Source organism: Lithobates pipiens, unplaced genomic scaffold (assembly GCF_037356315.1).
Source record: "Lithobates pipiens isolate NorthernLeopardFrog02 unplaced genomic scaffold, aLitPip1_a1.2 Scaffold_16, whole genome shotgun sequence".
Classification (NCBI taxonomy): Eukaryota; Metazoa; Chordata; class Amphibia; order Anura; family Ranidae; genus Lithobates; species Lithobates pipiens.
Window position 1 is genome coordinate 571,279,321 of NW_027507748.1, and position 72,089 is coordinate 571,351,409.

General features: G+C 46.1%; 1 protein-coding gene across 1 annotated transcript; it reads left to right on the forward strand.

The window, feature by feature from the left end:
• The first annotated feature begins 9,789 nt into the window (after positions 1-9,789).
• Positions 9,790-51,230, forward strand: LOC143983708 (thiol S-methyltransferase TMT1A-like). The gene is made up of 2 exons (XM_077483717.1): positions 9,790-10,336; positions 50,357-51,230. Exons 1-2 carry the CDS (start codon positions 9,839-9,841, stop codon positions 50,594-50,596), a joined length of 738 nt encoding a protein of 245 aa, XP_077339843.1. The 5' UTR covers positions 9,790-9,838; the 3' UTR covers positions 50,597-51,230.
• Positions 51,231-72,089: the final 20,859 nt, after the last annotated feature.

Below are 72,089 nucleotides of genomic sequence, written 5' to 3' on the forward strand. Positions count from 1 at the left end.
AATTCCAAAAATAGGCTTAGTCTTGAAAGGGTTAAACAAGATGGACTTGCGTTTTTTTTTGGCCAAGCAGACTATGTAAGTAGAGATAGATAGATAGATAGATAGATAGATAGATAGATAGATAGATAGATAGATAGATAGATACCCAAACCAGCATTTTAGCTTACACATGATTGAATGTTCAAAATCAGCAGAGCTTCCCCTCATTTCAAATGTTAGCCTCAAATTTACAGCGACTGCACTTCCAAGTGCACTTGCAGTGCTTTAAAAATTGCACTTGAAGTTAGCATATTTATATTAACATGAATGTGTGTTTTGTAAATAACCCCCATAGTTTTTTGACATGTACCTGCCTACTCACAAATAAACTCAGTTTTTTTAAGCCAAAATAACAAAAAAAACATACAATATTTTTGGAAATAATAAATATTTATTTTTCGTCTGTACAAAACAAAATCAAGAGGAAGGCAACACTGGAGACAATTTTGAAGTTTGTGAAGCCTTTTGTCCCCCAGGCACACATCAAGTCAGTGGCCACCAAAATTCAGAACCTGTGTAACATGAAAATAGGGAGCACAACCAGGTCCTAGAATCCCACAGACCAGGAACAGCAGCAGATGAGATCTATGTCCCCAGGCTGTGGTACTACAACAGCCTGCGTCTTCTGTCAGAGCAGACTGAAGCCAGGCAGTCACTTCCGACTCTTCCGTCCAGCCTTCCCTCCACGCGTCGCTGGAGGCTGTGCCTCTGGTGGTGGACTTGTGGTAGGAGGAGGAGGAGGAGGAGGAGGAGGAGGAGGAGCAGTAGGGTCTGTGTTGTACAGTCTGGTGGTTGGTGTTAGCTCACCCTTCAGACCCCGTTGAATAGTGTAAAAAAAAATGGCTTCGCACAAGTTGCGCTGTGCCTTCTCCATTTCTAGCAACTTGCTTGCCAAATATGTAGCGTAGGCCTCCTCAGGATTGGGGGGTTTACTCAGCACTTGGCTGGCTTGGCGTATAAGCGCCAATGACTCCTCCTCTGTCTGCGTCATCCCCCTGGGCCTTTTGCTGGCTAGGCGGAGGGGAGGGACCTGACTTTCTGTCCGACTCCTGCTGGGCCCAGCTATCTCCAGCGTGTGGCTGGTCCCGGCCTCCTCCTCCATACCACTGGTCCCGGCCTCCTCCTGGGTGAGCTCATCCTGTGTAAAAAATAAAGAAATAAATAAATAAAATATGTCTATATTTTGAAATCATCAATCACTGACAATTTTACAGTTCTCACTTGCAAATACATTTGTCTTGAAATACAAAAGGCTATCATTTTGACACCATCATTTTTCCATCAGTTCACCAAGATTTGAGCCACATTTGTGGAAACTACTGTATCCTTATATCTAATTTAATTTGTGATGAAATCCTAGATTTGGAAGCAATTCAAACATTGAACTTTACATTACATTACAATATACCTGGCTCCAGCTGGGCGCATCAACTTCGTCCAGCAAGGAAGGGTCTGGATCTTCCTGAGGTGGCTCACCTGAGGTGGAGGGAAGGGTGGAGGGAAGGGTAGACGGAAGAGTGGAAAGTGACTGCCTGGCTTCTGACGTGTCATCCAGAAAACGCAGCTTGTCGTAATACCACAGCTTAGGTACATATATCTGATCTGCTGCTGCTCCTGATGTTTGGGAGTCTAGGACCTTTTTGCGCTCCCGCCTATACACGTTACGCAGGTTCTGAATTTTGGAGCTCACAAAGTTAAGGTCTGCCTGGGGGAGTCGGGTTTTCACAAACATCAAAATTGTCCCCAGTGTCTTCCTCCGGCCAGGACGGCTGGAATATTGTGGGTGCTTGGAATCCCACAGGCTCCTGTGCATCTCTAACATATCTATAAATGTGGAGAGGAAGGCCTCCTCCTTAAAGGGGTCTGGAGTGTACTTTTGCATTTTGATTGCTGAAAAAAAAAAAAAAAAACATAAATACTAATGTCAGACCAAATGCACACTATTTATATTGTGACAATGTAGGCGAGACACACACTACACCCACACTACCCCCACACACACACACTACCCCCCCCACACACACTACCCCTCCACACACACACTACCCACACACACACACACTACCCCCCACACACACACACTACCCCCCCACACACACACTACCCCCACACACACACACTACCCCCCCATACTCCCACCCCCACCCCCACACACACTACCACACACACTACCCCCCCACACACACTACCCCCCCACACACACACTACCCCCCCACACACACACTACCCCCCCATACACCCACCCCCACACACACACACTACCCCCCCCATACACCCACCCCCACCCCCACACACACACACTACCCCCCCCATACACCCACCCCCACCCCCACACACACTACCCCCCATACACCCCCCCACACACACACACTACCCCCCCATACACCCACCCCCACACACACACACTACCCCCCCCATACACCCACCCCCACCCCCACACACACACTACCGCCCCCCATACACCCACCCCCACACACACACTACCCCCCCCATACACCCACCCCCACCCCCACACACACACTACCGCCCCCCATACACCCACCCCCACACACACACACTACCCCCCCCCCCATACACCCACCCCCACACACACACTACCCCCCCATACACCCACCCCCACCCCCACACTACCACACAAAACAACAACCCCACTCAACCACCAACCCACATAAAAATCAACTAACCATCCACAAGGTGAAATCCCACTATATACATTCCTAACGCAGGCTTAAAACCCTAGAAATAAAAAGATAACCATCTTACCATCGCGTGTAGCACTCGCTGCTTCCGTTCGGACAAACGTACGGCCTCGCGGTAACGCTTTATATACAGCGCATGCGTTCAAACTCCGCCTGCGTCGCCCACGTTGCCCGCCCCTGACGTTCCGTGTGACCGTATTTCCCCGGCCCTTTTACCCTCGTTCCGCTGTGGGAGATTGATAGATGAAAATGGCGGACTGAATTTCAGTGAGCAGCGCGGAGGAAAGCCCTGAACCCCATGCTTCCGGAGCAAGGAAGAGGTATAAGGCCACAAACATGGCCTTTGAAGAGATGGTGGAGATGGTGGATATACTGAGAAGGGAGGATTACGATGGGGAAAATGGCCCGTATCCCAAACCCAATATCAGGAAAAATGGCATCATGAACACAGTTGTCGAAACTTTGGAAAGCAAATTTGGGGTCCGAAGAGCCAAAGATCAGCTCCGGAAACGATGGTCCGACATCAAATCCAGGGAGCCGGACCAATACCATAGAATCAAAAAGGCCCTGAAAAAAAGTGAGTACTCTGTGCTTATCGTGACGGTCGGACATAATCGTTCGTATAGGTATACGATATATTTGTAAATCTGGCGAATTTGATCGTTCGTGTGGTTAATAGTCCATGTAATGAGCGAATATGCTCGTTCGTATATGTGGACGTAAATAGCATGAATTTGTATATGGTGTAAATTTATCTGGTGTTGGATTAGATTTTAATTAGTTATTAATTTTTTTTGTATTGTTCATGATAAACTGAATTGTCACACTCAGTTTAGGATATCTTTGTGTACATGTCTTTATAGCTGCAGCTGTTTCATAAATTTATTCAGTGTAATGTAGTCTAAATAAAAAAAAGAGATAGACAGATAGATAGATAGATAGATAGATAGATAGATAGATAGATAGATAGATAGATAAAATGCTGGTTCAACATCTGGACTGGGAATCATTTAGTGTAGTTTGGGACATCATAGAACATTTTTTGACATAATCACACACAGGTACTCCAGGGGATGATTCGAGTGTGTCCGTCTGTGAAACTTGGACAAAAGATATAAAGTATCGCAGTTTGGTTAAAGGCTAGGTTCACACTGCTGCAATGTACGAGATCGAATGTGATTTGCACCGCACTGCAGTGCAAATCACATGTGATCTCTGTGTGATGCGATTTCAGCCATACATATAGTATGGCTGAATTCGCATCGCAATCGGCCCTTTTTTTAGTCCACAGCAGAATCGGATCACATGGGTGTTCACACCATGTGGTCCGATTCCTGTCCGAGTTTAAAGATTGCACTGTGATATGAGAAATAATTTGGAGGTGTCAATAAAACTTTACACTGACACTCCCAGCAGGTCACATAGGGCAGTGTGAACTGCCTCCGGGAGGCATGCGATGCGTGAAACCACAGTAGATTTGCAGCGTTCGCACATCGCAGCAGTCTGAACACAGCATAACTAAAAAAATGTCATTTTAATGATGTATTAAACTAGGATCTTGTAATAACCAGCTAATAATTGTACACCACTCCAAACCAATGTTTCATATTCCAATTTCTGAACTCAAATATCACTATGCTTAAAAGTATACCTTTTTTTTTTGTTTTTTTCATTCTCATAGGGGAACAAAGACTCAGACAAGAGGCGGAGCAGCCCAGGACCCCCCGACCTCACCAGCCTGATTGGGCAGTTAGCCCAAGCCCAGTGTCAGAGCTGGAGCAGCCCAGCCCAGGGCTAGATGTGGAGGAGGAAGAGGTGGTGGAGATACGCACCCCACAAAGTGAGTGTCTGACAACCCAGCTTAAGGTAAACAATTAATGGCTGTATATTTTAACAAATTTTTTATCTACACATGTTTTTAGGTGATGATCTGGTTGTGGAGGGACAAGCCGCGGAGCCATTTACCTCTGACAGTGCCCAGAGACTGATTGGTCAGATCATGGCCTGGAATGGCAAGATCCATCAGATGCAGAACAAGATGATTAACATGCAACGAGAACTGGACACTATGAGGCAGGAAATGAAGAACATGATTGATGTTTTAGGGAGAATCTAAGCCCCTTTTCCCTAAAACGAAAAAAAAAGTTTTTAATGTTTTTAGAACATTGTTTTTAGAATCCAAATTTTGAAGATGCACACGGTGTGTCAACATGTGCTATGTGCCATCAGAGGATCACAATGGACGCATTTTGTGTTTGCAAACCCTTCCTCATTCTAGTATGTGAGAGGAAGGGATTGCACCCACCAAACACGTCCATTGATCACTCATGATGGTAGATAGCACATGTTGACATTACCAATTTTTGGTGTGCATCTTCAAAATTTGGCTTTCCCTCTTGTTTTCTGTAAATAGTTCAAAATTCGATTTTATGTATTTTTTTAAATTTTATTTGATATATATATATATAGATATATATATATTTATATGTTTACACACAAAAAATGTTTACAAAAACAAAACAAAACAAAAAGAAAAATATATAAAAAAGAGGCACTGGTTGGAATGTGCACTATTAAAAATTAAAAAAAAAGATGTGTGTGTGTGTGTGTCTACTTCTTTCAATACTCAATACCAGTTTGGGAAGTCATTTTGTGTTTTCTGTCACAAAGGGTCTTATTTACTATTGGCAAAAACCACTTTGCAATACAAATGCACTAGGACAGGAATATGCAATTAGTGGAAATCCAGCTGTTGCAGAACTACAAGTCCCATGAAGCATAGCAAGACTGACAGCCACAAGCATGAGACCCAGAGGCATGATTGACTTGTAGTTTTGCACCAGCTGGAGGTCGGCCAATTGCATATCCCTGAATTAGGAGAATGTAGGAGACAAGCACCGTGAAAAGCAAACAAGAACCAAACTTAAAAATTTGATCAGACAATACACATTTAAACAAAAAGAAATTTTTATTGGTCAGCTGGCATTGGAATAGCCCCCCTACCATTAAAATAGGTGATATACCGGTCACGCACCTCACGTGCTGTTTGGGGGGCTAAGCCAGGATGGGCATGATCCAGCCCTGTGAGTTCAGGTAATGTTAGTCCGGCCTCAGGCCCAATTGGTTGCAGGTACTGGTTTCCAGATAGTTTGCGTAAAAAATTGTGCAAAATGCAGCAGCAAAGAATTACATAGTTCAGTTTATACTCTGCTAAGTTGATTGCTGTCATAAACAGACGGAACCGGCTGGCCATAATACCAAAGGCATTCTCCACAACCCTTCTTGCTCTGGCCAGCCGGTAATTAAAAACACGCCTCTCCGGGGTGAGGGTCCTTTGGGGGAAGGGTTTCATCAGATGGTCACTCAGACCGAACGCTTCATCAGCAATAAAAGCAAAAGGTAGACCCTCCACATTATCGGCATCTGGTGGCAAGTCCAGGCCACCAGTGATGAGACGGTGGCAGAACTCGGTCTGCCTAAACACTCCTCCGTCAGACATCTGGCCGTTCTTCCCCACATCCACATACAGAAAGTCACATTGTGCTGACACCACCGCCATTAACACCACACTATGAAACCCCTTATAATTCCAATAGTAGGACCCCGAATGGGGTGGGGGCACAATCCTCACATGTTTCCCGTCGATCGCCCCTCCACAGTTGGGAAAGTCCCAACGGGCAGCGAATTGGGAAGCCACAGTCTGCCATTCCTGTGGCGTGGAAGGAAACTGGGGAGTCAAACACAGGAAAAAAAAATTAGTCATTAAATCCAAACAATTCATAACAAAGAAAACTCAGAAACATTTTGGAACAACAGTTAAACAGAAATATTGAACAAATTTTTCAGGAAAAAAAAAAAAAAGACGGCCCAATTCACAGATTACTCAGCCCTCTGATGGACCAGGGGACATAAGTTAGGTGGGTGAGTGGGGTGGGGGCCTAATTAATGAGTATACAATCCTTTTAACCAATTTGAGTGGGGTGGGGGCCTAATTAATGAGTATACAATCCCTGCAACCAATTTGAGTGGGGTGGGGGCCTAATTAATGAGTATACAATCCCTGCAACCAATTTGAGTGGGTTGGGGGACTAATTAATGAGTATACAATCCTTGCAACCAATTTGAGTGGGGTGGGGGCCTAATTAATGAGTATACAATCCCTGCAACCAATTTGAGTGGGGTGGGGGCCTAATTAATGAGTATACAATCCCTGCAACCAATTTGAGTGGGGTGGGGGCCTAATTAATGAGTATACAATCCCTGCAACCACTTTGAGTGGGGTGGGGGACTAATTAATGAGTATACAATCCCTGCAACCAATTTGAGTGTGGTGGGGGACTAATTAATGAGTATACAATCCCTGCAACCAATTTGAGTGGGGTGGGGGCCTAATTAATGAGTATACAATCCCTGCAACCAATTTGAGTGGGGTGGGGGCCTAATTAATGAGTATACAATCCCTGCAACCAATTTGAGTGGGGTGGGGCCTAATTAATGAGTATACAATCCCTGCAACCAATTTGAGTGGGGTGGGTGACTAATTAATGAGTATACAATCCTTGCAACCAATTTGAGTGGGGTGGGGGCCTAATTAATGAGTATACAATCCCTGCAACCAATTTGAGTGGGGTGGGGGCCTAATTAATGAGTATACAATCCCTGCAACCAATTTGAGTGGGGTGGGGGACTAATTAATGAGTATACAATCCCTGCAACCAATTTGAGTGGGGTGGGGGCCTAATTAATGAGTATACAATCCCTGCAACCAATTTGAGTGGGGTGGGGGACTAATTAATGAGTATACAATCCCTGCAACCAATTTGAGTGGGGTGGGGGCCTAATTAATGGGTATACAATCCCTGCAACCAATTTGAGTGGGGTGGGGGACTAATTAAGGAGTATACAATCCCTGCAACCAATTTGAGTGGGGTGGGGGCCTAATTAATGAGTATACAATCCCTATATATATATATATATATATATATATATATATATACATACACACAAAGGGTGTATACAAAGAGTATACAAAGGGTGGGGGGGCAGTAAAACAGTACAATGGAGCTGACAATATGAATTAGAGAAAAACAGTCTCGGCTGTGGGTGTATAGGGGCCCAGGATTGCATGCTGGGGACGTTAGTGAAAGCAAATATGCACGTGGGACACAAAAAGGTAAAAAGCTCTAAAAAAAATGACACAAAAAAAAAAAAATACATAAAAAAAAAATGCATGCATTCATATAAAGGGGACATTCACAGCATATTCCTGTCATGGATATTAAAAGTCATGATGAAATGAATACAGACATACAATGCATATAATGCAATATTAAAAGAACAAACTTACCTTCATATATTCCTTCTGCAGGACCCGAATAATGGCAGAACAGGTCTCTGGAATAATGATCCCCAGAGCCTGGGGGGAGATGCCTGTAGAGAACTTGAGGTCCTGAAGGCTTCTCCCTGTCGCCAAGTAGCGCAACGTGGCGACGAGCCTCTGCTCCGGAGTGATGGCTTGCCGCATGCAGGTATCCTGCCTGCTGATATAAGGGGTCAGCAAAGCCAGCAGACGGTGAAAAACGGGGTCCGTCATCCTGAGATAATTCCTGAAATCATCAGGATTATTTTCACGGATCTCACGGAGTAAAGGCATATGCGAGAATTGGTCACGCTGGCGCAACCAATTCTTTGTCCATGAACTCCTCCTCACCCTGTTCACAGACTGGGCTCGGGTCAAAGTATTAACCCCAACACCAAGCCCCAATATAGCACGAACTCGTTCCCGAGTACGTCCACTCTCCATGGCTTTGAAACGGTCGGCTGGACAAACAAGCTCAACTGAACGCACTGAAGAACAGCCAGACCTATGAAGAACGACCTGAAACCCAGAAACGAGCGGACCAGAAGCGCCTAACAACAGGTACCAACTGATCCACGCGTACCGAAAGACAGATACAAACCTCACAGATAGACTGCGCCGCAGAAAACGGACAAATTAAGCTGAAGTCTGAAAAGTGCGAATCGTCTCTAACCAAACTTCTACTAACGCAAAGTCAGCAGAAGGAGCCCAAAGGGTGCTTTGCTGTGTCTTGGACTTCCTATTTCTAGTCCCGTCGTACGCGCTGTACGTCATCGCGCAAGCTTTCGGCGGACTGTTTGGCTATCCGTGTGTGGTCAAGTCCGTTCAGTGGAAAGTATGACGGACTGTCCGTCGGATTGTCTGACGGACTAAGTTGGCCATACAGTCCGCTCGTGTGTACGCGGCTAAAGGCTTGTATTTTCTAGGCTGTATTCAGACCTGGGCATTTTGAATCACTGGCAGAATTGCTGCAATTTTAGAACGCTTGGCTAAAATGACAAATCACACAAAACAAATGAAAGATGCCATTCATATGATTTCACTCCTAAAAACCAATGCCTTCTATGTGTTATTTGTTACTGCTACTTTTCCAAAATAATAACTGTGCCACCTGTCTCGGTCTCTGTGTGCCTTTCTTTACCTTGGGTACCAGTCAATTAGCCCCATCCACATGTGTTCACATGCCCTTTTTTGGCTCACTCTGCTGTTTGTTTTTTGTGCACCACTGGCTTGATGAAGAAATAAAAAAGAAGATGGCACCCTGCATTAGTCTTGATGACGTCTGGACCTTAAAACTCTGGGGCCTAGGGGAAAAACACTTTGGGGGAGTGGAGGATCAGGTAAGTAAATCTTTTCTATATCCCCTAGAGCAAAAGGCGCAATTAACCCCTGCAGTATGTTTGCAGCCCCACTGCAGGGAAGGATTTTCCAGTTTCTTGGAGTTCAGCTTTATTAAATCAGGCCCTCTCAATGTGGATTGGAAGCATAGCTTATTAGCATTGCCATGCATGCAAGTGTTACATTCAAACTGACCAATAGCATGTTAACAAATCACTGTAACAAACCCTGCCAAATGTTACATTTATGTGAATACTGAATAAAGCTTTCTACGGTGTCAGCATTTTAAATCACTCCACACCTCCCTTTCTCTAACTCAGAGGGGAGGATCTATTTCCACATATCTAGGATTACTCAGCCTGATATCTATTCACTGCCTGCTGCAGCACTTGAGCTCCCAAACATGTCTGCAATCATTTGTTTTTTACAGCTCATATTGGCTGTTATAGTGCTGCCTCTCCATATTCTTCAATATCTTGGAATCTGGGGTTTGGTAGTAAAGAAAATCTTTCCCTTGTTTTTATCCAAATTCACTGTATCATACAACAAGGCAATGGAAGAACAGAAAAGGAGTTTATTCAGCAACCTATCTGATTTTGCAGGCTCATCTAAAAACCTCAAGCTTCTAGATGTTGGTTGTGGCACAGGTGCCAACTTTAAATTCTACCCCGACGGATGCAGGGTGACCTGTCTGGATCTTAACCCAAACTTCCAAACATTCCTCAGCAAAAGTCAAGCAGAGAATGACCACCTAAAATATGATGAGTTTCTAGTTGCATCAGCAGACAACATGACGCCAGTGGCTGATGCCTCTATGGATGTAGTTGTATGTACCCTGCTGGCTTGTTCTGTGCCAAGCACACCAGCAGTACTGAAGGAGGTGCAGAGGGTCCTTAGGCCGGTAAGTTTTTTTATTATTAAATTCCAGGCAACACACCCACTTTTGCTTTAGTTTTTATTTTTGTATTTTATCCTCACATGAGGACTTGCATGTTTTTGATCTCAGACAAGTGGATTCCCCAGTAAATGTTTAAGCTCTACTTCTACAGTAAATGTGTTTAACAGGTACACAAAATCATAGCAGTAACAAAGTTCACTTGCTTACGTGTACGTGTAGAGCACAGCCTTAAGTATAGTCTGGAGGAAACCTTTAAATACATCAAGGGGGTGAATAAGGTTCAGTAGGGCAGTTTTTTTCAATATGAAAACAAAATCAAGAACACTGGGACATGACCTCAAACTAACTTTAGGAAAGTTCAAAACTAATCTTAGAAAGTATTATTTTACTGAAAGGGTAGTTGATGCTTGGAATAGACTACCAGCAGAGGTAGCAAGACAGTCAACAGTAAATGGCTTCAAACATGCTTGGGACAAACATAGATCTATATTGCAACAATAAAGTTAACGGGGGAAAACAAAACAATAAAAAAATGGGCAGACTCGATGGATTATTCAGTCTTTTTCTGCTGTCACTTTTCTATGTTTCTTAAGATACACAATCAAAAGAAATCAGTAATTCGCTGCAACACTTCACCTATCTTTGATCCTTCATGCAAATGACAACGGCGGGGTACAGTAAAAGTTGACCTGTTCCACCTTGAGTTTATGTGTAAGTGATAGTCACAGCGGCAAACGCGTCAACTTTTACTCTACCCCACACTGTCTGTAATGTCTTTTGCATGAAGGATCAATAAAGATGAAGTGTTGCAGAGAATTCCGGGTTTCTTTTGATTGTGTATCTGTAGATGAACCGTGCTAGCACCTTCCTTTATGTAGACCCTAGCTATGCTGTGGATGGATGGCTAATGTGCTCACCTGGAGCGGCTTTCTCTTTAGCTGGCCATACACTGGTAGATTTTCATATGTACATCTGTATGAAACATTTCATCAGCACATTCAATGCTGTCACCAGAGACCATTAGAAAGTACTTCAAATTTCTGTTTGCTTTTAACATTTGATTTTGGAAAGAAAAGTATTTCCTTAACAAAAAAAACACATACACTGTTTGAATTTCATTAGTTTGGGAACATTTTTCCACCCTGCTCCTTCAGTTTTTATCCTCAGTCAGTACAGTCAAAAATTAGCTTTGATTCAACCCCATTACCTATTAGAAAATCAAACTTTCCAAAATTGCAATGTTTCGTTTCCAATAATTTTATTGGTAAAATACAGATAGTGCATATTAAACAAATACAAATGTCTAATAGAGGGACTGATTATCCATCAGGATCAACCAATGATAACATTCAAAACAGGAAGAGGCCTGAGAATAGGCCTTTTACACCTAACCCCCCATAGAATAATTCCCAGGCTCCATTTAACCAGTCTGGGGGTGCAGTCAAGGAAGAAGAAAAAGAAAGGAAAAAGGAAAAAGTAAAGGGTAAGTAAGGTGTTTGGTGTGATGATGATACTCCAAGCTTAGACTCCAGAAGTGCCTTCAAACTCTACAAGTGCCCTATCAGGTAGTTAAGCCAAGGTTCCCAAATCTTTTCAAACCGTGGAATTTTATCATTGAGGATGGCTGATAGTTTCTTGTTGATCTTTATCCAGGATAGCTTGGTCTCAAACAGGTCAAACGGTATCACAGTGGACCTTCACGACTTAGCTTCGCAATGCAGGTCACCAAAAAGACAAAGGAGGTCAATTTCCACACGCACCGCAAAGCTTCTAAAACAGGGCATCCCAGTGGGACCTCTTGTGGATCCTTTTTAAGGTCTGTGCCGATTAACGAGTAGACAAAATTGTATCCCCTATCCAGAATCTACAAACTTTTGGGCACTGCCACCAAATATGGAGGAATGAACCATCTTGGGAGCAGCTTCTAAAACAGCATGGGGAGGCTCTCAGGCTATAGGAGGCCAGTCTCATTGGGACCATGTACCATATAAGCAGCACTTTGGGATTTGCCTCTATAAGTGAGGTGGTAATATATGTTCTGGATGCGTTGCTCACTGGATTGTGCCAATCCTCAAGATCCAACTTCACTTGCAAGTCCTGTTCCCATTTTATCATATAACGTTGTTTAGAAGAAGATGACAATAGCATGGAGTAAATTGTGGATATAAAGTCATGTTGTATATTACACATACATTTTCAAAAGCGGTCTGTCTAGCAATATCTCACAGTCATTGTATTGACTGTAAGAAATTAAGCAGTTGTGTATAATGATAGACCTCCGTTTCAGGAAGTTAGTGTCTTTCCCGTAATAATTGGAGCAAAAGAACCCCCCCACATACACACACACACACACGCACACACACACGCACACACACAGAAGTCTGCTATGCGCTGAAATCCCTTATTTGTCCAGCATTTGAAGAATGCAGAGGGTGAGACCCGGGTTGAACAATGGGTTAAACAAGATAGGAGCAAAGGGGCTATGGGCTAATTAAAGATGATGAGATTTATTGAGCCTGTCCCATAACACTAATGCCCCATACACACGATGAGATTATCGGACGAATGAACGTCCGTTTTTTATTGCATGCTAATCTCAGATCGAATCTGATGAGTTTACTAAAGTCACGAAAATTCCCGCACGACATAAAAAAAATTCGTACGTGATGTCATGTGTTGTAATGCATTTGTATTGCATTTTCGAACGATAGCTGTACTGATTACACGAAAATCGTACGATCTAGCATCGTACGAAAAAAATTTCCGTGCACGTCCGATAGAATAATATCGGATGTACTGTTCGAATCGGCTCTCGAAAGCTCTGTACTAACGATCCGATTATCGTACGATCGCATCGAAAGCGGTATTTTCCGTACGATTTTCGTATCGTGTGTACGGGGCATAAGGAAAATGAAAGGGTGGGACAGATGCTTAACCGCATCAGGTGGCTAGGAGGCCCATGGGGAGTGACTGAGTTCTCTCAAAATTGCAATTTTTCAAAACCAAATTCTACCTGAGTATGGCCAGTTTAATTATCACACTGCACACAGCTGTGAACGTGGACATACAACAGGTAGGATTACAGATAGCCTTTCATTTGTTTTACATTTAGAGTAGCAAAAACAGGGAACATTGTTCTAGTATTACTGATACAGAACAATCTGTGCTGAATATGGTCAGGTCATGCTGTGCTATAAATGAAAGGTCAAATTTAGCTGTGTTGTTGGCATGGCTTTGTTGCAAACCAATGTCAAAATAGATTAAATAGACAAAAAAGATTTGTGTTATTGCACTAAACCTCATCAGGCACTTTGAAGTCATACAGCAAATTCCAACTTCACTGTGTGCATTTTGTGAGTTGCAACCCCAAAAATGATTCTAATGCTGCGTACACACGACCGTTTTTTTACGTTAGAATAAACGCTGCCGTTTTTTTTTTTACGGAGTTCTGACAGAGTTTCGACGAAACGGACTTGCCCACACACAATCACAACAAAGTTTGATAGTTTGAAAGTTTAGAACGTGGTGACGTACAACACGTACGACGGGACTAGAAAAAGGAAGTTCAATAGCCAGTAGCCAATAGCTGCCCTTGTGTCATTTTTAGTCAGCATACAGACGAACGGCTTTCCCAATAGAAATTGATTCTGTCAGAAAGATTTAAAACATGTTCTATTTCTAGGTCCGTCAGAATTTTTTGAAAGGAAAAAGTCTGAAGCTCACACACGATCGGAATATCCGATGAAATTATTGTGTCAGACATTTTCTGTCGAAACGTCCGGTCATGTGTACGCGGCATTATTGTACCTAGGTTGACAAACTTAGGAGCCACATTAGTAGGGGTCCAGAACATTACCAATACAAACTTGGGATGCCACAAAAATGAAACAAGCTATAAAAAAAAAGAAGGGGGGGGGGGTTAACAAACAAATATCCAACAGAATAATGTGCATCCATAGATAGGATGAGCATCGTTTAACAAGATGAGAGTGCATGTTTGCAGCTTACTTGCAATCCAGAGTGGCCTTTAGGCTCCCAGTTATATATATATCCCTCTTGATGTGTCACTGTGACAATCCAAATAGAACAAAATCAGACTTACGCTGCTTAGATTTCCATAAGAGGCTATAGGCTCCATTAACAATCCTTTTAACAACAAGTATCTTTATTTTTGCCATGTGACTACATTTTTCAAATCTAATTAGACTTAAAATAAATGTGAACCCTTAGGGCCGGTTCACACAGGGGGCGACACGAGGCGACACGACTTGCCGTGCCGCGACCTGACAAGTCGCCCCCGTTCTGTACAATGGAACCGTTCTGAGAGGAGCGACTCGAGTCGCTCCGACTCAGAAAAAAGGTTCCTGTACTACTTTTGGGCGACCTCGGGGCGACTTGCATTGACTTCTATACAGAAGTCATTTGCAAGTCGCCGCTGAGGTCGCGGCAGGTCGCGGCGAGGCAAGTCGTGTCGCCTCGCATCGCCCCCTGTGTGAACCGAGGCTTACATGTTAAAACTAAAGTACCGTATATACTCGAGTATAAGCCGAGATTTTCAGCCTCTTTTTTGAGGCTGAAAGTGCCCCCCTCGGCTTATACTCGAGTCATCGCTGTCTGCCCGCTCGATCAGCGTGTCGAGCAGACAGACAGCGGCCATTCTAACATTCAAAAGCCGCGCCTCCGGCTCCGCCTTCGCCTGTGATAGGCGGAACACTGAATTTCCCAGCAGCCTGTGTTCCGCCTATCACGGACATCGTATCATCCTCGTACTACGGACGAGGATGATACGATGTACGTGATAGGCGGAACACAGGCTGCTGGGAAATTCAGTGTTCCGCCTATCACAGGCGAAGGCGGCGGCGCAGCTTTTGAATTTTACAATGGCCGCCGAGGCGCCGACGAAGAGGGCACGGGACGGAGGCAAGGCAAGGCACGGCACGGGACGGGACGGGACGGAGGCAAGGCACGGCGGCGAGGCACGGAGGCAAGGAGGCAAGGCACGGGACGGAGGCTCGGGACAAAGGCTCGGGACACAGGTAGGCTGGACACACACACACACACACACACACACACACACACACACACACACACACACACACGGATGGATACACACACACACAGGGATGGATGGATGGAGACACACACACACAGGGATGGATGGATGGATGGATGGAGACACACACACACAGGGATGGATGGATGGATGGAGACACACACACACAGGGATGGATGGATGGATGGATGGAGACACACACACACAGGGATGGATGGATGGATGGACACACACACACACAGGGATGGATGGACGGACACACAGGGATGGACGGACACACAGGGATGGACGGACACACAGGGATGGACGGACACACACACAGGGATGGACAGGCATGTCTTACCCTCGGCTTATACACGAGTCAATAAGTTTGCCAGTTTTTTTGGGGGTAAATTGGGGGCCTCGGCTTATATTCGGGTCGGCCTATACTCGAGTATATACGGTATATGTGAACCCTTAAAGCGGTTCTGCACCTTAAAAAAAAATATTAAAAGCCAGCAGCTACAAACATTGCAGCTGGTGACTTTTAATAAATTGACACTTACCTGTCCCAGGGTCCAGCAATGTCGGCGGCAGATGACGAGCCGCTCGTCTCTCTGCTGCCCCCGCCGCCATCCTCTGTCAGGGAATCGGGAAGTGAAGCGTTGCAGCTTCACTGCCCGGTTCCCTACTGCGCATGCGCTAGTCGCGCTGTGCAGTCTCTGCCGGTCCCCGCTGTGTCTTGGGAACTGTGTGTTTCCCAGAACACAACGGGGGGGCGGGGCGTCTGCGGCGGCCTGTCCCGGAAGTGGGTGCAGATACCTGGATTATCCAGGTAACTGCACCCCCCTCCCCCCTGAAAGGTGCCGATTGTGGCACCGGAGGGGGGGAGGGATCAGATGAGCGGAACTTCCACTTTAGGGTGGAGAACCGCTTTAAAGAGGAGGTAAACCTTAATGGGTTTTACTTCCTCTTTTGTTCCCTGCAAACCCTGCAAATTAAAAGCATAATGGGCTAGTATGCATCGCATACTAGCCCATTATGTGACACTTACCTGCAAACTAATCCCGCACTGTCCCCTGTGCAGGCGGCGTCCATCTTCACCCCTCTGCATACTGGGGCTATGGAATCTGGCTCTGGCACATGCGCTGATTACATCATCTACGTATTACAAGTGAAATATCTCCTAAACAGCGCACATTTAGGAGATATTTCCACTACCTATAGGTAAGTGTTATTCTAGGATTACCTATAGGTAAAAGTAAGGAAGGAGGGTTTACAACCACTTTAACCCTTACAGGTTAAAACAATCCATTCCATTTAAAATAGAAATACAAGACAAAATTGTCCTGTAGTCGCAATCGCAGTCTGGTCATCTCCTGTAGTCGCATCCGCAGTCTGGTCATCTCCTGTAGTCGCATCCGCAGTCTGGTCATCTCCTGTAGTCGCATCCGCAGTCTGGTCATCTCCTGTAGTCGCATCCGCAGTCTGGTCATCTCCTGTAGTTGCATCCGCAGTCTGGTCATCTCCTGTAGTCTCATTCGCAGTCTGGTCATCTCCTGTAGTTGCATCCGCAGTCTGGTCATCTCCTGTAGTCTCATTCGCAGTCTGGTCATCTCCTGTAGTTGCATCCGCAGTCTGGTCATCTCCTGTAGTTGCATCCGCAGTCTGGTCATCTCCTGTAGTCTCATCCGCAGTCTGGTCATCTCCTGTAGTTGCATCCGCAGTCTGGTCATCTCCTGTAGTCTCATTCGCAGTCTGGTCATCTCCTGTAGTCGCATTCGCAGTCTGGTCATCTCCTGTAGTCTCATTCGCAGTCTGGTCATCTCCTGTAGTCTCATTCGCAGTCTGGTCATCTCCTGTATTCGCAATCACAGTCTCTACTTAAAAGTAGTACCTGCTGTTGCACTGCACAAATCACTTTATTACACTTTATTTATGATATCTATGGCTATGCATATTTATTGAATCCATATTGAGCACTATATTTGATTGGCTGCTTGCTTCTGCTTGGGCCTGGCACACACACAATCACACATGATGATAACCTAAAAGTTATCATCATGTGCGATTGTGTGTGTGTGTGTGCCAAGCAGAAGCAGCCAGTCAAATATAGTGCTCAATATGGATTAAATAAATAGATATTTTATAAATAAAGTGTAATAAAGTGATTTGTACAACAAGTTCATTAAACAGTCCACATTCAGTGACAGTTCATGTACTGAAAACTTTGCAGGACATGAACTTTCACGGAATGTGGACTGTTTAATGAGCAGGGGAGGACTGAGCCATTGGGCACTTGGGCACTTAATGTAGTGACAATCCATAATTTGTTAACTGAAGGATTAAAGAGCTTGACTTGTAGTTTTGTTAGCTGTTTTTTTTTTGTATTGACAGTGCTTGCCATAGGCGCCATTTTCAGTAGATATGCCTCTGGTGGCATCCAGAGTATTTCCAGAGGCTTGTGTTGAATCCCACAGTGAACAGACACCACTGAGTCCTTCCTTTCATAAAAAATGGCAATGCAGAGTTTTCTCACATGATGGACAGGTCTCACAGTAACATTCCTCTGGCTAACCTTCAAAGATACATGATATTTTACATATGCACGTACTGCATGCACTATACTCTCTGCCCAGCTGCCTAACTGTACGAACAAACACAATTGACGCACGCCAATTAAAAGTTGCTGTCTTTGAGACTAAGTATAGCTGTAGAAAGAATCTTTGCTGACAACTAAGATCAAAAGACTCAGGACTGTTAGCTTTTATAATTGTACAACCTTTATCCTAGTTGGCTTTATGACAGACGGCTTTAACTCTTTAGCGCCTGTCTAGAGTAAGATACCTGTTTATGCCTAATAAATAAATATTTATTGATACGTTCTACTTATAAAGCAACACACTGCTGAAAATGGTAAAACCCAGCTAAATGCACAATAGGTGCATGAAAGAAAAAGGCCCACGAAGTCTTAAGTTTCCACTACTCTGCCAACTGAGTAGAAAAGCCTGTCTACTACCAACACACTGCAAAGAAGGACCATGGTTCTCTGGATGGAAGCAGTAGTCTCTCTGCAGAGATCTGCCTTGCCCCCTGTTGTTGAGTCAGACATATAGCTCTGCAATAAGAAAAGCTTATGCCGCGTACACACGGGCGGACTGTATGGCGTACTTAGTTCGTCATACAATCCGACGGACAGTCCGTCGTACTTTCGACTGAACGGACTTGACCACACACGGATGCACAAACAGTCCGTCGAAAGCTTGCGCGATGACGTGTACAGCACGTACGACGGGACTAGAAATAGGAAGTCCAATACACAGCAAAGCACCCTTCCGCCGTGTAAATCCTTTCTGGGCATGCGCCATTCTTAGTCTGTCAAACTAGCATACTGACGAGCGGATTGTCCGCTGAAACCAAAGTACGACGGACAGAATTTCGAAAAATCCGAAATTCTTAGTACACCGGACTGCACGCTGAAAAAGTCCGCTGAAGCCCACACACGAGCAGATTGTCCGCTGAAATGTGTTTCGACGGACTAAGTACGCCATACAGTCCGCCCGTGTGTACGCGGCATTATATTCCCTGTTGACTTGAGAACTCTAGATTTGACTCAGCAGGATTAGAGGCTCATTTACACCATTTGCATTTGCACTGGGCAAGGCAGTCCCAATGCAAAGACATGGTAATTGCCCCTGAAAAATTTACTTGATAGGAGCCATGTACAGCAGAGCTCAGACTGGAAAAAAGAGAAGCACCACAAGGAGCCAATCAATTGTGTTACAGTGCAAGGAGCATGATGATAGGAGGAAAGAGCAGAGTGACAGATGACCTCATCAGTCTGCTGCTTTTTCTTTCAGTGTTTAGCCACAGTTTGAGGTTGGGGAAGAGACAACACCTGTTGGTGTTACTTAAAAGAGAAGAATGGGCAAAGCTTTTTTGGTAATATTTCTCTTCTGGGTCATAGGAGTGCATTTACAATTGCTCCCCTGTGACCCAGAATCAGAGGACGCCAGACCAAAACTCGCTATCAGCTGATGTCACAGAGCCAAGACCATATTATCGGGATCCACCCGAATGCTTGATCGGCAGCTGGCTCAGCCTTTCAGCATACTCAGCCCAGAACTCCAGTGAGCACCGTAGGGGCAGTGAGGAGAGCAGTGGCTGACAGTCACCGTTCTCTGTTTCAGAAAGATCAGGTGATCACTCATTAGTTCCCAGGTGATGTATGTAGACCTGCTCCCAACCCTATTCTAAGCCCTATACTATACCAACTACCTTGTAAAGGAAAGGTGACTATACTTATAACTTATGACTATACTCAAAGGCACTCTGGTCTGGTCACATGATCTCCCCAGCGGCCAACTTCAGTGAAGAAGAGAGATCGGCGACGATGGCTGCAATGCCTGTGCGGTGACGTCACCCATAGGTTTAAATCCCTTTCACACTGAGCCACTGTGGATGCCACCCACAGCCGCCTTAGCGCTAAAACGCTTTTCAGCTGCTGGCAGGGAGCTTTTAACCCCAAAGAACGGGTTAAAAACTTCCGTGTTGGGCGCTTCAGACTCGCTTTTCTGGCATTCATTCCAATGGGCAGGGCGTTTCCAACTAGCAAACTATTACCCATAGAAACCTTTGCCATCTTAACCCTTCGCCTTCTTTTTTTTTTGCTACAGATTGTCTCTACGACAAAATATCATCCTTGTCCTGCCCCAACTTGGCCACTTCTGTCCACAACAGTTTGCTGTCATCCACCCTGGATACCTTCACCCCCCTCACTACATGCAGAATCAGGCCCCGACCGCTACAACCCTGGCAGACAGACAATAAGCCTCAAAAAACGTAGCCGTGCTCTTGAGTGTCTGTGGCGTAAGACTAAGTCACAGCACAATTTCAACCAATATAAATCTGCCCTCCAAAAATACCATTCCTGCCTCCACACTGCCAAACAGACCTACTTTATCACTCTCATCAACACCATCTCACGCAGTCCCCATCAACTCTTTTCTACCTTTACCACTCTACTTTGTCCTCCATTACCTCCACTCATTATCTCACTCACTGCCCAGGAGATTGCTAATCACTTCAAAAATAAGATTGAGACAATTCTACAGCTATCTCCCTCACTTTACACTCCTTGTCCTCCTGCACAATCAACACTTCCCTCTTTTAACCCAGCTACTATAGAGGAAGACACTATACTTTTTTCTAAAGCCCACCTAACCTCCTGCCCCCTGGACCCTGTTCCTTCTCAAATACTACGGTCACCATCTGACTCTATCCTACACTCTTTAACGCATATCTTCAACCTCTCACTCTCTACTGGCATCTTCCCCAACCCTCTAAAACATGCGCTAGTCACTCCTATACCAAAAAAGGCCTCACTAGACCCCACCAATCTTAACAACCTAAGACCCATCTCTTTACTCCCTTTTGTCTCCAAACTCCTTGAACGTTTAGTCTACAACTGACTGAGCAACCACCTCATTGAGAATAACCTTCTTGATCCCCTTCAATCTGGATTACGCCCACAGCCCTCCACAGAAACTGCCCTCCTAAAACGACTTACTACAGCCAAAACCAATGGTCAATATTCCATACACTTACTCTTGGACCTTTGCGCTGCCTTTGATACAGTTGATCACCCCCTCCTCCTCAAAAAACTAAATTTGCTTGGTCTCCATGGCTACACTCTCTGTTAGTTCGAATCTTACCTATCTCATCGTACCTTCAGTGTCACTTACAACTCCACTTCCCCCTCTCCAACTCCTCTTACTGTTGGGGTCCCCCAAGGTTCTGTCCTTGGACCTCTACTATTCTCGATCTACACGTCCTCCCTGGGTCAGCTGATAGCCTCCCATGGCTTCCACTACCATTTATATGCTGATGACACCCAAATCTCTCTACCCCATCAATCTCCTCATGCATCACTGATTTACTAATATACATATCAGCCTGGATGTCAAACTACTTCCTCAAACTGAATCTATCTAAAACTGAGCTCTTAATATTTCCTCCCCCATGTGCCCCTTCCTCTGACTTCTCTGTCAAGATCAATGGCACATCTATCAGTCCATCCCCACAAGTCAGGGTGCTAAGGGTAACCTTAGACTCTGAACTGTCCTTTCAGGCCCACATACAATCCCTGTGCAAATCATGCCACCTTACCCTCCGCAACATTTCCAGAATACGCCCCTTTTTAACTAATGACACCACCAAGCGTCTAATTCACTCCCTGGTTATCGCTTGCCTTGACTACTGCAACTCCTTCCTCTTTGGATTACCTTTACATAGTAATTGTAATGTATCTGTAATATCCGCCTTTATTTTGTTAAGAGCTGCACAAACTGTTGGCGCTATATAAAACCTGTATAATAATAATAATCTCTATCCTCCCACTATATGTGACCTATACATTAACCCTTGCACCATGTACTTGCCCAGTGTATGACCTGTATGTGCTGGGTCTACTGCATCATTACCAAGCTCCATGTTTTCAACACTTAGATACTCACATGTTTTTCATTTCCAGAAAATTGTGGAAAGATTAGATCATCTTATTTTCCAAAAATTGTAATTTTGTGGGTGTTTACACTTTCCTGGCATTTTAATTTATTTTTAGTCATTAATCACAATGAAAAGAAAGCTCTATCTATTTGAAAATAAATAATTTTCACATTAATTTGTCTACAGTGTTGCCTAACTTAGTAACTGCTAGTTACTAGGCCCATTTCACACTTCCAAACTGCACCACAGGTGCAGCACAGTGTTCCAATGGTTTTCATGCAGGTTGCCCCCAGTTTCCCTTAGATTTCTATTATGTCCCATGTTTTTGGCACTTTTTCTGAAAGCGTACCAAAAGTCCCGCATGCTGTATCATTGGTGCACTTTCAGAAAATGCATAATAGACATAATAGAAGTCTAAAGGAAACAGTGGGTACCCTGCACAAAAACCAAGGGAACATAACATTGCTCTGCATGGTACAACAGGGGGGTTGCATCGCTCCAGGTACATCATAAGGTCTCCACTGCTGTAAAGCAAGTCAGGTGCCAGCCTTGGTCCAGGGACAAAAGAACAGAATTATGAAGAAAAGAGTGGTGGCACTTCCAGCATAAAATAATTATTTTATTGAAAATTCATTAAAAAGAAGGACATGACATGACAAGCAGCCAGCTCAAAAGTTCAGCAAACTCGTTTCACACACGTGCTTAGTCATAGCTACATTGCTCTGCACCCACGCTGTGGGTTTGGAAGTGTGGAACAGCACTGGAAACTGGTAAATAGCCTAGCAATGAAGGTAAAATACAGGTAGGTACTTGTGTGACTAATGTTCACGTGCTTCCAAAAACAGAAATATCAGATTTAGTTGGATTGGCTTTTTAAATTATCCGGTTATAGAAAAAAAAATTAAATCGAAGTCCTAAAGCCGCGTACACACGGGGCGGACTGTCTGGCCAACTTAGTCCGTCAGACAATCCGACAGGCAGTCCGTCATACTTTCGAATGAACGGACTTGACCACACACACCACTTTTTGAGCGGACTAATACGGCGTACTAAGTCCGCCATACTATCCGCCCTACTTTTGAAATGAACGGACTCGCCCACACACGCAGAGGAAAGTCCGCTCATTTCGAGCGCGTCTCCAGGTAGGCGGGGCCCGCGAAGGAGACGTCGCTGGCCCCGCCGCCTGGTATGGACTTAAAGGGGAACCCCAACGCCGAAAAAAATCGGCGTGGGGGTCCCCCCAAGTCCACAACAGACCCTTGTCCGAGCACGCTACCCGGCCGGCCAGGAAAGGGGGGCGATCATGTTGATGAGGACAAGGGCTGTCGGGGTCTGCGGGCGGGGGGCTTATCGGAATCCGGGAGCCTCCTTTAATAAGGGGGCCCCCGGATACCGGCCCCCCACCCTATGTGAATGAGTATGGGGTACAATGTACCCCTACCCATTCACCTGTAAAATAAAAGTACCAAAAAAAACACAACACACGAGATAAAATACTTTATTGCACAGCTCCGGGGGTCTTCCGTCTTCAGGGGTCTTCTCGCCGGACTCCTCCGCTATCTTCTTGTAGCTCTTTTGCTAGCGGAGGAGTCCGGCTTTCTTCCTCGCCGCCGGCCTCTTCTCCCGACTTCGGGGGTCTTGTCCCCCTCTTCGGTTCTTCTGCCGGGCCACCGCGCCTTCTTATAGCTCTTTTACAGGCGGTGGCCCGGTCTTCTGTCGCCGCCGTCGCCGCCGTCGCCGCCGCCTTCCGTTCTTCTTCTTCTTCTTCTTCTTCTTCTTCTTCTTCTCCAGGAGATGTTGCCTCAACGATCTCTCCGGCCGGAATGCCAGGGACGCACTGCGCGGCCACTTATATAGGGACAATGGGGCGGTGTCACATGGCTTTATGTCACATGGGTTGGTGTCACATGGTGACCCCGCCCCCTTACGATGTCATAGTCCCCATGTGACATCTACCCATGTGACCAACCCATGTGACATAAAGCCATGTGACACCGCCCCTTGTCCCTATATAAGTGGCCGCGCAGTGCGTCCCTGGCATTCCGGCCGGAGAGATCGTCGAGGCAACATCTCCTGGAGAAGAAGAAGAAGAAGAACGGAAGGCGGCGGCGACGGCGGCGACAGAAGACCGGGCCACCGCCTGTAAAAGAGCTATAAGAAGGCACGGTGGCCTGGCAGAAGTACCGAAGAGGGGGACAAGACCCCCGAAGTCGGGAGAAGAGGCCGGCGGCGAGGAAGAAAGCCGGACTCCTCCGCTAGCAAAAGAGCTAGACCCCGACAACCAACGGCCAGGGTTGTCGGGAAGAGGCCCTTGTCCTCATCAACATGGGGACAAGGTGCTTTGGGGTGGGGGGGCCGCGCAGCCCCCCCTTCCCCAAGGCACCCCCCATGTTGAGGGCACGCGGCCTGGTACGGCTCAGGAGGGGGGGCGCTCGCTCGCCCCCCTTTCCTGGCCGGCCGGGTAGCGTGCTCGGACAAGGGTCTGTTGTGGACTTGGGGCGTTGGGGTTCCCCTTTAAGTGCATACCAGGCGGCGGGGCCAGCGACGTCTCCTTCGCGGGCCCCGCCTACCTCGATACCCGCTCTAAATGAGCGGACTTTTCTCCGGGCGGGAAAAGTCCGCTCATTTCAAAAGTACGGCGGACTGGCACACACGGGCGGATTGTCCGCCAAAATGCGAATCCGACGGACAGTATTACGGAAATTCCGAAATACTTAGTCCGCCAGACTGTACGCTGAAAAAGTCAGCTGAAGCCCACACACGAGCGGACTGTCCGCTGAAATGTGTTTCGGCGGACTAAGTAGGCCAGACAGTCCTCCCGTGTGTATGCGGCTTTAGTGTAAACTTTTTCAGGCTAACTGATGTAGCAATAGTGGTAGCAGTGTTAGGTGTAGGGCCTGTATTATGAAGAGGCACTAGGCTGCAATGCCTACCCACCATTAATTATATCCTCCCCCTACACCTCCTCCATATAGCAATTCCATCCATTTAAGTTACGATTCACCCAATGGTCAATATTTGATGCTAGTTTTGTCCTGGGGATCCAACTCTGATTTAGGAATTTCCCAACTATTAAATGATAACTGTACTTTTAAAATACACTAGCTTCTTTGATATATCTTTGTCATTGTCTGGCTCTGCCATAGAGGTTCAGCTATAGCTCTGATTCAAAAATGTTCTCATACTTCCCAAACATTCAGGAATAACTGTGGGGGTGTGTTCAAGATGGCAACCTGAGAGGACATCTGTGAAGGGAGCTCTGCACCTAGCAGGCATACTTCTTCGGTTTTAAAGGATCTACAATCACCCTCAACTAGCTAAAAGGTGTGGGAAGACACCGGGCATGAGAAAGGGGACCTCCAGAAGAGGTACTCAGCTTCCAAAGCCTCACGCCGTCTCGGTGCACATGTGTGCCGCTGTCCACAAGCTTGGCATCCCATACAAAGCAGCCTGAGCCCCCTACCCTGGGAACTGATCAATTCCAGGCACTCATGAAAGCTATTTCAGGCTGACAATCGACTCTCACTACCCAAATAGAGCAAATTCAGATGGAAATGGGTCTAATAAGGAGGGTTAGGGACAAATACCGAGACAGGCTGTCGGAGGTGGAACGGAGGACAAGCAATACAGAGAACACGGTGCGGGACCAGGGGGCCTACCTCCACACACTACAGGTCCAGATGAAGGCTATGGACCAAGAAAATAGAAACCACAGAAATAACCTGAGAGTGGTGGGTCTCCCAGAGGGTGTAGAAGGCAGAGATCCGGCAGTCTACATGGAGCAGTTGCTCCGCACACTCCTCCCCCAGGCGCCATTCTCTCCCCATTTCGCAGTGGAGGAAGCGGAAGCCAAAGCCCAAGCCCTTGAGTCCCGGTTCGCCCTCACATCCAACCCAATCACAGGCCAAGACATGAGGGTCGTGTATCGTGAAGTAATGCTGCTTAGAGTAGCCAAAGTGAATAAACAGCAATTGGCCCAAGCACAGCAGATATTCGAGCAAGAAGACAAGACAGGTAGACTCTTGGCCTTGTGAAAGTAAACTGCGCACCAACCTAAAAAAATAAATACAATTTCAAATAAGCTGCTCCCCTGAAAAAGTGATATACACTCCTGAATTCAAATAACGTGAGATAGGGCGCGCTAATTACATAATCCACATTATCATACCATATATAATCGTGAATTAGATTCACGTAACTATACCATAAAGAACACACAATAAAAATTCTTAAAGTGAAAATCTTGAAATAAATTAAAATATAGAAGTGCTGAAAAAATGCAGTCCCAAAAAACAAAAAAACATGATTTTCCAATTCCAAAAAATTGTTGCAAGGTGATCTTATTTTCTAAGCTTGATAGTGAGCAATCCTTCACCACATAGATATCAACACCCAACGTGAGCAGATGGAAAAGCTGCTTACGAAATGTATTTGATTTATTTATTTAAAAAGAAAGTCAAATATCGCTTTGGCAGGTTTATGCCTGCACGCATATATGTATGTCTTGGAGATGTGCAAGGAACCTTCTTCCTCACAGTTTAAGGCAGGATATGCAAAACAATCAAAAAACATCTGTAGCGTGATACTGTTTATTAAAAAAAAAGAAAAGCCAAGTGGCTCCTTACATTAAAAAGTGCCTACCCGGCACTGGGCCTGCTGGCTTCACAAATGGATAGGGCTGGATCTGTACCGCGTCCACCTCCGTGGATGGCGTGCATTCCAATGACCACAGAAGACAACCAGAGGACTGGATATGGCGTAGAGCAGCGTGACCAGGTACCGCCTCGACGTACATTTCATGATTGCGTCTTCAGGAGGAGTACCTGGTCACTAAAGGTCACGTTATTTATGGTATTCACCCTAATTCTTAAAAAAATATATAAATGCGTGCGCAGCCGCAGTGCCAGTTTACATATGAACCTATCTATGAATCATATAAGTGGATAAATACTGCACACTTAGCAAAACACACGTAAATTTAGGATAGTAGTAGAATAAATGACATAATCACAATGTTAGACTCAAAAAATAAAATAAAATAAAAACAGAACACCCCCTTATTGCTATATAAATGTCTAGTCTTAATGCGTGACCAAGTAAAAAGGTTCTACAAAACTGAATCTTGGCATTAGGTAAAACTGGCCCATCCTCCACGAAATGTATTAATAGATACCAGTACATATTTTAAAATATACATGAATATATAATTAATAAACATACGTTCAGGTAAGATCTCCTATTTGGAAAAACTAGTTATCTAAAAAAAAAAAACCCTAGAGGGCAGCACCACTAATTTAATCATTAGATAAAAAGCAATTCAAATCCATCTCAATGTTCATGCTATATGGCTGGATATTTCATAATTTGTACAACCATTTAGTCTCATTTTGTGAGACTGCTCTCTTCATATGTGTTTCCCCTCCAATGTTTAGAAATGTTATCAATTCCATCGAAAGTACAGAGCGTGGGGTCACTGTTATGAAATTATTTAAAAATGATTTAAAATTAAAATTTAACTATGGTTTGGGAACCCTTTTTTTAATGTTTGCCAAATGCTTGTTTATTCTGACTCTAAGTTGTTGTGTAGTTCGGCCTACGTATTGGAGTGAGCATGGGCACTCCAAGACATAGGTGACATGTTCTGAATTGCATGTTATCAAAGGTTTAATTTTGAAACTTTCTTTGGTGACCATAGATTGAGTGTGAGATTTTTTTTGGGGCCCCCAGATTTTCTACTGGTTCTACATGCTTTGCACCTAGTGCAAAAATGAAATCCGATTGATACACAAGGGCCCTCGCTCCAACCCTCGGGCGACCCTCCCCATGCATGTAACTCTTCGAGTGTGGGACACTGTTGTTCGGAAAGTGGGGAGGCCCAATGTCTGGTCCCCGAATACTCCACTTTGGGGAAACCCTCATCTGCCCCACTTCCGCTCCATCCCAGACCTGATTATCTGGGCCAGGTATGAGATCACGACATTGGGGGATATAGTGTCCCAGGGACAGTTGACTACTTTTGATGTTCTCAAGCGAGATCGGTGACTTTGAAATGAGATGTTCTTCCGATATCTCCAGCTGCGCCATGCCTTTCACTCTCAATTCCCCTCCCCGGTGAGCTTGGAGATGTCTGAAGTGGAAAATATGCTCCAATCCCCGGACGGTGTGAGAACACTCTCTACTTTGTACAATAAACTTGCTGTTCTTGATACATCTAAGGTTTCTTAACTGCTCTCAGTCTGGCAGCGGGATGTCCTGGAACTAGCAGATGATGACTGGGAGGAGGGAATTCAGCAATATATACCCCTAATGATCTCTGCACGAAATAGATTTATCCAGCTGCAATTTCTACACTGCGCCTATTATTCCCGGGCACGCTTGACGAGAATCTATCCTGACCGAATTTCCAACTACTCTAGATGTAGCTCAGACAATGCAGATTTTTATAATTTGGCCTGGTCCTGTCCCAGTGTAGTGGAATTCTGGAAGGCAGTCTTGGCTGATATTAATTCTATAGGATAAGTGTTCCATATAGCCCTATCCCCCTCCTGCTGGGTACTTGCGACTATCCTAGAGGCCCCTCAGAGGAAAAAAATGTTTGTTTTTTACACGACAATATATGCTAGAAAGGCAATACTCCTACAGTGGAACCAGGCTCAACCCAACCACCTACTTGGCAACTCTGGCAGACCTTGGTTAACACAGCCCTTCCACTGTATAAACTAACATACCTAAGGAGAAACTCCACAAAGAAATTTGATAAAATCTGTGTGGCATGGATGAAGGCAAAACATTTGACCCTTGAATGACAATCTAGGAGCCCTACCTACCCCTAGTGTTGCTTACTATCCCAGGACCAATCTTAAACCCAACCCTATTGACTGTGTCACTGGCTAGACATGAGATGAGAGGTAGACACCCTCCCCTCCCCTCCCTTCTCTTCCCATATAGCACTGCGCCTTTTTATCTTGCTATACGCATGGAATCAGGGCTTTTTTTCAGCGGTAACGTGGGGCAATGCAGTTCCAGCACCAAATGTATGTAATAGCAAGGGATGTGCTGAAGGGTCTGTTAATGCTGTCTGCTGGGGGATTTATGGTCAATGGTGGGGATCTGTTTTTGTGGTAGGGTCTATTATTGTATGTGGGGGATCTGTTATTGCTGGGGGGTGTCTTATGGTGCTTGTAGGGATCTACTGTTGAGGGAGAGGTCTATTGTTTCTGGCTGATGGAGGGTCTATTAATGCTGACCCCTGTGAGATCTGTTGATGCTGCTGGGGGTGGGGCAGGGTCTGATGTTGCTGGGGTGGATCTTTTGTTGCTGAGGGTGGTATTTTGTTGTGGGTGGTCAATTGTTTCTGTGTGGGGGTCTATTGTGTGGAGAACTATTGTTGCTGAGGTGGGGTCTATTGTTGCTGGGGGGAACTATTGTTACTGGGCTGGGGACCACTGTTGATGGGGGAGTCTATTGTTGTGCAAGGGATCTATTGTTGCTGAGGTGGGGTCTATTATTGCTGTGAGGGGAATTTTTGTTGCTTGGGAGGACCTATTGTTGTTGGGGTGGGGTCTATTATTGGAGGGAGGGGAATCTATTGTTGCTTGGGAAGATCTATTATTATTGGGGTGGGGTTTATTGTTGCTGGTTCCAGTGCATCTATTTTTTACTGCTTTTCTTGTTATTAGACCAGAACAAATTCTATATAAATTATTTAGCAAATGATACTCTGGGCAGTACTGGGTTGAGGGGTGGAATCAAGGGACGGTGCTTGGAGGTGGGTAGGGGGGACTCAGATGGGGGGAGTTCCTGCACCTATTCTCTGAGAAAAAAAGCCCTACATGGAATCAACTAGATTACATGCCTATTGCATTTACTGTTTATGCTCTGTATACCTGTAATGGTTATACTCCTGTTGCCAAACTTCTGTCTGTGCCGATTTGTAATCCCTTTTCTATGTCTGTTTATTTGGAAACTTGAATAAACCATATATTAAAAATTTTTTGAAACACAGTAGATACAGTATTCTCATAAAGTATATCCTGTTACAACAAGTGACAATTTCCTACTTTCCATTGTACGATGCTGGCTTTACCCTGGAGGGCCAGCTGTTAATCTTGATTCAAGAATGTTCCCTTGCTTCCCAACCATTAAAGGATAACTACTTTGAAAACACAATCATTCCCTTAATATATCATGAGATACCAAGAAACATTTCAAATATAATCTCTTACCTCTGCCTTTTCTCTCATGCTCTTAATGCTGTCATCACAGGTCCAAGAGCACTTGTTATTGGCACTGGAAGTGCTGGTAGTTTTAAGTGTGGCACTGAACTCAAAAGAGAAATCGAAAGCGCCCCTAAAAGTAATGACATTTTATCTACAGTCAAAACTTTTTGGAGAAGGCGTAGAGGTCATCCTCTCTGTCCAAAAAAACAATAGCAAAGTGATTAGAAATACAAAATGCTATGGGGTAAAACCATCCAATGGGAAAACGTCTTGCTTTGGAGAGATGGAGGGACTGTTAACAAATTGAAATCTCCAAAGACAACCTGGGGTAGTGGTGAAGTTACTGCCCTGATAACATGACAGTGTTCAAGACTAGTGATTGGCTGCAAGAAACTGACACTGTCCCAGGGGATAAGGTCACAGACATCCCCACACCTAGAATTTCTAGGTATTATCCCCAACTGCTGTGGAGTAATAAACATTGGGAGCACAGGCAAAGTCAATACATTGGGCTCGGAGAAGCTGCATGGGCAAGTATTTCTTCAAAGTTTGTAGTATCCTCCTAGCTAGGTTGCTATAATTGAGGCAAATTTAGTTTTTAGTTACCCAGCAGTAGAGGAGCAGTGTTCAATTGCTTTTGACTACTGTTCTGGGTTCTGCTGGCTGCAGGCTCTGCTCAGTGGCGTAACTAGAACCTTCAGGGCCCCGATGCAAGAAACCATGAAGGGCCCCCCTGAACCCCAGCCAGGGCCCTTCCCTCCGAGTCCGGCGGTGGAACTCCAGGGTGGGGTCACAGGTATGACCTTTGTGAGCCCTGTAGTTCCACCACTGGTATCAGTAGTTTTTTTTTAATTATTTATTTTTTATTTTTAGGTGCCCCATTGGGGGACTGTCCCTAGGCAGGATGGGGTCCCTGTCCCCAGAAGAGATGAGGTCCTTTTCTCCAGGGCAGATGAAGTTACTGCCCCCAGGTGAGAAGGGGTCCCTGTCCCAGGGGGAGATGGAGGGGGTATGTAATAGTGTGTGGGGCATGGGGTCCTCTCACTCACCATGACCAAGCTGTAGGCCGCGCACTCATCCATGTTGGCCTGGGCTCCATCCATTGTGCTGGACGGGTGATCAGCATATCTCCCAGAAAGACCTTTCATCATCTGTGTATGACGGGGGAGGAGAGGGGCTGGCAGTGTCCTCCGGGGAGCTCTCATAGGGCTGCACTGCATCTGGGTGCTTAAAGTTTGTTTACCCAGGAGAAGTATGCAGTGAAGTGTGGGCCGGACTCGGGGGGGGGACTCTGGCTGGGGAGAACAGACATCGGACTGAGTGGCAATGCATGGAGCAGGAGAGGGGTACTCTGAGGAGCCGGCCGAGGACACAAGTCATGTGGGGAATGCACAACTAAAGAGCTGCCAGTGCGATAGTCGAGTATGGAGCTCTGCTAGTCACCCTCCACCTCCAGCCACCCGTGTGCATGGTGCACTGGTACCCCTAGCTGCCTATGCTGCTGCCGGCCATATGTAGAGGGGGCTGCATGGGCCCCCTGCAGCACAGGGCCCGGTTGCGGTCGCAACTGCTGCACCCCCTATAGTTACGCCCTGGCTCTGCTGCTTTCCCCTGGATTCTAGTAGGTTCCAGAATTTTGTGAGTGGAGAAGGCAGACCCTTTACCTGCATATTTATGCAGCCTCAGCCAATCCCTGGTAAGAAGAGTGACTTCAAATAAAGTTGCTTAGTCCTGGGTCTGATGGACTCCGTGCCCGGGCTCGGCAGCTCATGCAGACTGTTGTTGCAGAAGTTTCTTAGGTAGGGAACTGTTTCTGCATGCTGTAGTTAGAGTAGTTAGTTAGTTAGTTAGTTATCGTGCCTTTCTCTCTGTTTCATTGAGGATCCTGGATGGATGGCGAGTCAACAGCCTCCTGCCCATTAGTTACCAAACAGAATTCTAGCGACAGGGTTTGGGTTTCTTTTCATGGACTCTGGGAGGGCTTCTAAACTAGTATATTTGGTGTTTGGCTGTGTAGTGGGTTGCTGCCTTTGAGGGTCACCTTCATGGAGGTGATGCTCCAGGGGCTACATTTAAAGTGTTGCGTTCTACTGACCTGTTTGCTTTGCAGGTGTTAAGCAGATGTCACTTCAGAGGAAGTGTTCTCCCTGGCCATGTTCTTTGTATATGCTAACCCCTTTTTGCTGTAGTTAGGTGTAGGGTGTTAGATAGCTCCCAATAGGATTGTATACAGTGGTGTGAAAAAGTGTTTGCCCCCTTCCTCATTTCCTGTTCCTTTGCATGTTTGTCACACTTAAGTGTTTCGGAACATCAAACCAATTTAAACAATAGTCAAGGACAACACAAGTAAACACAAAATGCAATTTGTAAATGAAGGTGTTTATTATTAAAGGTGAAAAAAAATCCAAACCATCATGGCCCTGTGTGAAAAAGTGATTGCCCCCCTTGTTAAAACATACTATAACTGTGGTTGTCCACACCTGAGTTCAATTTCTCTAGCCACACCCAGGCCTGATTATTGCCACACCTGTTCACAATCAAGGCATCACTTAAATAAGAGCTGCTTGACACAGTAAGGTCCACCAGAAGATCCTTAAAGGCTACACATCATGCCGAGACCCAAAGAAATTCAGGAACAATTGAGAAAGAAAGTAATTGAGATCTATCAGTCTGGAAAGGGTTATAAAGCCATTTCCAAAGCTTTGGGAATCCAGCGAACCACAGTGAGAGCCATTATCCACAAATGGCGAAGACATGGAACAGTGGTGAATCTTCCCAGGAGTGGCCGGCCGCCCAAAATTACCCCAAGAGCGCAGCGACGACTCATCCAAGAGGTCACAAAAGACCCCACAACAACGTCCAAGGAACTGCAGGCCTCACTTGCCTCAGTTAAGGTCAGCGTTCATGCCTCCACCATCAGGAAAAGACTGGGCAAAAATGGCCTGCATGGCAGAGTTCCAAGCAGAAAACCACTGCTGAGCAAAAAGAACATCAAAGCTCGTCTCAATTTCTCCACAACACATCTTGATGATCCCCAAGACTTTTGGGACAACATTCTGTGGACCGATGAGACAAAAGTGGAACTCTTTGGAAGGTGTGTGTCCAAGTATATCTGGCGTAGAAGGAACACTGCATTTCATAAAAAGAACATTATACCAACAGTAAAATATGGTGGTGGTAGTGTGATGGTCTGGGGCTGTTTTGCTGCTTCAGGACCTGGAAGACTTGCCGTGATAAAAGGAACTATGAATTCTGCTGTCTACCAAGAGATCCTGAAGGAGAATGTCCGACCATCTGTTTGTGTACTCAAGCTGAAACGAACTTGGGTTCTGCAGCAGGACAATGATCCTAAACACACCAGCAAGTCCACCACCGAATGGCTGAAGAAAAACAAAATGAAGACTTTGGAGTGGCCTAGCCAAAGTCCTGACCTGAATCCTATTGAGATGTTGTGGTATGACCTTAAAAAGGCCGTTCATGCTCGAAAACCCTCTAATGTAACTGAATTAGGACAATTCTGCAAAGATGAGTGGGCCAAAATTCCTCCAGGACGCTGTAAAAGCCTCATTGCACGTTATCGCAAACGCTTGGTTGCAGTTGTTGCTGCTAAGGGTGGCCCAACCAGTTATTAGGTTTAGGGGGCAATCACTTTTTCACACAGGGCCATGATGGTTTGGATTTTTTTTCACCTTTAATAATAAACACCTTCATTTACAAATTGCATTTTGTGTTTACTTGTGTTGTCCTTGACTATTGTTTAAATTGGTTTGATGTTCCGAAACACTTAAGTGTGACAAACATGCAAAGGAACAGGAAATGAGGAAGGGGGCAAACACTTTTTCACACCACTGTATATTGAAATTTGCTGATGTTATATTGGAGTTTTGACTCCTTATGGCGACCTACTTGGTCAGGTGCCAGTCTCCCCTCCCACTTGTAAATATGTTATTTATTTCTTTAACCGCTTCAACCCGGGAAGATTTTACCCCTTCCTAACCAGAGCACTTTTTGCGATTCGGCACTGCATCACTTTAACTGACAATTGCGTGGCCGTGCAACGTTACACCAAAACAAAATTTATGTCCTTGTTTTCCCACAAATAGAGCTTTCTTTTGGTGGTATTTGATCACCTCTGCGTTTTTTTTTTTTTTCAAATATAAGTTTTATTATTATTATCCCAAACCTGGGGTGGGAACCCCGTGATACAGACAGTGGCACAGTTATCAACAAAAAAACAAGACAGAACAAAATGCAGATCAATCAAATATGTAAGGTAAGAACAGTGCAGAATACAGCATAACTGTCAGTAACAATCTCCTATGTCTCATGGACCACATACAGGGCGGCTATACCGCATAAAGGAGAGAGAACTCTCCGCTAGGAGAATGAGATTCCGGGGCCCACCCCCCCATCACCACCCCCCCCCAAAGGTGGGTGGGCACGAGTCCACGAGGAGGACCTAGTGGAAAGTACCAAGAGGGGGAGGAAGACAAGTGGGGGGGAGGAGGGGGGGATGGGAGGGGGAAGACAGAGAAGGAAAGGGATGGCGGAGTGCAGACGAGAGAAGAGAAGGGAACAGACAGGGGGGGACGGGGCTGAGACATGGCGGTGGTCATCATACATAAAAAGGATTGACAGAAGGCACATGGGCAAAGAAAGATCCTAGCAGGGGAGGGTCTCGTCATCGCCCCAGCAGTCGCTGACCCTCTGCTGAGTAGATGAAGGCATTCCAGATATCCCAGGTCTGTTTGTGGGCTTCCTGCTTATGCTGTGAGGTGAGGACCAAGTCCTCCATTTTCTTAACCTCCTCCACCTTCCGCAGCCAATGTACCACTGTTGGGGGAGCCCGTTGCTTCCATCGCAAGGGGACGCAGGCTTTAGCTGCATTGAGCAAATGTCGCAATAACGACTTTTTGTAGATGTTAGTAGAGATTGTGGAATGGTGCAGGAGGAAGAAAGCCGCGTCATCAGGTATAATGTATTCCGTGAATTGCTGGGAGATGCGACGGACCTCCCCCCAAAACTCCCTTATCCTAGGACAGGACCAGAAAACATGGATCAGCGTTCCCTCCTCCTCGTCACAGCGCCAGCACCGATTCGAGGCCGAGGGAAAGCATCGCTGCAGCCTGGCTGGTGTTAAATACCAGCGTGTAAGCAGCTTGAAGTTAGTTTCCTGTGTCTTCGTGCATCGCGAAGACTTTAGGGCAAATGAGATAATACGCTGCGTCTGCGTTGGTGTGAATTTACATGATAAGTCCTTCTCCCAGTTGGCGAGACACGGCAAGTGTGGCTGTTCTTTCGGTGTATTAAGCAAAGAATAGGTGTGGGACAGAACATGGGTCAGAGGGCCTTCGTCCGCGCACAGTCCCTCGAACGTCGTTGGCTGTCGGGCAAAGTCCTGGGGTGCTGGAAGAGAATGCAGGAAATGGTGCAGTTGCAGCGCCTTCCAGAAAGGTAGACAGAAGGGACCCGCGGGGTCGGTCAATCTCGATAGGGGTGGCCACCGCCCGTCTTCCACAAACCGGCCCGCACAGTCAAGTCCACCCCCCCCAAGGGTAGGGTAGGCCGTGGGCTGTAGACCTGGTAGAAATTTTGGATTGCCTAAGATGGGAAGCAGTGGGGAGCACCCCGACGTCAGGGATGTCTGAATAGCAACCTGGTGGCTGTGTCTCAAAGTAACCCCCAGTAACGGGTGCAGTTTCAGGTCACGTGGGAGGTCGTCATAACACCACAGCGCACCCTTCAACGGTATAGGGGATTGGGCTTGCTCAACCTTCGTCCACAGTTTGGTAGACCCATTTCGCCTCCAGTCCAGAATGCGCCCCAAATGGGAGGCTAGGTAGTATCGGCGGATGTCGGGCAAAGCCAGACCCCCGCAATGTTTAGGGAGTGTCAGCTGTGATCGTCGTAATCTGGGTTTTTTATGGGCCCATACAAACCTGGTAAAAAGGGCTTGGATTTGCTTAAAAAAGGAGGGTGGAATCTGAATGGGCAATGTTTGGAAAAGGTAGATGAACTTGGGAAGAATGCTCATTTTGATAAGGTTGCATCTACCAAACCAGGAGTGAAATCCCGAATGCCATTCCTCTAACAGGTCTCTGGTCTTTATCAAAAGGGGTGGGAAATTGAGGTCAAAAGTACGGTTCAGATCGGGAGGTAGTCGTGTGCCCAGATACGGTAGAGCCGTGTCAGTCCAATGAAAACCAAAGTTGTCCCGTAAGTCACGTTGTGTCTGGGGAGAGGTTGCTACACACATAGCCGTTGACTTTGAGAAATTTATTTTAAGATGGGACAATGCGCCGTATATCTTAAATTCTCGGAGCAGGTTCGGTAGAGAGATTCTGGGGTTGGTCAAGGAAAAGAGAAGGTCGTCAGCATACGCCGAGATCTTGTAGCCAACATCACCGACCACAAGGCCCGAGACGTCCGGGTTCAACCTGATAGTGTTTAGAAATGGCTCTAGTGAAATGGCAAAGAGCAGGGGGGACAGCGGGCAACCTCTGCGGTTTTTATTTTTTGCGCTATAAATAAAAAAGGGACAATTTTGAAAAAAAAAGCAATATTTTTTACTTTTTGCTATAATAAATATCCCCCAAAAATATATATAAAAAAAAAACACATTTTTTACTCACTTTAGGCCGATAGCTAATCTTCTACATATTTTTGGTGAAAAAAATCGCAATAAGAGTATACTGATTGGTTTGCGCAAAAGTTGTCGCGTCTATAAAATAGGGGGTAGTTTTATGGCATTTTTATTATTAATTTTTTTGGATTAGTAATGACGATTTTTATCATGACTGCAACATTATGGCAGACACATCTGACACTTTTGACACTATTTTGGGACCATTATCATTTATACAGCTATCAGTGCTTTAAAATTCACTGATTACTGTGCAAATGACACTGGCAGGAAAGGGGTTAAACACTAGGTGGCGATCAAGGGGTTAAGTGTGTCCTAGGGAGTGATTCTAAATGTGGGGGGTGGGCTACTACTGACATAACAGCAATCACTGTTCCCGATGACATGGAGCAATAAATCCATGCCATGTCACTAGGCAAATGGGGAAACCCTGTTCTGCGGCTCCGTGACATGATCAATGGGTCACAGGCGGACATCAAGTCCGCGGGCATGGTCACGCCGCTAATTAAAGAGGATGTACAGGTACACCCATTTGCCAACCGCTGCCTTTGTGCCGACGTATATCGGCAAGCGGCGGTCGGCAAGTGGTTAAAGTTAATTTTTATATGAAAAAGGTTGTTATGTGGAATGCTGCATAGAAATTATTGACATTGTTATTTTCCCTGATCTCTTCCCTTTGTTGCCACGAGATACTCCACTCTTAGGAACAAAACCTTTTTGCTGGATGGCCCATGAGGACAGGGCCTATTTTTCTGGGTGGGGGCAGTATGTAGCACCCTTTTAGCTAGGTTTCTATAGTTGAGGCAAATTTAGTTTGCTGCAAAGGAGCCATGTTCAATTACTTTTGGCTGTTGTAGGTTCTGCTGGCTACAGGCCCTGCTGCTTTCCCCTGGATTCTGGTAGGTTCCAGAATTTAGTGTGAGAAGGAGGCAACCCCTCACCTGCATATTCATGCAGCCTCAACCAATCACTGGCAAAAAGTGGGGGCCTGTAACAGCAGGGTCCTTATTCCAATTGGAGAAGACCCAGCCTGAGGGATTTGGTTGGTTGGCTCTGAGGAAGAGGCAAGCCCTGAAAACGCATTAGCCTGTTGGAGTTTTGTTTCTCCCATTACGTGATGAGATGTTGTGGATTTGAAGTTACTGTTTTATCATAAGCTCTGATGCTGTTAGCCTGTTGGTTTGTGAGCATAATACTTACCACCATTTTATTTGTAAAATATTTATTTTAAGGATAATGCTCTGATGCCTGTTGGTTTGTGAGCATAATACTTACCACCATTTTATTTGTAAAATATTTATTTTAAGGATAATGCACTAAATCAGTGTGCCCTCAGTTGTAGTGAATCCAGGCTCCCTCATTCTTAAGAGGGCAGCAAGACGAAGCATATTGGTTAAAGCCAAGACAGGAATATTGGCACTTGGAACCCACTCTGAAGTGCAGGAGATTGTGTGTTAGTTATGAGGGCTGAGACTCTCTCGACTGTTAGTTGTAGAATAGAAGAAATCCATTTGGGTCCCAGCTGAAGCTGGAGCTTGGAGACCCACATCCAGAGCCTCTGAAGCAGTGCAGGAAGTCTACAGAAGATCTGGCTTAGAGGCATCCAGTACAGAGGCTGGCTGGTACTAAAATAAAGCGTTAAAAGACCCAGGGCACAATGAGTACTCTTCTACATATTTTTGGTTAAAAAAAATTGTAATAAACGTTTATTGATAGGTTTGCGTAAAAAAGTTATAGCGTTTACAAAATAGGGAATGGTTGTATAGCATTTTTATAAATTTTTCTTTTTTTTTTTAACTAGTAATGGTGGTGATCAGCGATTTTTATCATGACTGCAACATTATGACGGACACATCGGACATTTTTGACACATTTTTGGGACCACTGTCATTTATGCAGCAATCAGTGCTATACAAATGCACTGATCCTGTGTAAATGACACTGGCAGTGAATGTTTTAACCACTAGGGGGCAGTTAAGGGTGTCCTGGGGAGTGATTCTAACTGTGGGGGGGCTTGGCTACGTGTGGCACATCACTGATCACCGCTCCCGATCACAGGGAGCAGAGGTCAATGACACTGTCACTAGGCAGAATGGCGAGATGCTTGTTTACATTAGCATCTCCCTGTTCTTCCTCTCCGTGAGACGATCGTGGGACCCGCGATCCGACCCACGGAGTTTGCCACAGGCGCATACATGCCCGCAGGCCGCCTCTTAAAGGGCAACATACAGGTATGTTAGTTTGCCTGTACGTGCTATTCTGCCGCAGTATATCTGCATGAGGCGATCAGCAAGCGGTTAAAGGAGAATTGTACAAAAAAACAAGATTAGTTAAACCCACAAGTGCTTTTTTTACAACTACTATTCCTTCATATTGGCTTTTGGAATTTACAAATGCAGCAATTTAGAAATCACATGAAATGTTTAGTACTGGGACACACTTTAAGATAGATAAAAAGTGCATTTTATATACATCTATATACCGTATATACTCGAGTATAAGCCGAGATTTTCAGCCTCTTTTTTGAGGCTGAAAGTGCCCCCCTCGGCTTATACTCGAGTCATCGCTGTCTGCCCGCTCGATCAGCGTGTCGAGCAGACAGACAGCGGCCATTCTATTCAAAAGCCGCGCCTCCGGCTCCGCCTTCGCCTGTGATAGGCGGAACACTGAATTTCCCAGCAGCCTGTGTTCCGCCTATCACGGACGTCGTATCATCCTCGTACTACGGACGAGGATGATACGACGTCTGTGATAGGCGGAACACAGGCTGCTGGGAAATTCAGTGTTCCGCCTATCACAGGCGAAGGCGGCGGCGCAGCTTTTGAACTTTACAATGGCCGCCGACGAAGAGGGCACGGGACGGCACGGCACGGGACGGGACGGGACGGGGGCAAGGCAAGGCACGACACGGGACGGATGCAAGGAGGCAAGGCACGGCACGGGACGGAGGCAAGGAGGCAAGGCACGGGACGGAGGCTCGGGACAAAGGTAGGCTGGACACACACACACACACACACACACACACACACACACACACACACACACACACACACACACACACACACACGGATGGAGACACACACAGGGATGGATGGATGGATGGATGGAGACACACACACACAGGGATGGATGGATGGATGGATGGATGGAGACACACACACACAGGGATGGATGGATGGATGGATGGAGACACACACACACAGGGATGGATGGATGGATGGACACACACACACACAGGGATGGATGGACGGACACACAGGGATGGACGGACACACAGGGATGGACGGACACACAGGGATGGACGGACACACAGGGATGGACGGACACACACACAGGGATGGACAGGCATGTCTCACCCTCGGCTTATACACGAGTCAATAAGTTTGCCAGTTTTTTTGGGGGTAAATTGGGGGCCTCGGCTTATATTCGGGTCGGCCTATACTCGAGTATATACGGTAGATCAGACCAAAACGTGGGACAAATAAGGAGAAATGAGGGACAGAGGGACATTGCTCCAAATTAGGGACAGTTGGGAGGTTTGCAGTTAGAATTGTCCTCTGTTAGTTTGGAGTATCCCAAGGCTCACCTGCACCCTACTCAAGTTAAGCCAGCAAATAAAGTGCAACAATACATGCATGGACTGTTTCCTGAGTTGAGTGACTGTGAACTACAGTGTGCCTGGGTGGCATGTGCTTTACAGGGATCGGAACAGGGGATATTACAGCTTAATTTTGGGTATGTGCTACAGATAAAGAAACTTAGCAGTAAAAATAGTTATAAAAAGAAAAATTTGTGCTAGGTGAAAATGTGAATTCTAGCTTAAATAACAAATTTAAAAAAACCTGTGAAGGGTGTCCTGCAGCTGAACACTATAACCCTGATAGGGGGCACAAATGGAACATATATAAACAGAAGTGCAGCACTGGAAAAATATGTGTAATGCCGCGTACACACAACCGCACTTTCCAGCAGACTAGGTCCGACGGGATCAGTCCATCGGACAATCTGATCATGTGTGGGATAATCCGATCGTTTTTCTTTAAAAAAATCTGACAGACCTAGAAATAGAACATGTTTCAAATCTGTCTGACGGACTCAATTCCTATTGGGAAAACCGCTTGTCTGTATGCTAGTCCGACGGACTAAATATAACGCAAGGGCAGCTATTGGCTACAAGCTATTGAACTTCCTTTCTTAGTCCCATCTTATGTCATCACGTTGAAAACAAACGGACTTTCAAACTGACTTATTCCGTTCTTGTGTGGGGAAGTCCGTTCGTTCGGAAGTCTATCGGAACTCAGTCGAAAGTCTGTCGGGAAGACCGTCGGACCTTTTCTGCCGGAAACATGTGCCCCTAATAGATGGGCCGCCACTGAATTAGATGTGTTTTTTTTTTTCATTTAAATCACAGCGTAACATAACAACTGGGTCTCAGTCAAATGTTCCCAGCTAAATGTGCTTACTCATCAGATTACTAAGTTTCTTTTAAATATATAAAAACAGAAGTGCAGCTCTGGAAAAGTATGTGTAAGATGTGACATTACAAACACACTATGTTATCACATAGTGATAACATTACAGAGTGTATAAACAATACAAATTAATGTTCAAAAATCATAAAATAAATCAAACACGTGACCATAAACATGTGATGGTCAAAACAGCCCAAAAAATATATATCTACCATAAACCACAAAAAAGTGTTCATAAGCGTTAGTGTCCATAAAGTATGATACTGTATAATATGGTGTAGTGACTTTACTGCAGATCTATAGATGTGACATTCATAGCATATGTTGCCCGGTTGCCCGTCACTTTATTGGGATTAAAGGCTTACCAGAAAGCCCTTTAGATAGGCTTAGTAATGATGGAATCCTTGGATACTTCCTCAAGAAAAAGAGCCGCAGCCATCAAAGAAGATATCCCTTTGATAGACCACCACAAATAGAGAACAGAGAGGACTTTGGGTTAGCTTTTCGCACCACTTATTCTAGCCAACACTGGGCTATGAAGAGAATAATCAAAAGACATTGGCCTGTCATAAAAAATGATAGGGTCCTGGGACCTTTCTGACAGATAACCCTTGTGTGCTAATTAGGGGTGCCTCTAACCTTAGGCACACTATAGCACCTAACGTCCCAAATCCACCGACACGTCCCACTTTCTTTGGAGATATGAAAAGTTTTTTTCCCTGCGGGAAATGCCAGATTTGCTAATTAAATGCATTTCATGGGAGGAGATTAACAGAATTGACATCAGTTGGGACAGGTACTACACATTCGATCAAATCCTTCATTACTTGCACTACCAAGTGTGTTGTGTACCGTTTAAGGGGCCATTGCGGGTTAGAATATGTAGGGCGTACTATTCGGATGTTGCACATGCGACTGGGAGAACATGTTGCTAACATCCGAAGGGGCTTTGATAAACATAATGTTTCAAAACATTATGATCTCAAACATAATAGAGACCCCAAAGGCACCACTTTTTTTGCTTTGGAAAAATACATACCACACTGGATACATATCTAGAAGCGAAACTAACTGGATATACAGACTTGGTTCTCATGTGCCCAATGGCCTGAATGTGGAGTGGGACATATTATCGCTGTATGCGGTCTCTCATTACCGGCAACCCCATTGGATATCTGCGGTGTACACTTGAAGGGATAATTCTATTGATGGGCACCCTTTATCCTGGAAGTGAGTGGCTTGTGGCGCCGTTTGGACATCTCAGAGAGGGATATCTTTGTTGACGGCTGCGGATCTTTTGCTGGAGGAAGTATCCAAGGATTCCATCATTACTAAGCCTATCTAAAGGACTTTCTGGTAAGCCTTTAATTCCATTAAGGTGACGGGCAACATATACGGTGAATGTCACATCTATACATCTGCAGTGAAGTCACTACACCGTATTATATCATACTTTATGGACACTAACGTTTATGAACACTTTTTTTGTGGTTTATGGTAGATATTTTTTTTTTGGGCTATTTTGACCATCACATGTTTATGGTCACGTGTTTGATTTATTTTATGATTTTTGAACATTAATTTGTATTGTTTATACACTCTGTAATGTTATCACTATGTGATAACATAGTGTGTTTGTAATGTCACATCTTACACATACTTTTCCATCGCTGCACTTCTGTTTTTATATATTTAAAAGAAACTTAGTAATCTGATGAGTAAGCACATTTGGCTGGGAACATTTGACTGAGACCCAGTTGTTATGTTACGCTGTGATTTAAATGAAAAAAAAAACACATCTAATTCAGTGGCAGCCCATCTATTAGGGGCACATGTATCCATGCGTCCGACCCCCTGATCTACATACAGGGCGCCGGACCATGGATTCAAATGGGGTGGTGTTTTTTTTTTTTGAAGCATGTTATTTTGATACGGAGGCTCTAATATGTTTGCAAAAAGGGTGAGCTCAGGGCGCAGAGCACTGAGCTCCAAGCCCACCCAGTTGTGTGAGAATAGCGAATGAATATTCGCTATTCTCACACTGTTTCTCCTCCCAGCCAATCAGGAAGCGGGTCATGAGACCTGTTTCCTGATTAGCTGAAAGGTGAAGCAATGTTTTTGGCCAAGGGGGAGGAGGAGGGAGGAGACATGCAGCCCGGGGAGAAGCAGGGAAGGCCGACGCACCCAGCATCCAGCTCAGCCATCCAGCACTCCCCGGCTCACAGAGGGGAGATTGGAGTCTGGCAGGACAGAGGTAAAGAGGCCGTCCATCTCCCGCAGCGGCGCGGGTGGTGTTCCTCACATTAATGTACATCTCCCGCCGAGTGGGGAGGGGGTGGCGTTGGTTTGCTGCCCCCCCCCCCCAAATTATCGAGCACAGGCCGCCACAGATCTAATTTAGCAAGATATTCCCAGAGCCTATTTTTAAGGCCCCTTTCACACGGACAGCTGTTCTGCTGCAGTTAAAATCATATAATTTGTTCTGTGAAATTCAAGACTCCAGGCACTGCGATCAGCTGCATTTGTACAGTGCGATTACATGCGGTTGTGTTTAGCTGCGGTAGTAATTCCCATAGCAACCCTTTTTTTACTTATTGTTTTTTCTTGGGTCCCTTGAATCTACCCATGATGCATTTCAGTCCTCTGCATTTCAAACCATCTATTTCCATCTATATCTTTTTTTTTTTCTTGCGCTGCTATCCGCAGATGAAATAGTACACTGCGATTACCTGTGGTTATGTGCATATAGCTGCGCTACATCGCACCTGGACGCATTCAATTCTATTTTTTCTATTCGCACCGAACCGCATGTAACAAAATCGCAGATAAACGCTGTGTGTGAATGGGGCCATAGGAAAGCACTGTGTGCTTTTAGCTCCGGTAGAAAACTAGAAAATCCGCAGCTAAAAGCACCATTCTATCCATCCCTGTGAAAGGGGCCTTACTCTCTTTGGTACATGGCTTTGGTAAAGCTGAGGATTCTGGTAGCGGTGCTGTGTGGCTGGGGCACGGCTTCCCTGGTGGCAGCAGATTATATATTTGTTTAGTAAGATAAACATATAAAAGTGCAGGGCTATAAAAACATATTCACATAACAGAGTGGATATATAAAAAAAAACTAAATATCAAGTAAAAATCATCCATAGAATTAAAGTGTTTAAATAGTTAACCCGTGGATGTTTCAAATCTACCATGCACTCTTCTGTATCATTTTTCAGGATGGTATTACTCATCCAAATCTTTAAAATCTTCCAGACGTGATCAAACAATATAAATGTTTCATGTACTGTATATCACTGTGAACCCCCTCCGCATGGCACACCAAGAAACCCAAACTTAACCCAAGCTGCACTCACACTGCAGAAGTATGGGTTTGGGTTTTTTTCCCTAATCATTCTTACCTAGGTGGATGCAGCATGGGTCCGATGCTGCATCTGTCCCCCGGCATCTCTGCACTGGCTTGGTTCTCTCAGCTCCCTCAAGAGGAGAACTGCTGACTTTCAATCAGCAGCTCTCCTGCTCTGTTCCTCCATGCTCACTGGAGCACTGAGCTGTGGAGGGGTCGGAGAGTGCTGTCTCATCGGCTCGCTGAGAGGCTGAGACTGCCATCAGTCCAGGCACCAGGTGGATGAAGACTTCTGAAGTTGAGATGATGCAATGCCTGGACTGAACTTGGTGACATCAGCAGAGAGCGGACTTCAGACAGCTCTCTGCTGAAAACGGGTCACAGGAGTGTAAAACTAATTGCACTTCTGTAACCCACAGGAGACGCCCAGCCAAACGAGCCCAGGATGGACTTCTCCTTTAACTGCTTGTTTCTGTCTAGAGGATTTGGTTAACCACTTCAGCCCCGGAAGAATTTGCCTCCTTCCTGACCAGAGCACTTTTTGTGATTTGGCACTGCATCAGTTTAACTGACAATTGCGCGGTCATGCGATGTGGCTCCCAAACAAAATTGATGTGCTTTTTTTCCCTACAAATAGAGCTTTCTTTTGGTAGTATTTGATCACCCCTGCAGTGTTTTTTTTTCTGTGCTATAAACAAAAAGATAGTGACAATTTTGAAAAAAACGCATTAATTTTTACATTTTGCTATAATAAATATCCCCCAAATATATATATAAAAAAAAATTTTTCCTCAGTTTAGGTCGATACATATTCTTCTACATATTTTTGGTAACAAAAATCGCAATAAGTGATTATTGATTGGTTTGCGCAAAAGTTATAGCGTTTACAAAATAGGGGATAGTTTTATGGCATTTTTATTAATATATATTTTTTTAAATGGCAGTAATCAGCAATTTTTATTGTGACTGCGACATTATGGCGGACACATTGGATATTTTTGACACATTTTTGGGACCATTGTCATTTATATAGCAATCAGTGCTATACAAATGCACCAATTCCTGTGCAAATGACACTGGCAGTGAAGGAGTTAACCTCCTTCACTGCCAGTGGCAGTGTAGGGGTTAAGTGTGTCCTGGGGCGTGTTGCTAACTGTGGGGGGCATGGCTGTGTTTTACAGATCACCGATCTCTGCTCCAATCACAGCGAGCAGAGATCAGTGTCACTGTTGCTAGGCAGAACAGGGAGATGCTTGTTTACTTTAGCATCTCCCCGTTCTTCCTCTCTGTGAGGCGATCACGGGTATCCCCGTGGCGATCAAGTCCACGGGACCTGCAACCGGACTCATGGATCCTCCCACCGCCTCTTAAAGGGCAACGTACAGGTCTGTACAGGTCAAGCTCTTCTGTCTACGTATATCAACGTTAGGCGGTCGGGAAGCGGTTAAGGAGCTTTGCTTCACAAAGCTTTCTCTGGCCTAGGTGGAAATGCAAGCAGATGATATCACAATATCTGTCTCAGCCAGAGGAAACTTTGTATTCATTTATAGAATGCAAAGCCCACTATGAATGGCTGAGTAGAACTCTTGATTTTCTACAGGGAGTGGGATAGGAAGTCCCTGTCCTTCTGCTGGAACACAATGCTTTGTTCTCTATGTAATGTAGCTGATTCTAGGTACAATTTATACAGCACTCACCGCTGCTGCATTTGTTAGTAAAGTAGTTTGTTTACACCAGCTTGTTCCAACCAAACTATTTAAAGTTCACTAAAACCTAGAGATCAACTTTAACCACTTCAATACAGGGCATTTATACACCCTTCCTTCCCAGACCAATTTTTAGCTTTCAGCGCTCTCACACTTTGAATGCCAATTACTCAGTCATGCAACACTGTACCCAAACAAAATTTTTATCATTTTCATACAAATAGAGCTTTCTTTTGGTGGTATTTAATCACCATTGGGTTTTTTATTTTTTTTGCAACATAAGTGAAAAAATAGGAACATTTTGAAAAAAAAACAAAATTTTTTTTTGTTTCTATAATAACATTTTGCAAATAAGTAATATTTGTTCATAAATTTGGGCCAACATTTATACTGCTACATCTCTTTGGTAAAAATAACCCAAATTAGTGGATATTATTTAGTCTCTTTGAAAGTTATAGAGTCTACAAGCTATGGTGCAAATCATTGAAAATTGGTCACATCTGATCACACCTGATGTACTGACGGCCTATCTCATTTCTTGAGGCTCTGAAATGTCAGGAAAGTACAAATACCCCTCAAATGACCCCTTTTTGAAAAGTAGACAGTCCAAGGTATTTAGTAAGAGGCATGGTGAGTTTTTTGAAGTTGTAATTTTTTCCCACAATTCTTGGGAAAAAGAAGAATGTTTTTTTTGTTTTGTTTTTTACAAAATTGTCATAATAAGTTATTTCTCACACACAGCATGTGCATACTTCCAATTACACCCCAAAATACATTCTGAAACTCTTCCTGAGTATGGCGATACCACATGTGTGGGACTTTTACCCAGGCTGGCCACACAGAGAGGTCCAACATGCAAGGAGCACCGTCAGGGGTTCTAGGAGCATAAATGACACCTCTAATTTCCTAACGACCTATTACATTTGTGAAGGCCCTGGAGCACCAGGACAATGGAATTACCCACGAAATGACCCCATTTTGGAAAACAAACAGGTACTCAGGTACTCAGATAGGCTGACAGGTACTCAGGTACTCGGATACTCAGATGGACTGTGACAGGTACTCAGGTACTCGGGTACTCAGATGGACTGTGACAGGTATTCGGGTACTCAGATGGGCTGTGACAGGTACTCAGATGGGCTGACAGGTACTCAGGTACTTGGGTACTCAGATGGGCTGATAGGTACTCGGGTACTCAGATGGCCTGTGACAGGTACTTAGGTACGCGGGTACTCAGATGGGCTGGGACAGGTACTCGGGTTCTCAGATGGTCTGGGACAGGTACTCGGGTACTCAGATGGGCTGAGACAGGTACTCGGGTACTCAGATGGGCTGGGACAGGTATTCGGGTACTCAGATGGGCTGTGATGGGTGATGACAGGTACTTTCATGGCTGGTGGCAGGTCCTCTTTATTGGGGGGGGGTAATCAGTATGTGTTGGTGTACACTAGGCGGTAACGAAATGTTACCGCAATCTCCTCCTCACACACGATCAGTGTGTGAGGAGGAGAACCCGGTAAGATCTCGTTTGTTTACATTCTGTGACTGGCTGTGATTGGACACAGCCGGTCACGTGGTAAAGAGTCAATTTCATTGGCTCTTCACTGCGATCTGGGTTGGGCTGTGCCAGGATGACAAGCCGCATCGCCGCTCAGCACGCGCCCCTGGTGCGTGAACAAGCGCCGTGAATGTGCACAGTACATGTGACCGGCTGTGATTGGACACAGCTGATCACGTGTATCGGGGGAGTGGATGGGGATGGCAATCACACAGATCGGGGATGGGCTGTGTCCGGGGGACACACCTCATCCACGATCGCTGTGCTGGAGTGGCGAAATACCGAGGACATCATATGACGCCCACCCAGGATGGGAGATCCCATCTGTGGGCGTCATTTGACTATGACCCGGTATTGAAGTGGTTAAAGTAGAATTAAAACTAACATTTCCTTTTTCACATTGCAAGGAGTGTTTTAACCCTGGCAGATTTTTTTCTTTTCTTTTTTGCCATCTGTGTCCTATTGGGGAAATTTTCCTTCACTTCATGTTTCATAGGCAAAACAGAAAGTGAGAGGAAATCCCTCCAAGATTAAGGAATCCCTGGTTGTCACCAGAAATAGTGTCCTCATTGGAAGATTCCCCGTCTTTCTCTGCTCTGGTGAAAATACGAAATTATGGGTTTTTTTTCACTTTCACTCTCAGTGATAATGGTAAATGGGGCAAATAGAGAAGATAAATTTCCCTAATGGGGGCACAGACAGCAATGAAAACCTGACAGGTGTTCTAATCCCTCTCCACTCTGTCCAAAGAAAAAAAAAGTCACCGTACAGTCCGCTACTGTGTTTTTTTTTCTCCTGTGGAATGGAGAAAAATTATACAATGTATCATTTGCACCTTGCTAGAGGAGAAAATTGTAAACAAAAAATTCTACAACAAAGTTCTCAGCACATCAAAATATTCTGTGCCCCAGTTTATCCTATAATAAAGTGCTCAGTGTTGCATGATTCACTTCGCTCCATTTAAAACTGCTGTCAGTTTTGTACTAAGTGCTCCCCACCACTCTCGGTGCCTCTTCTCCAACAGTAAGCCCCAGCGGAGTTACAGACACTGACGTCTTTTTGCAGGGATGGCCATGCTCCCACGGGGAGAGCAAGTGGAGCTGGCCACTGCACAAGCTTAAAGAGTAACTCCACTTTTGTTAAGAAAAAAAGCATTCCTCTCTGGGTGATCTATGTACATTGCAGGAATTTTTAACAAACCTTGTTGCAGATTTCTACCTTTTGTTATTCTGAAGGAATAGCTGTTTTTTTGTCTGTGTCCATGTTCAGGGTGAATCTGTATGGGAGTGGTTTTATAATTATCAAACAGCTACTGCACCTGCAGGGATCTAATGAGGAAAATGGCATGGTCTGCATCCCTTTAGATATGATTTCCATTTGAGAGTGTCTCACCAAAAATGACATTTTGTTGCAGGGGATGCTCAAAATCTGATTTGTATCTTAGCGCAAACTTCTGAGAAAATCAGTAAGTCAATCACACAGTCAGGAAATTAAATTTCTGGGGGCATTCCAAACGGCATCTGTGTACAGAACACTACAGGTAGCCATATTGCATTGCATGTACAGAAAACTACAGCGCTGCAGGTTGAAAAGGAAAGGTCATTTTTAATAACATTCAATTTCAATATGACTCGTGTCACAATTGTATATGATTTTTGCATTTTTTTTTCCATTGTACCCCTACAAAAAAAAAAAACAATGTACCCTGGTGTAGATTCATCATCAATCATGAACGTCATGCGTTGACCTAGAAAAAAAAGAAAAAAGGAGAACAGGTCCGCCGCCTCCCACCGCTGAATAAACTAAGGGGTGAGGTCACACAGTGATGTCACCAGCTGACCCTGCCCACTTGTCATTAATCGGGGGGCATGCTGGGCACTCACTCATCCCCCCTTTCCTGACCTGCCAGGCTGCATGCTCGGGTAATGGTCTGGAATAGATTTGGGGGAGAGACCTCATGCCATTTTTTTTTTTTTTTTGGTGTGGGGTTTCCCTCAAAATCCATACTAGACCTAGGGGTCTGGTGTGGATTTGGGGGGACCCCACACCATTTTTTTTGTGGCATTGGGTTCCCCTTAAAATCCGGACCAGACCCACAAGCCCCTTGTATGGATTGGGTGTGCCCCCAATGCTGTTTTTTTTTCTCAATTTTTATTGCCAGCAATTGTTGCTGATGAGTCATCTGTCACTAAGAACACGGCGGCCGGCTTGCCATCCCGCTCCTTAGCAACCAGATATTTGCTGGTTGTTAAGGATGCTGGTGGCCGCCTGCTCCTTAACAAAGACACTACCACTCCTAAACGCTTTTGAAAAAGCTCCTAAACACTGCACAAACTCTGGCAATAAATGCTACATATTAGATTTTTTTATATTGCTTGTTTTTGTTCCTTTTGTTTTTTTTTGTTTTGTTTTTTGTTTGTTTTTTGAGCATCTAGTGTGCATGGAACATAAATGTGAATAATATAGAACAGGATGATTGCAATATGTAAGGACAGCATTTTTATATTCAAATAATTATAATGTCACCTCTAATTTTCCAGGGTGGAGCTTTTTACTTCATTGAACATGTGGCCTCCACAGATGAGTCCAGCTGGACAAGTTTTTTCCAGAAGGTCCTGAATCCAACCTGGAAGCTGATTTTTGATGGTTGCAGCATACAGAAGATTACATGGAAGGACCTTGAAGATGCCAAATTCTCAGAGCTCAACCTGCGCCATATACATGCTCCTACATCTATGAAACTTATTAACCCTCATATTATTGGATATGCTGTCAAATAAATTCATATAATGGGCATTTTTAATAGAACGTTAGGCAGGTTCCCTTATTTGTAAAACCAATCCACATGGATAAATGTGTGTAGATGTATTTTAATTGCGTTGCAGTCCTGAATGAAGTCAGGGGCTAAGTATAGGGTTCTGCATTCAGAAAGGACATGCAGTAACTAGGTAAAAAAAAAAAAAAAAAAAAAGACTTCTTCAGGCCCATATGCATTTTTACATTGTAGAAATACAGGCACCACCATATATATGTTTTTAGGGAGACTTTCACTTGTTTTACATGCGTTTTAGCTTGTTGTGGTATGTTTTAATATGCATTCAGACTCACTTTTGCTTGCGTTTTAATATATCAAATCAAATGTTAAAACACACTGCTATACATAAAATGCACAAAAATGTATGCCAATGCACTTGCAAATGTGTGCCTTTTAAATCCTAAACATGAATGAGCCCTTCCTAAAAAGATAAAGAGGGGAAGGCATAGAAGCCCTGGTAGATTTTTGCTATGATATGGTTCCCCATTAGGGACATTTTCTGTCCCATCCTGATGAGACAGAAAATGAATATCTCCAATGGGGGCAAAAACTGCAACATACCATACATTTTCAATAAAATGGAGAAGAGTCAAATCTAAGTTAGCTCAGTATTTCTGTCTGTGACTTTCTGTCCTGGTCCCTGGTGACTGCTAACCATGTTTCACACCTCCCAACATTTTGAGATGGGAATGAGGGACACCTATCAGCAAAAGTATGCAGGCATAGGACACACCCCTTGTCACGCCCCCTTAAAGGACAATTGTACAAAAAAATAAGATTGATTACACCCAAAGGTGCTTTTTTTTACCACTACTATTCCTATATATTGGCTTTTGGAATTTACAAATGCAGCAGTTTAGAAATTGGATGAAAGGTTTAGCGCTGGGAAACACTTTTTGATAGATACAAAGTGCACTTTATATACATCTATATAGATCAGAGCAAAATCAGGGACAAATGAAGAGGAATGAGGGAGAGAGGGACATTGTTCTAAATCAGGGACAGTCCCTCGAAATCAGGGACAGTTGGGAGCTATGATGTTTCTTATCCTGCTGACAGACAAAAGGAATATGGAGTGAGGCAAGCTCTCCCGAACAGGGTCATAGACAGTAGTAAAAGGTCTTTACCTTTTCTGAATTTATCTGATTAACTGTTAAAAATACAAATTTACTGTTAATGTTCTAAATTAGACCTCTAAAATAAACTTTTGTTTGTGCATACCCTACTTTAAGAATATTGACAGGTATGTAAATGCCAGAGCAGTTGCTTATGCTGGCCCCTGTGCATCCACACCAAAGGGATTGTTTGTATGGACTATCTCGGTACTTGGTAGTCAACAATGAATAGTAAGTGATAAAAAGTATATAAAGTTTAATAGAAGGTATGTTTACTGATATAATAAAGGCATTTAAAAGGGAACAATGTAAACCTACACTTTATATAAATACTCCAGGTGAAACATCACTGGTGGTAAAACAGCAGCAGCAGTGAATAATGTCAGATAATCAAACATAAAGAACAATTAGATATTGACAGCCCCTTTGTAAACATATGTGGTCTATGTGAACAGGCAGAAGAAGGGCAGGGGAATTACTTTAGCTATGTCAGACCACTCTCTTCTGTACCTCAACCCACAGGCGCAAACAGGGCAGCCATCAGAAATTTTGGGGCCCCTTATATAGCTTTAGGACTGGGCCTCCTCGGGCCTGACCACCAACATCCCCCAGGCTCCACCCACTGAACGTTCCACCGAATCCGCTGTAAATGGAGAGGGTTACAATTTACAGCTTACCAATACTTAGATGTGGTGGCTGCATTTGTTTTGTTTTTTAGGCTTTTAATTTTCTGTTTATCCCTGGTGATCTGGTCAATAACACAACTCCTGTATTAGAGTGCCCCCACTCTGGATGAAGGAGCAACAGAGACACCTTTGGACAGCAGTCCGAGGAGCTGGGATAGGGTTGTCACCTTTTCTTCAAGTCAAACCTGAACACTTTAACGGCTCACAGATTTTTTTTTTTATAGTATAAACTATACATATATTTTGCTATTAAATAACATTTCTAATCATATGAAGTTAATAATAAGAGTGCCCCTTTACATCAGAGTCCACATAGTTCCCCTTTACATCTGAATTCACAGAGTTCCCTTTCACTGTAAGGGGGGGCTCTGCAGACTCTGATGTGAGGGAGAACTCTGGGGACTATAACATAAGCGATGCTCTGTAAACCCTGATTTAAGGGGGAACACTGAGAACTCTGATGTAAGGGGGAAACACTGTGGCCTCTGGTGTAAAGGGGAACTCTGATGTAAGGGTTGCTCTGAGAACCCTAATTTGCCTTTTACTCAGATGCGGGAGAGAGAAGAGGGGGGGGGGGGATTTCAGTCACAGACAGGGATGGATGGTGAGCTCACTCACCCCTTGGCACCTCTCATCCAGATGTATCTGAGGCTGCTGGACTTCAAATTTCCAGCCCAACTTTACTTTTCTGAGGCACGGCGCCAGGGATTGGAGTGTGGGCAGACACAGAGGAGTAGGGGCAGGAGAAAAAGGTGCAGATCGAGCCCGTCGGTCTGTATGTTTGGGGGGGGGTTGTTAGTGCTGGCTTTGGCTAGTGTTAATTAACTAGATGCTGACCGCCGGCTGTCAAATGACGGCCAGGCGGCGCACCTATTGTGGCGGGAGGCCATCATATGACGGCCTCCCGTTTAAACAGGGAATGCGCGCGATCGTGCGCGCGCATCCCTGTTTCTTCGGTGGCGGCCTTTCGCAGAGACACCGCTCACCACCGAAGGGGGTGAACAGCCATTGGTTATGGCTGTTTACCACGCGATCGGCCGTGATGAAGTCACGGCCGATCACAGATGGTCACACCCCGACTGTGCATTGTGCATGCGCACGATCGTGAGCACGCTGCGCGTGCACGTCGGTGGCGGTGTGCTCCCCCGGGAACACTGCTCGTCACCGACGCTGGTAAACAGCCATTGGCCGGCTGTTTACCCACGTGATCGACTGTGATCCTTTCACAGCCGATCACTAAAATGTAAACAAACCGCGGTAACGAGATGTTACTGGGTTCTCCTCCTCACACACCGATCGTGTGTGAGGAGGAGATTGCGGTAACGTCTCGTTACCGCCTACAGTGTACACCAATCATACTGATTGTCCCCCCCCAATAAAGAGGACCTGTCACCACCCCTCATAGTACCTGTCAATCACAGTCCATCAGAGTACCTGTCACAGTCCATCAGAGTATTTGAGTACCTGTCACAGCCCATCAGAGCACCCCAGTACCTGTCACAACCCATCAGAGTACCCGAGTACCTGTCACAGCCCATCAGAGTACCCGAGTACCTGTTCCAGCCCATCAGAGTACCCGAGTACCTGACCCAGCCCATCAGAGTACCCGAGTACCTGTCACGGCACATCAGAGTACCCGAGTACCTGTCACGGCCCATCTGAGTACCCGAGTACCTGTCACGGTCCATCAGGGTACCCGAGTACCTGTCACAGTCCATCAGGGTACCCGAGTACCTGTCACGGTCCATCAGGGTACCCGAGTACCTGTCACAGTCCATCAGAGTATTTGAGTACCTGTCACTGCCCATCAGAGTACCCGGGTACCTGTCACAGCCCATCAGAGTACCCGAGTACCTGTCACAGCCCATCAGAGTACCAGAGTACCTGTCACAGCCCATCAGAGTACCCGAGTACCTGTCACAGCCCATCAGAGTACCCGAGTACCTGTCCCAGCCCATCAGAGTACCCGAGTACCTGTCCCAGCCCATCAGAGTACCCGGGTACCTGTCACGGCACATCAGAGTACCCGAGTACCTGTCAAGGCCCATCAGAGTACCCGAGTACCTGTCACGGCCCATCATAGTACCCGAGTACCTGTCACGGTCCATCAGAGTACCCGAGTGCCTGTCACGGTCCATCCGAGTACCCGAGTACCTGTCACAGTTCATCCGAGTACCCGAGTAGCTGTCACAGCCCATCAAAGTACCCGAGTACCTGTCACGGCCCATCTGAGTACCCGAGTACCTGTCACGGTCCATCAGGGTACCCGAGTACCTGTCACAGTCCATCAGGGTACCCGAGTACCTGTCACGGTCCATCAGGGTACCCGAGTACCTGTCACAGTCCATCAGAGTATTTGAGTACCTGTCACAGCCCATCAGAGTACCCGGGTACCTGTCACAGCCCATCTGAGTACCTGTCACAGCCCATCAGAGTACCAGAGTACCTGTCACAGCCCATCAAAGTACCCGAGTACCTGTCACAGCCCATCAGAGTACCCGAGTACCTGTCCCAGCCCATCAGAGTACCTGAGTACCTGTCCCAGCCCATCAGAGTACCCGAGTACCCGTCACGGCACATCAGAGTACCCGAGTACCTGTCGCGGTCCATCAGGGTACCCGAGTACCTGTCACGGTCCATCAGGGTACCCGAGTACCTGTCACAGTCCATCAAAGTACAGAGTACCTGTCCCAGCCCATCAGAGTACCCGAGTACCTGTCCCAGCCCATCAGAGTACCCGAGTACCTGTCACGGCACATCAGAGTACCCGAGTACCTGTCACGGTCCATCAGAGTACCCGAGTACCTGTCACAGCCCATCAGAGTACCCGAGTACCTGTCACAGCCCATCTGAGTACCCGAGTACCTGTCACAGCCCATCTGAGTACCGGAGTACCTGTTCCAGTCCATCTGAGTACCCGAGTACCTGTCACAGTCCATCTGAGTACCCGAGTACCTGTCACAGTTCATCTGAGTACCTGTCACAGTTCATCTTAGTACCCAAGTACCTGTCACAGTCCATATGAGTACCTGTCACCGCCCTTCAGAGTATCCAAATACCAGTCACCAAGCCATCAGAGTACCTGTCACCAGGCCATTAGAGTACCCGAGTACCTGTCACCAGGCCATCACAGTACCCGAGTACCTGTCACCAGGCCATCAGAGTACCCGAGTACCTGTCACGGCCGATCACAGATGGTCACACCCCGACTGTGCATAGCGCATGCGCACGATCGTGAGCACGCTGCACGTGCACGTCGGTGGCGGTGTGTTCCCCGGGAACACTGCTCGTCACCGACGCTGGTAAACAGCCATTGGCCGGCTGTTTACCCACGTGACCGGCTGTGATCCTTTCACAGCCGATCACTAAAATGTAAACAAACCGCGGTAACGAGATGTTACTGGGTTCTCCTCCTCACACACCGATCGTGTGTGAGGAGGAGATTGCGGTAACATCTCGTTACCGCCTACAGTGTACACCAATCATACTGATTGTCCCCCCCCAATAAAGAGGACCTGTCACCACCCCTCATAGTACCTGTCAATCACAGTCCATCAGAGTACCTGTCACAGTCCATCAGAGTATTTGAGTACCTGTCACAGCCCATCAGAGCACCCCAGTACCTGTCACAGCCCATCAGAGTACCCGAGTACCTGTCACAGCCCATCAGAGTACCCGAGTACCTGTTCCAGCCCATCAGAGTACCCGAGTACCTGACCCAGCCCATCAGAGTACCCGAGTACCTGTCACGGCACATCAGAGTACCCGAGTACCTGTCACGGCCCATCTGAGTACCCGAGTACCTGTCACGGTCCATCAGGGTACCCGAGTACCTGTCACAGTCCATCAGGGTACCCGAGTACCTGTCACGGTCCATCAGTGAACCGAGTACCTGTCACGGTCCATCAGAGTTTTTGAGTACCTGTCACAGCCCATCAGAGTACCCGGGTACCTGTCACAGCCCATCAGAGTACCCGAGTACCTGTCACAGCCCATCACAGTACCCGAGTACCTGTCACAGCCCATCAGAGTACCCGAGTACCTGTCCCAGCCCATCAGAGTACCCGAGTACCTGTCCCAGCCCATCAGAGTACCCGAGTACCTGTCACGGCACATCAGAGTACCCGAGTACCTGTCAAGGCCCATCTGAGTACCCGAGTACCTGTCACGGTCCATCAGGGTACCCGAGTATCTGTCACGGTCCATCAGGGTACCCGAGTACCTGTCACGGTCCATCAGGGTACCCGAGTACCTGTCACAGTCCATCAGAGTACCGAGTACCTGTCACAGTCCATCAGGGTACAAGAGTATCTGTCACCGTCCATCAGAGTACCCGAGTACCTGTCCCAGCCCATCAGAGAACCCGAGTACCTTTCACGGCACATCAGAGTACCCGAGTACTTGTCACGGTCCATCAGAGTACCCGAGTACCTGTTACGGTCCATCAGAGTACCCGAGTACCTGTCACGGCCCATCAGAGTACCCGAGTACCTGTCACGGCCCATCATAGTACCCGAGTACCTGTCACGGTCCATCAGAGTATCCGAGTGCCTGTCACGGTCCATCCGAGTACCCGAGTACCTGTCACAGTTCATCCGAGTACCCGAGTAGCTGTCACAGCCCATCAAAGTACCCGAGTACCTGTCACGGTTCATCCGAGTACCCGAGTACCTGTCACAGCCCATCTGAGTACCCGAGTACCTGTCACAGCCCATCTGAGTACCCGAGTACCTGTTCCAGTCCATCTGAGTACCCGAGTACCTGTCACAGTTCATCTGAGTACCTGAGTACCTGTCACAGTTCATCTTAGTACCCAAGTACCTGTCACAGTCCATATGAGTACCTGTCACCGCCCTTCAGAGTATCCAAATACCAGTCACCAAGCCATCAGAGTACCTGTCACCAGGCCATTAGAGTACCCGAGTACCTGTCACCAGGCCATCAGAGTACCCGAGTACCTATTTGCAGCCCATGTCTCATAGAATATACGTTGGGGTGTTTGCTTTCCAAAATGGGGTCATTTTGTGGGTAATTTCACTGTCCTGTTGGTCCAGGACCTTCAAAAGTGTGATAGGTAGGAATGAAATGAGATGTGTCATTTATGCTCCTAGAATGCCTGAACGTACTACTTCAATGTTCGGCCTCTCTATGTGGCCAGGCTGTGTAAAAGTCCTACACATGTGGTATCGCCATACTCGGGAGGAGTAGCAGAATGTATTTTGGGGTGTCATTTTTGCTATATACATGCTATGTGTTAGAAATATCTTATAAATTGACAATTTTGTGTAAAAAAAAATGTGTTTTAATTTTTTAATTTTTTTCCACATATTCCAAAAACTTCTGGAAAAAAATTAACCATTCAAAAGACTCATTATGCCTCACAGATTATACGTTGGGGTGTTTGCTTTCCAAAATGGGGTCATTTTATGGGAAATTCCATTGTCCTGGTACTCCAGGGCCTTCAAAGGTGTAATAGGTGGTTGAGAAATGAGCTGCGTCATTTTTGCTCGTAGAACGTCTGAAGGTACTACATCAATGTTGGTGCTCTGTATGTGGTCAGGCTGTGTAAAAGTCTCACACATGTGGTATCGTCGTACTCGGGAAGAGTAGTAGAATGTATTTTGGGGTGTAATTTGTTGTATGCATATGCTGTGTGTGAGAAATAACCTGATAATATGACAATTTTGTAAAAAAAATTATAATAAAAAAAAATCTTCATTTTGCAAAGAATTGTGGGAAAAAATGACAACTTAAAAAAACTCACCATGCTACTTACTTAATACCTTGGAATGTCTACTTTGTAAAAAGGGGTAATTTGGGGGGTATTTGTACTTTCCTGACTTGTTAGTGTCTCAAGAAATGAGGTACACTTGATGTACTGAAGGCCTGATCAGAGGTGATACATTTTCAGTGATTGGCACCATAGTTTGTAGACTCTATAACTTTCACAAAGACCAAATAATATATACTAATGTGGGTTATTTTTACCAAAGATATGTAGCAGTATAAATTTTGGCCAAAATTTATGAAGAAAAATTACTAATTAGCAAAAATTTATGACAGAAACAAAGAAAAAGGCATTTTTTTCACAAAATTTACGTTTTATTTTATTTATAGCACAAAAAATAAAAAACCCACTAGTGATTAAATACCACTAAAAGAAAGCTCTATTTGTGTGGAAAAAAGGACACAAGTTTCATATGGATACAGTGTTGGATGACTGAGTAATTGTCATTCAAACTGTGAGAGCGCTGAAAGCTGAAAATTGGTCTGATCAGGAAGGGGGTGTAACTGCACTGTATTGAGGTGGTTAATGTACTGTACATAACCTTCCCGTATACCACCTAATTATTTTAAGCAACCGGTTTTCTTATCTTATTGTGTCTGATTTATATGCATTTCAAGGACTTGGGACAGTTCTATATAACTTTCACCCAGTAAACTATCTTATAAAAAGTATGAGAAAGAAGCAAAGAGGTCATCTAAAGTTCAGCATTTAAAACTTTCTCTATGTTTCTACATTAATAAAGATTACTAACTATTGTATTACTATTTAATAATAGTATTGATAAGACCACTACTATATTATAATAATAATAATAATAACAATAATTATATTATAAAACAATAAAGCATATGCAAATCAATATGAATAATATGAAATACATTGGCTAATATGAGATTCTACAACACGTCACTGGCTGGAAGTTAGGAGCCAATGCAGCGGGCGGCACCAATGGGAGTCGGAATTTGTGTAGGGGGAGGAAAAGAGCAAAGGGGAGATGCCAACTTGGAGCCCAGCGTTCTGAAGGACCGGGTCCCTTACACTTGTATGGGCTGTACCCCCCTGATGTCCCTGGGTGCAAACAATAAATGAAGCATCATAACATTCAGCAAATGGTTGTAAGTTGTGGAATTTAACCTGCTCCCTCAGGTTACTTTCACGCTAAGGCATTTTACAGCCATTTTTGTGCTAAAAATAGCACCTGAAAAGTGTCTGTGCCTCTTCTGCAGCCCCAGTATGAAAGTCTGAGTGCTTTCACACTGGGGTGGTGCGCTTGCAGGACAGGCTATATGAGTCCTGCATGCAGCATCTTTGGGGTGGTGTGGAAGCGGTGTATACATCGCTCCTAAACCGCCCCTGCCATTGAAATCTATGGGTAAGGCTGCCAAAGCGCCTACAAAGAGCTTCGGCAGCGGCACTTTTCTGGCGCTTTTAATCCTGTCCTCGGCCGCTAGCGGGGGTTAAAAGCGGCGCTACAACATTACCGCTTTTCGGCCACTAGCAGGGTGCTTTTAATTCCTGCTAGTGGCTGAAAAGTGCTGCCATAACAGTGGTAAAATGCGCTAAAAAAATTACTACTGTTAAAGCGTTGCTATAATAGCGTTAAAGCACTGCTAAAACTAGCGGCGCTTTACTACTAGCCTTAAAGTCAGAGTTCCAGGCAAAATGCAGGCTCTATGAATGCAGTAAAACCAATCCCTTATGATTGGGGGGGGGGGGGGGAGTTTGGTGTTGTCCTGTATTATAGAGATGAAGTCCTTTGGTCTTTAAAGTGGTGTTGCCACCAAAAAATTAAAACTACTTAAAATTCGTAAAAAAAATAAATAAAAAATAATTGGCAAAAAAAAATTTTTTTACTCACCTCTAAATACCGGTTGCTAGGGGGTCCCTCGTAATCTGCCTTCTTCATTGCCCGGGCTGGTGACATCACTTCCCCTCGCGCCGCACATTCACCTGGGACCTGTCATGTGTCCCAGGTGACTGTACGGTGTATCACGGCGCCCTGCGCCGCTCGCGCATGCGCAGTGGGTGCCCAGCTGTGAAGCCACAGCCGGGTGCCCACAGTATGCATGACGGCGCCGCGAGCGGAGCGGGGAGCGAGGGGGGGCTTCGTTCCCCCGCATCGCTGGACCCTGGGGCAGGTAAGTGTCCGATTATTAAAAGCCAGCAGCTGCAGTATTTGTAGCTGCTGACTTTTAATTTTTTTTTTTTAGGGGGTACCCCACTTTAACTAGCATTTAGGAGAGTTGTATTGGATGAAATCCTGAATGGCAATGCAACTAATTTGGCTTTAGCAAGTAAAGAAGACAGAATCCTCCTGCGCTGGTTTAGTGCACAGAGAGATCACTGTAATAGTTGATTTAAAAGGTATTGCATCCTGGTGTACTACAGGTAACAGCAAAGGTGAATGGAGAAAATTATGTCTGTATACAATGTATATAGATGGGCAGGTGCCCGCTCACCGTTACTTCAATAGATGATGCTGAAGCTCTCAATCCATTCAATCAAGACACGAGACACCGGCTTTTGTTGGTGTGCTTGTCCCTGGGACAAGATAGAGGGGGTTCAGGTAAGTAAAACAGGTGCTTGGTGGGTTGAAGCATTACAGGAGGTTTTTCACCTCAATGCATAGAATGCATTGAGGTGAAAAACCTTGAAGGTTTACAACCCCTTTAAGCGTTCCCTTTACTAGAACTCTGAGGCCAAGCCCAACCCCTGAAAATCAACCCTATACCATAATCCCCCCTCCATCAAATGATTTGGACCAGTGCACAAAGCAAGGTCCATAAAACATGGATGAGAAAGTTTGGGTTGGAGGAACTTGACTGGCCTGCATAGAGTCCTGACTTCAACTTGATGGACCTTTTGGGATGAATTAGAGCCGAGACTGCGAGCCAGGCCTTCTTGTCCAACATCAGTGTCTAACCTTATAAATGCACTTCTGGAAGAATGGTCAAACATTCCCATAGACACACTCCTAAACCTTGTGAACAGGCTTCCCAGAAGAGTTGAAGCTGTTATAACTGCAAAGGGTGGGCCAACTCAATTTTGAACCCTACGTTCTAAGACTGGGATGCCATTAAAATTCATGTAAAGGCAGGCGGCCCAATACTTTTGGTAATATAGTGTATGTACACCATAGTTTGTGAACTCTATAACTTTGCAACAGACTAAATAACATACATTGATTTTGGGTTATTTTCACCAAAGAAATATATAGCAGAATACATTTTACCTAAATCTATGAAGAAAGATGATTTGCAAAATTTAAAAACAGAATTAAAAAAAAACGTTTTTTCAAATTCTGTCTTTTTTTGTTTTGTTTTTTTTTAGAAAAAAAAAAGCGATTGAATGCCACCAAAAAGAAAGTTCTATCTGTGTGAAAAAAATGCTAAAAATGTCATAAGGTACAATGTTGTATGACTGCGCAATTGTCGGTCAAAGTGTGACAGCACTAAAAGCTAAACATTGGCATGGGCAGGAGGGGGGTAAAAGTGCCAGTATTGAAGTGCTTAAGAACAACAAAATGAAGCTGATAGATGGTCTATTATGATTTGAAGGAAACTGTAACAAAGGTAATGTTTGCATAACGCAAACAATACCTCTGGTATAGTTGCTTTCAAATCATTATAGACAATCTCTCAGCTGGAGCCTAAAGTTGTTCTAAAGGCTAAACATTTTTTACCTTAATGCATTCCTTGAGGACTCTGAATTGGATATAAAATTCAAATACAACTGCATGCAGTTTAATGACAGCCAACCAATAACCACACACACACAGCGGTTATCACTGATTTTGTTTTATGCCCACATACACCGTTAGGTCATGTAGCACTCATTTAAAAAGGGATTGTAAAGTGTCATTTTTTTTTCTTTAAAAATAATCATGTCGTACTAGCCTGTCCTGTGTAATGGTTTTGTACAGAGCAGCCCTGATTCTCCTCTTCTCGAGTCCCTCTTCTGTGATTCTGGCTCCTTCCAACTTTTGATTGCCCCCACAGCAAGCAGCTTGCTATTGGGGCACCCGGACTGAGCCATAGCTCCCTGTGTCCATTCAGACATGGAGCCCTGACACCGGCTCCCTCCCTTTTCTCTCCTCATTGACTGACTTTGATTGGCAGCATCGGGAGCCAGTGGTGCTATGCTGCTGTCTCAGCCAATGAGGAGAGAAATCCTGGGCAGCCGAAACAGTCCTGCAACATCGCTGGAACTAGAGGGACCTTAGGTAGGTATTATGCCGTGTACACACAATCAGACTATCCGGCAGACTTAGTCTGCCCGACAAACTGCCAGAAAGTCTGCTGGACTTTCGGAATGAGCGGACCTGCCCCCACACGACCGGACTTTTACGGTGGACTAGGTCCGCCGGACTATGGCTGGAGTCCGCCGTACTTTTGAAATGAACGGTCTACACACGGAAGAAAGTCCGTTAATTTTGAATGCGGCTCCAGGTAGCCGGGACTAGCGAAGGAAGTCAAGATTGACATGTCGCTAGCCCTGTCACCTAGTATGGACTTAAAGGGAAAGCCCTACGCCGGAAAAACGGTGTGGGGGTCCCCCCCCCCCAAGGTCCATATAAGACCCTTATCCGAGCACGCAGCCCGGCCGGTCAGGAAAGGGGGTGAGGACGAGCGAGCGCCCCCCCCCCCCCCGAGCCGTACTAGGCCACGTGCCCTCAACATGGGGGGTTGCCAAAGAACCTTGTCCCCATGTTGATGAGGACAAGGGCCTCTGCCCAACAACCCTGGCTTTGGTTGTCGGGGTCTGTGGGCGGGGGACTTATTGGAATCCGGGAGGCCCCTTTAATAAGGGGTCCCCGGATACCGCCCCCCCACCTTATGTGAATGAGTATGGGGTACAATGTACCCCTACCCATTCACCTATGAAAAAAATGTAAATAAAACACAACACACAAGGGTTAAAAATAATTTATTGCACAGCTCTGGGGGTCTTCTTCCGTCTTAGGGGGGTCTTCTCGCCGGACTCCTCCGCTATCTTCTGCTAGCTCTTTTACTAGCGGAGGAGCCCGTCTTTCTTCTTTGCCGCCACCCGGGTGTCTTCTTCCGACTTCGGGGGTCTTGTCCCCATCTTCGGTTCTTCTTGCCGGGCCTCCGCTTTCTTCCTTTAGCTCTTTTACTAGCGGATGCTGGGACTGTGACATCATAATGGGCGGGGACATCACCCGGTGACCCCGCCCATTGTCCCTATATAAGTCGCCGCGCAACACGTCCCTGTCATTACGGCCAGAGACAGCGACGAGTCAACATCTCAAGGAAGAAGAAGAGAAGAACAGAAGAACAGAAGGTGGCGAAGACAGCGGCGACAGAAGACCGGGTCACCGCCAGTAAAAGAGCTGGAAGAAGGAGCTGAGGCCCTGCAAGAAGAACCGAAGAGGGGGACCAGACCCCCGAAGTCGGAAGAAGAGGCGGCGGCGGCGACAGAAGACCAGGCCACCGCTAGTAAAAGAACTAAAGGAAGAAAGCGGAGGCCCGGCAAGAAGAACCGAAGAGGGGGACAAGACCCTCGAAGTCAGAAGAAGACCCCCAGGCGGCGGCAAAGAAGAAAGCCGGGCTCCTCCGCTAGTAAAAGAGCTAGCAGAAGATAGAGGAGGAGTCCAGCAAGAAGACCCCCCAAGACAGAAGGAGACGTCCGGAGCTGTGCAATAAATTATTTTTAACCCTTGTGCGTTGTGTTTTATTTACATTTTTTGCACAGGTGAAAGGGTAGGGGTACATTGTACCCCATACTCATTCACATAGGGTGGGGGGCCGGTATCCGGGGGCCCCTTATTAAAGGGCACTCACGGATTCCGATAAGCCCCCCGCCCGCAGACCCCGACAACCAACGGCCAGGGTTGTCCGGAAGAGGCCCTTGTCCTCATCAGCCGCGTTCAAAATGAAAGGGTAAGTCCGTTCATTTCAAAAGTATGGCGGACTAGCACACACATCGCTGGATTGTCCGCCGGACTCGTAGTCCGGCGGACAATTTTTGAGTCAAAACTACTTTCTAAATCCGCCAGACTTTTGGGGAAAAAAAGTCCACCAGAGCCCACACGCGGGCGGATTGTCCGGCGGACTCTGGTCCACCGTACCAAGTCCGCCGGGTAGTTTGATTGTGTGTACGAGGCATTAAAGGTGCTGGGGTGGCTGCTGCACACAGAAGGCTTTTTATCTTAATGCTTAGAATACATTAACCACTTCGGGCCTGCCCTATAGCAGAAAGACGGCTACAGAGCGGACGCTAACTGCCGGGAGGCTGTCCCTGGACGTCCTCCTGTTTACTTCCCCTCTGCGTGCCGCCGCGGGCACGTAACGGGGAAGTTCTGTGCTGGCCATGTCCCCCGGACACAGCCAGTCAAAGATAGCTGTAAACGGCCAATCACAACGGCCATTTACAGCGCGATCGGCGTGCCCAATGAGAGATGATCTCATATGTAAACATATGAGATCATCTCTCATCACCGCTCTCCCTTCTCACACAGACAGCCTGTGAAGAGGGAGAGATGAACCGCTGTGAGATCTCACAGCGGTTAGTGTAAAAAAATAAATAAATAAAAAAAAGAAAATAAAGTGCCCATCTGTCCCCACTGCCACCTGTCCACACTGCCCACACTGTCATCTGCCCCCACTGCCACCTGTCAGTGCCATCTTCCCCCACTGCCACCTGTCATCAGTGACATCTGTCCCCAGTGCCAACTGTCCCCAGTGCCACCTGTCCCCAGTGCCATCTGTCCCCAGTGCCACGTATAAGTGCCACCTGTCATCAGTGCCACTTGTCATCAGTGCCACAGTGTCATCAGTGCCACATAGGGCCATCTGTCATCAGTGCCACGTGTCATCAGTGCCACATAGTGCCATCTGTCATCAGTGCCATATCAGTGTCACGTGTCATCAGTGCCACATATTAGTGCCATCTGTCATCAGTGCCACATATCAGTGCCATCTGTCATCAGTGCCACCTGTCAGTGTCACGTGCCATTTGTTATCAGTGTCACGTGTCATCAATGCCGGGTATCAGTGCCATCTGTCATCAGTGTCACGTGTCATCAGTGCCATGTATTAGTGCCATCTGTCATAAGTGCCACGTATTAGTGCCACGTGTCATCAGTGCCACGTGTCAGTGCCACGTATAAGTGCCATCTGTCATCAGTGCCACATATTAGTGCCATCTGTCAGCGTCACGTGTCATCAGTGCCACGTATTAGTGGCATCTGTCATCAGTGCCATGTATCAGTGCCACGTATCAGTGCCATCTATCATCAGTGCCACGTCGGTGTCACGTGTCATTGTCCTGGTGCTCCAGGGCCTTCAAAAGTGTCATAGGTAATCAACAAGTTAGATGTGTAATTTATGCTCCTGGAACACGTGACGGTGCTCCCTGCATGTTGGGCCTCTCTATGTGGCCAGGTTGTGGAAAAGTCCCACACATGTGGTATCGTAATACTCAGGAGGAGTAGCAGAATTTATTTTGGGGCATTATTTGTGGTATACACATGCCACGTGAGAGAAATAAGCTATTACAATGACAATTTTGTGGAAAAAATTCAAATAAAATAAAAAATCTTCATTTTGCAAAGAATTGTGGGAAAAAATGACAACATCAAAAAGCTCACCATGCCTCTTACTAAATACCTTGGAATGTCTACTTTCAAAAAAGGGGTCATTTGGGGGGTATTTGTACTTTCCTGGCTTGTTCGGGTCACAAGAAATGAGATAGACCACCAGTACATCAGATGTGATCAATTTTGTGCGATTCGCACCACAGCTTGTGGACTCTCTAACTTTCACAAAGACCAAATAATATCCACTCATTTGGGTTATTTTTACCAAAGATATGTAGCAGTATAAATTGTGGCCAAAATTTATGAAGAAAAATTAATAATTAGAAAATTTTTATCACAGAAACAAAGAAAAATTAGTTTTTTCTTTTCAAAATTTTCGGTCTTTTTTCATTTATAGCGCAAAAAATAAAAAACAACGTATTCAAATACCACCAAAAGAAATCTCTATTTGTGGAAAAAAAGGACAAAAATTTCATTTGGGTACAGTGTTGTATGACTGAGTAAGGCCGCGTACACACGGGCGGACTGTTCGCCCAACTTTGTCCGCTGAACAGTGTTTGGGCGGACAGTCCGCTCGTGTGTGGGCTTTCAGCGGACAGTTTCAGCGGACAGTTTGACGAACAAGGTTTTTCGGAAATTCCGTAAAACTGTCCGCTGAAACCTTGTTTGAGCGAACAGTCCGCCCGTGTGTAGGCTTGTTCGACAAACTAAGTTCCGCGCATGCTCAGAAAGGCTTAACACGCCGAAAGTTATAATGCAGTGTATAGGACGTCGTATTTTTCGTCCCGTCGTACGTGCCGTTCACGTCATCACGCACGGTTTCAGCAAACTGTTCGTTCGTCGTGTGTGGCCATGTCCGTCCATGCTAATTTTGAGCGGACTGTTTGCCGAAACTGTTTGACGGACAAAGTTGGGCGAACAGTCCCCGCGTGTGTACGCGGCCTAATTGTCATTCAAAGTGTAAGAGCACCAAAAGCTGAAAATTGGTCTGGGCAGGAGGGGTGTTTAAGTGCCCAGTAGGCAAGATAAAAAAGTTCTGCCTTTATAACCACTTTCGTCTGCTCAGTCTGCTTCCTTGCCTTGCATACTGTCGCTCTGCTTTTATTATTTTCTTCAAAAACCACGTCTCACATTCCCCCATACAAACATCAGCATCATCCTCATCTGCAGATGGGTCCTTCCCTGAAGATGAAGCAAAGAACATTTACAAGTACCAACTTTATATATGATATTTTAATAGGTTTACCCTAGTAACTTTTATTTACATAGATGCAGAGGTGGACAGAAGACTCCAGAATAAGATTAATGGAAGATGAAAGAGGCTGGCATATATGTCTCTGGGACTCATCGATGTATCATTGATAAGAGATCAATTAAGGGCGATCTCCATAAATAAATTGGCCATACTGGGAGCAAAACTGGCGCCCATCGCCATCCTCTGTTCTGTAAAAAGAATTCCCTATCCCACCAAAAATTATTTTTGGTCAAGCGCAAATCAAAGCTCCTAAGTAAAAACTTTTAAAAGTGGGAGTCATGCTCGTCATAAGTATGTAGTCCTGGTAGTTCTACTGCGTCCCAAAGGCTCCTAGTGCAATCCGGATAGCTGGGAAAGGTTATGGTGCGATGTTGTGCTGAATAGCTGTACATTCAGGAAAACCAGGAAGTAGTCAGCTCCATGCTGTCCAGCTGGATCCACACAACGCAATAATGTCACCAGCAGGGGGCGGAAGAAAGGGGACTGTCTCTGTGGAATGAAAGGCTACACACTTAGAGCTCACAGCTCCTTCTATTGGCCTGTTGTTCTCTGGAGGAGAGCATCATTAAATACACCCTCCTGAGCATGATGTCCGCAAACCGTACAACTACAATGGTCAGCAGACCAAAGGCAATGGGATGAAGGAAGTTCTGAAAAATAGTAGATTATAAATAGTTGGGCTTACAAAGGTTGACAGCTGATGCAAAACAGAGCACTTGAACTAAAAAAGGCCAAAAAACAAAACAACTAAGGCTTGGCTTCCACTAGTGTGACCTATCAAGCAGCTTGAGACTGCAAAGTGACGTCCAATGAGCACCGTTCACATCTGTGCGACTTCAAAGCAGTCCTGCACTACTCTGGTCCCACTTTGATGCGACTCGAGATCCACAGACCCCAAGAATACACAGGCACTGTCCACAGTCGCATCATAATTGCGGCACAAAATTGTGGTAAAATTATGCAACTTTCAGGTCACAACAGTGAAAATCCAGCCCAAGGATGTACAATCTGAATATCAATATTAAAAAATCAATTAAAAAAGGTTTTAATCATATATATAAAGAAGAGGAAAATATTAAAAAATATATAGATATATACAGGGGCGTTGCTAGGTCTACAGAAGATCTGGGGCTAAAGCCATAGTAGTAAAGTAAAGAAAGTCATACATTTGGGTGGGCATACACATGTATATAATATACGTTTATGTATATATATTATTATTATCATTATTAACATTATTATAATTATTATTATATATATTATCATTACATCAGGGTCCCCAGAGAGCCCCCCACTTACATCAGGGTCCCCAGAGAGCCCCCCCCCTTACATCAGGGTCCCCAGAAAGCCTCCCTCTTACATCAGAGTCCCCAAAGAGCCTCCCCATTGCATCTGGGTTCACAGAGTCCCCCCCCCCCACTTATATTAGAGTCCCCAGAGAGCCTCCCCCTTGCATCAGGCTCCCCAGAGCGCCTCATCCTCTTACATCAGAGTCCCCAGAGAGCCTCTCCTTTGCATCAAAGTCCCCAAAGAGCTCCCACTTACATGAGGGTCCCCAGTGAGCCCCTCCTTACCCCAGAGTCCCCAGGGAGCCCCGCCTTGCATCAGGGTCCCCAGAGAGCCTCCCCTTACATCAGGGTCCCCAGAGAGCTTCCCTACATCAGGGTCCTCAGAGAGCCCCTTCCTTACATCAGTGTCTCCAGAGAGCCCATCCTTATATCAGAGTGCTCAGAGAGCCCCTCCTTACATCAGGGTCCCCAGAGAGCCTCCTCCTTGTATAAGGGTTCCCAGAGAGGCCCCCCTTACATCAGGGTCCCCAGAGACCACCCTTACATCCAGGTCCCCAGAGAGCCCCTCCTTACATCAGAATCCCCAGAGTGTCTCCCCTTATTAGGGTCCCCAGAAAGCCTCTCCCACTTACATTAGGGTCCCCAAAGAGCCCCCCTTATTTTAGGGGCCCCAGAGAACCTCCCCCTTACATCAGGGTCCACAAAGAGCCCCCATTACATCAGGGTCCCCAGAGAGCCCCTTCCATACAGCAGGGTCCCCATAGAGCCCATTTCTTACATCAGGGTCCCAAGAGAGCCCCTTCCTTACATCAGGGTCCCAAGAGAGCCCCTCCTTACAACAGAGTCCCCAGAGAGCCCCTTCCTTACAGCAAGGTCCCCAGAGAGCCCCTTCCTTACATCAGGGTCCCAAGAGAACCCCTTACATCAGGGTTCCCAGAGAACCCCTTCGTTACATCAGGGTCCCCAGAGAGCCCCTTACTTACATCAGGGTTCCCAGGGAGCCCCCCTTACATCAGGGCTGGCCCCACTGAGCCCTACTTACATCAGGGTCCCCAGATAGCTCCTTTCTTACATTAGGGTCCCCAGAGAGCCGTCCCCTTACATCAGGATTGACCAGAGAGCCCCCCACTTACATCAGGGTCCCCAGAGAGCGCCCTTACATCCAGGTCCCCAGAGAGCCCCTCCTTACATCAGAGTCCCCAGAGAGTCTTCCCTTATTAGGGTCCCCAGAAAGCCTCTCCCACTTACATTAGGGTCCCCAAAGAGCCCCCTTTCTTAAATGGCCCCAGATAACCTCCCCCTTACATCAGGGTCCACAAAGAGCCCCCCCCACATCAGGGTCCCCAGAGAGCCCCTTTCTTACAGCAGGGTCCCAAGAGAGCCCCTCCTTACATCAGAGTCCCCAGAAAGCCTCCCTCTTTCATCAGAGTCCCCAAAGAGCCTCCCCATTGCATCTGGGTCCACAGAGCCCCCCCACTTATATCAGAGTCCCCAGAGAGCCTCCCCCTTGCATCAGGCTCCCCAGAGAGCCTCACCCTCTTACATCAGAGTCCCCACAGAGCCTCTCCTTTGCATCAAAGTCCCCAGAGAGCTCCCACTTACATGAGGATCCCCAGTGAGCCCCTCCTTACCACAGAGTCCCCAGGGAGCCCCGCCTTGCATCAGGGTCCCCAGAGAGCCTCCCCTTACATCAGGGTCCCCAGAGAGCTTCCCTACATCAGGGTCCTCAGAGAGCCCCTTCCTTACATCAGTGTCTCCAGAGAGCCCATCCTTATATCAGAGTGCTCAGAGAGCCCCTCCTTACATCAGGGTCCCCAGAGAGCCTCCTCCTTGTATCAGGGTTCCCAGAGAGGCCCCCCTTACATCAGGGTCCCCAGAGACCACCCTTACATCCAGGTCCCCAGAGAGCCCCTCCTTACATCAGAATCCCCAGAGTGTCTCCCCTTATTAGGGTCCCCAGAAAGCCTCTCCCACTTACATTAGGGTCCCCAAAGAGCCCCCCTTATTTTAGGGGCCCCAGAGAACCTCCCCCTTACATCAGGGTCCACAAAGAGCCCCCATTACACCAGGGTGCCCAGAGAGCCCCTTCCATACAGCAGGGTCCCCATAGAGCCCATTTCTTACATCAGGGTCCCAAGAGAGCCCCTTCCTTACATCAGGGTCCCAAGAGAGCCCCTCCTTACAACAGAGTCCCCAGAGAGCCCCTTCCTTACAGCAAGGTCCCCAGAGAGCCCCTTCCTTACATCAGGGTCCCAAGAGAGCCCCTTACATCAGGGTTCCCAGAGAGCCCCTTCGTTACATCAGGGTCCCCAGAGAGCCCCTTACTTACATCAGGGTTCCCAAGGAGCCCCCCTTACATCAGGGCCGGCCCCAATGAGCCCTACTTACATCAGGGTCCCCAGATAGCTCCTTTCTTACATTAGGGTCCCCAGAGAGCCGTCCCCTTACATCAGGATTGACCAGAGAGCCCCCCACTTACATCAGGGTCCCCAGAGAGAGCCCTTACATCCAGGTCCCCAGAGAGCCCCTCCTTACATCAGAGTCCCCAGAGAGTCTTCCCTTATTAGGGTCCCCAGAAAGCCTCTCTCACTTACATTAGGGTCCCCAAAGAGCCCCCCCTTTCTTTAATGGCCCCAGATAACCTCCCCCTTACATCAGGGTCCACAAAGAGCCCCCCCCCCCCACATCAGGGTCCCCAGAGAGCCCCTTTCTTACATTGGGTTTACCAGAGAGCCCCCTTCTTACATCAGGGTCCCCAGAGAGCCCCTTCCTTACAGCAGGGTCCCAAGAGAGCCCCTCCTTACATCAGAGTCCCCAGAAAGCCTCCCTCTTACATCAGAGTCCCCAAAGAGCCTCCCCATTGCATCTGGGTCCACAGAGCCCCCCCCCCCCACTTATATCAGAGTCCCCAGAGAGCCCCCCCCTTGCATCAGGCTCCCCAGAGAGCCTCACCCTCTTACATCAGAATCCCCAGAGAGCCTCTCCTTTGCATCAAAGTCCCCAGAGAGCTCCCACTTACATAAGGATCCCCAGTGAGCCCCTCCTTACCCCAGAGTCCCCAGGGAGCCCCGCCTTGCATCAGGGTCCTCAGAGAGCCTCCCCTTACATCAGGGTCCCCAGAGAGCTTCCCTACATCAGGGTCCTCAGAGAGCCCCTTCCTTACATCAGTGTCTCCAGAGAGCCCATCCTTATATCAGAGTGCTCAGAGAGCCCCTCCTTACATCAGGGTCCCCAGAGAGCCTCCTCCTTGTATCAGGGTTCCCAGAGAGACCCCCCTTACATCAGGGTCCCCAGAGACCACCCTTACATCCAGGTCCCCAGAGAGCCCCTCCTTACATCAGAATCCCCAGAGTGTCTCCCCTTATTAGGGTCCCTAGAAAGCCTCTCCCACTTACATTAGGGTCCCCAAAGAGACCCCCTTATTTTAGGGGCCCCAAAGAACGTCCCCCTTACATCAGGGTCCATAAAGAGCCCCCATTACATTAGGGTCCCCAGAGAGCGCCTTCCATGCAGCAGGGTCCCCATAGAGCCCATTTCTTACATCAGGGTCCCAAGAGAGCCCCTTCCTTACATCAGGGTCCCAAGAGAGCCCCTCCTTACAACAGAGTCCCCAGAGAGCCCCTTCCTTACAGCAAGGTCCCCAGAGAGCCCCTTCCTTACATCAGGGTCCCAAGAGAGCCCCTTACATCAGGGTTCCCAGAGAGCCCCTTCGTTACATCAGGGTCCCCAGAGAGCCCCTTACTTACATCAGGGTTCCCAGGGAGCCC

Coding starts and splice junctions, on each gene's coding strand:
- LOC143983708 (XM_077483717.1), top strand. CDS start 9,839: ATGTCTGCAATCATTTGTTTTTTACAGCTCATATTGGCTGTTATAGTG. Junction 10,337..50,356: donor TGCAGAGGGTCCTTAGGCCG/GTAAGTTTTTTT, acceptor CTAATTTTCCAG/GGTGGAGCTTTTTACTTCAT.